The sequence below is a fragment of a genome, unplaced genomic scaffold (genome assembly GCF_019419815.1).
Source record: "Pyrus x bretschneideri cultivar Hongxiangsu unplaced genomic scaffold, Pyrus_bretschneideri_v1 Contig269, whole genome shotgun sequence".
Classification (NCBI taxonomy): Eukaryota; Viridiplantae; Streptophyta; class Magnoliopsida; order Rosales; family Rosaceae; genus Pyrus; species Pyrus x bretschneideri.
The window spans coordinates 27863-99951 of NW_025999578.1; the positions used below are offsets into that span (position 1 = coordinate 27863).

At 37.6% G+C, this 72089-nt stretch overlaps 3 protein-coding genes across 3 annotated transcripts; 2 read left to right on the top strand and 1 right to left on the bottom strand.

The window, feature by feature from the left end:
• Positions 1-16441: 16441 nt before the first annotated feature.
• LOC125478825 (hydroxymethylglutaryl-CoA lyase, mitochondrial-like) lies at positions 16442-21257 on the top strand. The gene is made up of 9 exons (XM_048587465.1): positions 16442-16725; positions 17107-17299; positions 17711-17912; positions 18044-18223; positions 18451-18531; positions 18602-18765; positions 19857-19993; positions 20545-20660; positions 20848-21257. Exons 2-9 carry the CDS (start codon positions 17133-17135, stop codon positions 21094-21096), a joined length of 1296 nt encoding a protein of 431 aa, XP_048443422.1. The 5' UTR covers positions 16442-16725; positions 17107-17132; the 3' UTR covers positions 21097-21257.
• Positions 21228-23747, bottom strand: LOC125478826. Its single transcript, XM_048587466.1, has 7 exons — positions 23527-23747; positions 23262-23351; positions 23000-23154; positions 22726-22846; positions 21886-22005; positions 21731-21801; positions 21228-21645 (listed from the first exon to the last, which is right to left on the bottom strand). Exons 1-7 carry the CDS (start codon positions 23632-23634, stop codon positions 21399-21401), a joined length of 912 nt encoding a protein of 303 aa, XP_048443423.1. The 5' UTR covers positions 23635-23747; the 3' UTR covers positions 21228-21398.
• A 3137-nt stretch (positions 23748-26884) lies between these two features.
• LOC125478828 (blue copper protein-like) lies at positions 26885-30443 on the top strand. Its single transcript, XM_048587469.1, has 2 exons — positions 26885-27170; positions 29806-30443. The coding sequence occupies exons 1-2, from the start codon at positions 26900-26902 to the stop codon at positions 30351-30353; spliced, it is 819 nt and encodes a 272-aa protein (XP_048443426.1). The 5' UTR covers positions 26885-26899; the 3' UTR covers positions 30354-30443.
• The last annotated feature ends 41646 nt before the right edge of the window (positions 30444-72089 follow it).

Consider the following 72089-nt stretch of genomic DNA (forward strand, 5'->3'; position numbering starts at 1 on the left):
CCTCTGCCATCAATGATTCCACCTGACGGGAGCGGGCAAGCAGGCGTTGGCCCATGTTGGACACAGAACTCGCACACTGAATACTAAGTGCGAGGGACTCTTGAACGGCCAACTCATCGGACCGTCCTGACAGCAGCCTACTATCTTTTGGAGTAAGGAGGTTTCTAGCTACTATTGTAGCTGTTGTGGCGTCCTGCATCATGGAGTCTTCACCTGTAAGAAGACCGTTAGAAGATAAAAAAGAAGGACGCCATACATTACCTTGACGGGGCGCAACTGGATCGCTGCTGAGACTCAAATCTAAGCTAAGGTTCGATGGGTTTTCCATTTTTCAAAAGTGTTCAAAGAGATGGGGTGGATGGAGAGAATTCTCAAAGGGCCGGAGTCGATTTTCAAAGAATGGGAATTCTTCAGAGTGTGTTTGTTGCGGTGATCAATACATCTATAAAAAGCCAAGGCGACGCGTCCACCGATTCAAAAAGCCGGAATTTCCGGCGTAAGTTAAGCGACGCGTTCTCGGCTTTTCAGAAACGTGTTCAACTTTGTCAAAAGTTCACGTGGAGGTCATCATCGCAGCTACACTTTTGCCGACAAGCGTAAATTTCGGCGACGCTTTCTCTGCTTTTCAGAAAACGCGTGCGACTTTGTCAAAAGAGCTCTGACAGAGCCGCGTACGCACTACTACGTGTCATTCAGAAATCGAAGGGGCGTCGTGCAGAAATCGAAGAGGCGTCCGTTCAGAAATCGAAGAGACGTTTGTCGACACGGGGAAAAGAACAATACCACCACTTGATATTATCTCTATATATGTCGACCTTCGTCTTTTATGGCAAGGCAAACCTGAAGAAAATGCCCAACTCTTCCTCACCTCTGAGGGCGCACTCCCAGCGAAGCCTTTTGAAATACTCAATTTTTTCTCCCCCAAAGAAGATACCAGAAACCTGGAGTACAAATGAGGCAGAAGGAAACGGTCGATCGAAGCATGTGGAGACAACCACAACAAATACATGTGCTGCTTCATTCGCCGTTTCTTCAAAAGCAAAGGTATCTCATATCATCAAGGTCTAAAGCAAAAGTATCTCATATCATGCTCTTTCCCTGTCCTTTTCTTTGTCCTTGTTATTACTCGCATGGCAAAGTAAACAAAAGCAATCAGAGGTACTTGGAGCCAGTCTTCTGTTCTGGAACCGACTGCCTGGAATCCATTCCTGATTGCTTACCTAGAGTTGCTCTCGAGTAGTCATCTTCAACGATTGACACACTTCCGGAGAAGGGACCACTTCTGCAAGGGGAACAAGCAAGGCAAGTGAAAATGATACATTGAAGCATGTGGAGACAAACGTAGGCTGAGTTATCCTCCAACCCTTTTCAATACGAATTGGAAAGATTGAACAAAGAAACAGACCAAAGGAGTAAGCTCAGACCTTCGGGGGAGACCAAAAGAAGCCTGCTGCCCAGTTCAAGAGTAGCACAAAGGAAAATCAACGATGGGAGCAGTGCAGTTCAAGAGTAAGCCTGTGGAATCACCATGATCAAAGCCTCAATACAATCAACAAGGAGAAGATGGAATTTACATTCCACAACCAGATTTGCGTCTCTAAACTCTTCTCTTTGTTAATTACATTCTGCCATGTTTAGTATGTTTAAATGCTTTTTGTGTGTTTACTTATGTTTTGTGTGAATCTATGCTTAAAACATTGAGGACAATGTTTGATTTAAGTGTGGGGGGGTAACTAATGTTGTTGATACAAATTCGTGAGATTTTATCACCCATAACTTCAAATGTTGTTCCTTACTGTTTTAAGGTGTTTTTAAGTTGTTTTAGAGTGTTTTATTATGTTTTGTTTTTATAACTCCGAAAATCACATAAAAATTTGAAAAATATGTTTTGAAAAGCCTAAAAAGAGTGTTTTGAGTCGTTTTTGTGTGTTTGTGTCTTAGGGTACCTTCCAACACAATGATGAGGATTTAGTTTTAAATTACATGACTATTATAGAATGTTGTAAACATGACTGGAAGATGATTTATGCTTTGGTTTATGCTTGGTTATGGTTATAGCTTATGAATTCGCATGTAATTACAAAGAGAAAATCTGTTTTTGTAACATGCTTGAAGGAAGGAACTCAAACAAAAGCTACATCCTTGTGAGACTTGAGCCTATAACGTTCTTTGGAGAGTATAAATCTGTGATTTCCTGTTTTCTAAAGTCGTTGCATGATCTCATCATTCTTTGCTTGGTTGCTACTTGGAATGCATTTCATTATAGTTCCAAATACTAGAACTCATGCCCAATTCATTCAAAGCATGATATTGTTTGCATAACATACAATAAGATGAAGTTGTTAGTCAAGCCAAAGCCAAAAAGCCTATCCCTTTTCATATTTCTTATTTGTTGTAAGTTTTAACCCTTTTGAGCCTTTTCAAGCTTATTTTCTTTGTTAACCCCTTGTTCTTAAAGGATAGTGAAGCATGACTTAGAATGAACTCCTTTTGATCAATATACTGCAGAAAATAAGTGTGGGGGAAGATAATAGGGCACGGCCAAAGAATGAAATAAAGAAAAAATTGTTGAAAAGAAAGAAAAAAAGAGTTGAAAAAAATAAGTGAGAATGATCTCACAAGCATTGGTTATTGAAGGAAGGGTCCAAAAGAGTGAATTTGACCCTAGTTGTTGCATGAATCTTCCCTTGTGTTTAAAAGTTGATTTCTGCCATTAAAAGTGAGTTTAAGTGTCAATTTCATCACTTCGCTTCCTATTACTTTAAGAACCTTTGTTTTACTTTACCTTTCTTTGTTAAACCATTACCCTTAGCCCCGTTACAACCCTCAACTTCTATCTTGATGTTATGTATTCAATATGTAGAGTTTGAATTTGGTATGAGCTTATGGAATCACTGGTTCTCGTTCTAAGTAGTAGCTTTCCATTCATGAGATCATATTCATGTCATTGTCGTAAATCCAGAAAATGCTTTCTTTGATATAACATATGTGAGTGTTAGAATTCATATTTACATCAATCTTCTCACATATACCTAGTGTAGGGTGTGAAGTCAGAGAATCTGTGTGAAAATAGAGTGCATTCTAGTGAGGAATTGAGGAAATTCTCTAAGGCATGTTACTACAATCCAAATGTGTTTTAATTGATTAAATGCGAACTTGTGAATGGTGACTATGATTAAGTGTTTGTTGAAGTGTAAAGAAAGCTAAATGTTGTGGGAATGATGTTCTATATTGTGTCATGTTCATTTGAAATTCCTGAGATTCATGTTGGAAGGTTTAGATTGTGTTTTGTTTTGTTTTTGGTTTCTTTTGTTTTGTTTTGCTCGAGGACTAGCAAAAGATAAGTGCGGGGGTATTTGATAGGAGCATATTCATGCGACTTAAATGGCTTGTTCTCGTGCATTTACGTTATGTTTCTTTAGTTATTTTAGTACTTTAAGCTATTTTCGTGTGTTTGTAGGTTCTAAGGGCAAAGTATGCAAAAGGATGCCTTTTGGAGCCTTTTGGAGCAAATTAGAGATTGGAATGGATATCATATGCTTGGAGCCAAGAGGATGGACGAAATTGAAGGATTCCTAATCCATTGCAGCCACATGCACATTCAATCATTCACACCAAAACCTTGCACATGCTTTCCCATTTCATTATTCATTCACTTTGCAGCCACCATTCCCCCTTTAATCCACATGCTCTCCCATTTCAGATTGCATTTTCACTTCATTGCACATGCATCTTCATAATTCAACACATGCATTCATTATTTATTTACTTTGCATCCTTTAATTTAATCACATGCACATTCAAACAAACACAATCATTCCAGCCATACCTTGCATTTTCAGATTGTTCCTCCATCATTGCACCACAATGCAGCCACATGCACTTGTTCCTCTAACATTTCAGCCACTTGCACTCCCATTCTCTCCCAAAACCGTGCACATGCATTCTCCTTGCATTTCCAGCCATTCCACATGCTATTTCAGCCACATGCACTCATAATCATTCAACCAACTTTGCACATGCATTCATCATCATAACCTAGCTGTCATGTTCCCCCCATTTCACCTATAAATAAGCATCGATTGCATTCATTCTCATTCACATCCATTCACCACAGAAATAAGGCCTTTGTGCCAGAAATTCACCCATTCCACAAACACTTCCATTCCATTGTACATACCACCAACACTTCCCCCTTTGTGCCGTGAGCTTCCCTATTAATCCAAACACCACTCCCCAAACCATTCACACCACCAAACCTCACCTTAGACCTTGTGCTACAACAACGAGGAAGAGAAGAGTGCCTAAACGTTCATACAATTCAAGTTTGAGTTGTTGGAATGTTTAGGTGTTTCTTTGATTTCAATGTTTAAATTCAATTCTCTTTGTTTTGTACGTATGAGGAATGGAAGAGAAGAGTGCCTAAACGTTCATACAATTCAAGTTTGAGTTGTTGGAATGTTTAGGTGTTTCTTTGATTTCAAAGTTATGAGGAACTAAACCCCCCTTTGTTAGGGGGTGATTCGAAATATATATTTATGCTTGCATTTTGATTTGATTACTTCTAATTGCGTTTCATAAGTTGTGGTTTCAATTTGTTTAACTGTTTGATTGATAACTTATTTATGTATGTTTAATTGAGAGTGCACGCTTAATTTTCATGCATGAATATGACGCTAGAATATAAGTGAGTTTCACCTAATAGTTACGAACTTATATTCACAAGTAGTGGAGGTTGCTTATAAACAATCGCGTTAAACGAATTCTTGGCATAAGTTTCATGCAATCCATAGTAACGAATGCCTCGTCAACACTTATAATTTTCATAGAGCTTAATGATTCTTGCTTGTATCTCTTCTATGCATTCATGTTGAGGACTTGTGGGGAATGTTTTGAATTGTCGCATGCATCATCCAATTCAATAACGTTAGGAAGATTTGAAGGTTAATTAGTGCATCACGGTTAACTTGGGGTGTTGAGAATTCATGGTTTATTGAAATGCAATTGGAAATCATTTTATTATGCAAGTGTAACATGTAGATGAACCCCTTAGCTAGGTTCCCATCCATTCAATTCCATCAAATTCATCTTTACATTCTGTCTAGTTTATTAACTTGTTTCGTTATTTCAATTTTCGTCAATTTAAAACCCCCCTTTACTTTCTTGTTCTTTAGTGCTTAGAATTTGTCTTAGTTTGTGTTTAAAGTGTTTTGATTCAATTTATTTCCCAAAATTCGTCCAAATTCACCAAAGTGCTCAAAACTGCCCAGAAAGTGATTTTAAGGCAGTTTTGAGTGTTTTGGGTGATGTTTGAGTCTTTTAGTTTGTTTTAGTGTTTTAAAGTTTAGTTTTGCATTCTTTGAGTCTTAGTTTATGTTTCTAAGTGTTTTGAGTCAAGTTATTACTTAATTTCGTCCAAATTTGTGTTTGTGCTCAAATCTGCCCAGAAAGTGGTTTTTAGGCAGATTTGAGTGTGTTTGTGTTGTTTTGAGTCTTTTGGTTTGTCTTAGTGTTTTAAAGTTTAGTTTTGCATTCTTTGAGTCTAGTATAGTATTTTATTTTGTGTTTTTACGTTTTTGAGTCAAATCCAAGTGATTAACAATCCCTCCTAATCCCCGGTCCAGAACGATCCCTACTTACATACTTACTACAATTTGACGAAAAGAGGGTTTAATTTATGCGCGTATAATTCTCGCATCACCGGGATGTGACAATTTGGTATCAGAGCCTTACCCTGGTCGTGGTGTGCCGACGAGGACGTCGAGCCCCTGGGGGGGGTGGATTGTAACATCCCACATCACCCAGAGGAGTGATCCTTATATGTATATTCACATCTTTACCTAGCACAACGCCTTTTGGGAGCTCACTGGCTTCGGGTTCCGTAGGAACTCCGAAGTTAAGCGAGAAGGGGGCTAGAGCAATCCCATGATGGGTGACCCACTAGGAAGTTGCTCATGAGTTCCCAAAAACAAAACCGTGAGGGAATGGTAACGGTGGTGGAGCGGGCCCGTGAAGTGGTCCCACCCGGGCCGGGATGTGACACAAGGTGTTTTCGATCTTTTATTATTTCAATAAAGAACTTTGTGATTTTTATTATGAATATGCGTAAATAATTTCTTTTTTGCTAGGGGGAGGCCACGAGCCTTAGCATGAATATGTAGTTTCTCCTTAATTTGCTTGAGATTAAATGTATGCAGGCTTTTGAATTGTTAATCCCTAGTTTAAACTATTTATTTGTCTTAGTGATTCGCGACCATTAGGATGTTTAGAAAAGTAATTTGATGCAATTTTGGTTTGAGGTTGGTCCTTAAAATTGACGAAGGCTTCTTGTGATTAATATGTGCAAATTCACTTATGATGAATACCACGTCTTAAGAGTTGCATGGTTTTTCAAAATGTTTAATGATGCGAGATTTATATGCGCACAAATTAAACCCTCGTTTGACAATTGTAGTAGAATGGATAAGTGAGGGATCGTTCTACACCGGGGATTAGGAGGGCTTGCTAAAACCTTCTAAATTGACTTAAAAACATAAAAACACAATATAAAACACTATTTAATGCTCGAAGAAAGCAAAACTAAAAATAAGAAAGATTAAGACTAAAACTTCAACGAAATAGGGGGGAATTGGATTTGGACGAATTTAAACTAAAATGAATACTTGGAAACAAAACCAATTGTAAATATGGATTTGACGGAAATGAATGGATGGGAAGCTAGCTAAGGGTTCTTTCTCTACACATGATATTTATGCATATGAATCAATTTCCAGTTATTCCTTCATTGAATTATGAACGACAATGCCCCAAATTAACCGTGACATCACTAGTTAACCCTCAGATTTTCCTTATATTATTGGATTGGATGGCATCATTCGACAACCCAAAACATTCTCAAAAGTTCCCTACATGTCATCATAATAGAGATACAATCGAAGATCATTAAGAATAATGAAAACCATAAGCATTGACAAAGCATTTGCAACTATGACATCATGTTACTCATGCTAAGAATTAAACTTAACGCGATCGTGACAAGCGACCTTCACTACTTTCAAGTATAAGTTAGTAACGATTATGTGAAACCTTCTTAAACTTTAGCCACATATTCATGCATGCTAATTAAGTGTCGACCCTCAATCAACAAACACAAATAAGTTAATCATCAAATAGTTAAGCCAATTGCATTCACGAATCAAGAGTTCATAACCGGAATTCATCAATTCATATCACATAAATAATCATGGTATTGAAATCACCCCTAGCCAAAAAGGGTTTAGTTCCTCATAACTTTGAAATCAAAGAAACACCTAAACATTCCAACAACTCAAACTTGAATTGTATGAACGTTTAGGCACTCTTCTCTTCCATTCCTCATATTACAAAACAAAGAGAATTGAATTTAAACATTGAAATCAAAGAAACGCGTAAACATTCCAACAACTCAAACGTGAATTGTATGAACGTTTAGGCCCTCTTCTCTTCCTCGTTGTTGTAGCACAAGGTCTAAGGGATGTTGTTGGTGTGTTGAATGGATTGGGGGATTATGGAAATGGAAGAAATGGAGGAGAAAGGGAAGGAAATGGTGCAGAAAATGGAGAGACTCACGGCTAGGGAGAAGATGGAAGTGTTTGTGGTATGTTGTGTATGAAAATGAGATGATTTTGAATGAATGAATGCAAGGGTATTTATAGGAGTAGTGGAGGGAACATATGGCTATGTCATTTGTAGGTGAAGTAGGTGGATGTTGTAGGTGAAGTAGGTGGATGTTGTAGGTGATTATGAGTGATAAGTGATAAGTGTATGATATGTTAAGTGATAAGTGAATGATTATGATAAGTGATAAATGAATGTATGATATGATAAGTGGTGAATGATATGTGATAAGTAATGAGTGGTGATGATAAGTATGGAGCATGTGAATTAACTAATGAAGGAAATGCATGTGCAATGACAATGTGTTAGAATGGATGTGTGTTATGCATGGCATGATTGGGATTAGGAAAGGTTTTAAATGTCCTAAAACTAAAGAGAACAAGGTTCCAACACTTTGGTCTTCAATTAGGTCTTCAATTTCGTCCAACACTTTGGCTCCAAGCATAAGCTATCCATCCTTAGCCCAAAAGTGCTCCAAAAGTCTCCAAAATGCATCTTTTTGCTCCTTTAGCCCTTTGGACCTATAAACACACGAAAATAGCTTAAAGTACTAAAATAACTAAAGAAACATAACGTAAATGCACGAGAACAAGCCATTTAAGTCCCATAAATATGCTCCTATCATTTAACAAAACTTAATGAGTCATGCATGTTTAGATTTGATCTGAATACCATAGACGGATTGCATGTTTGATATACACTCTATATTGGGGATCCAAGTAGGCATATATTAGGAAAACCTAACCTTCGAAATATGCATGTATAGGTCATAAGTAATTGAGAGAACTATACATGATTGTTAAGGTGACGGCGGATCCTTAGTGTTATCTTAAAATAAAATAGGAAACATAACCCTAAATTAAATCGTAAAATTCGCCTAAAATCTCCACAGCAAAGTTTTGGACCCTTAATCTACTCCAAAACCAACACAATATTGCTGAATTTAAAGTTTGGAATATTCTAAACACTTCTCCAGAAGACGACGAACACATCAGAGGTCATCTTGGGCTCCAAAAATACAATTTAAACCCAGAAACGTCACTTTCCAACACCGTGACTCCTTTATTCCAATGCCAAAAAATAACCACTTGGTAGAAAAATCCCAAATTTTGACACAAACATGCCAAGAGACACACATGAACATCCTCTAATTTGAATCACTCCAAAATTCATCCGTTTGGTCACGTTTTACTCCAGATGAAGTAGAATGTCCTATTTTGAAACTATAAAGCAAAGTAACAAAATTTTATCAAAATAATTATCAGAACATACTAAGAATAGGGCAGAATACATAATATGAAATTGACTCATCAATAGCAATGTGACTACTCAATAATGGATGTCCATTAGAGTTGGTAATGATCCTACACATCATGGTGGATCCTAGATGACCCAGACAGTCATGCCAAAGCATGTAAATTTTAGGATCAATGAACTTCTGGTTCATGACAGTATGTGCATCAATTGTCTTTATGTGTGTATAATACAAGCTACCCGATAAACCACACAACTTCTCTAATGTACGCTTATGGGTATCATTAGAGGTAATGCATAAATATTTCACATTATATGCACTTTTCATTTCAATGTTGTATCCATTCAAACATATATCTTTAAAACTCAACAAATTGCAAGTAGATCGTGTAGCGTACAACGCAGTTTGTATGGACAATATTGTTCCATTTGGTAACATGACCTGGGTTTTTCTTGAGCCTTCCATTACATCTGATCGGCCTGGTGTTATTGTTACCTGTACTTTGGTAAGCATCAAGCTTGAGAAATATTTTTGATCTCAAGTATTGTGTGCATGATTGTGCTGTCTGCAAGACAAATATCTATGATATTGTTCTTGTTTTGAGAACAACTATAGTTTATATCCATGCTTTCTAAGCAAGAGAATCAGAGTTAAAACAATTTATTCATAATAAAAAGGAAAATGCAATGCCATGTTTTATAGAATTGAAATACAAGCTTTAAACGACAAGTTCAGATAATAAAGTAAGAGTACATTAAACATAAAAGCGATGTAATTGGACCAATATAATTCATTGCCTCTTTTCGCAACAAAGTCTACAACATCTAGATGAGTTGTGTTCAATTGGCCTGATAAATCGAACATTGGATTAGATATATCTATTGGTTTAGCAAGGTTGATGAAATTGGTTTCCACACTCTTTTCCTTGAGGGAGGCTTGATACAGATCCACTAAATGTTTTGGGGTACGGTAGGTACGCACCTAATGCCCATTGCCACCATACCTATGGCAAACTCCTTCAATATTTGTAGGAGTGCTATTCATATAAGCTTTACCTTTGTGGTAGTTTACATTTTTGCCCTTCACATTCCATCAGTCTCGCTTGTGGCCACGTCCTCTATAATTATTGCTATGAGAGGAGGTGGAGTTTGCTTCAAGAGAATCAGCATTCACTTCTAGGACTGGCACTGACCTAGTTGGTCGGGACTGATAATTTTTCATTAATAGCTCATTGTTCTGTTTAGCCATTAGGAGCACTGATATCAACTGGTTGTACTCAGTAAAGCCCCGCTCTCTATACTACTGTTGCATGAGCACGTTGAAGGCATAAAAAGTAAAGTCCTATCCAGCATATCATCCTTAATGATAGTCTCCCCCACAAAGTTTCATTTGGGAGCTAATTCTGAATATTGCAGAGTTATACTCAGCAACCATTTCAAAATCTTGGATTCTCAGGTGTGTCCACTCATAACGAGCTTTTGGGAGAATCAACGTTTTCTGGTGATTATATATGTTTCTCAATGCATTCCAGAGAACCAATGGATCTTTCACCGTTAGATACTTGCTCTTTAATTCTTCATCGAGGTCCTGACGAATAAAGATCATGGCTTTCGTCCAATCTTGAGAAGATGCATTGTTTCCCTCATCAATGGTTTCTCCAAGATTTCCTATATCCAGATGGATCTTGGAATCCACTACCCAAGTAAGATAGTTTTTCTTAGTGATATCAAGGGCAAGAAAATCAAGTTTTGCCAAGTTCGCCATTTTCTTTTTTTGAAACATGAGATGTGTAAGAACTTGCAATAATATGGATTCTAAAGGAATGTAGTGTTAGAACTTCTGGTTTTTACAAATTTTTCATTTTGAACTTCAAGCCAAAATGATAAGCACTCGAATCTTCAGACTCGAGATTCACATAATTTAGACATTAATGAGGAAGGTGATTGTACCACACCTTCATTGAAATAATATAGTGTAGAATGAGCGATTATACCGCACCACTCAAGCAGCAGAAAAATTAAATATGCAATGTAGGATAGGCGATTATACCACACCACCTAAAATTGCAGTAAAATTAATTATGCATTTCAAGTTGGGCGATTGTACTGCACCATCTAAAATTGTAGTAAAATTAATATAAATAAACATTGGGTTAGTAATCAGGAGCTACACCAAATAAATAAAAAAAAAATATAAGTAATTATTAAATTGAGAACTAGGAGAAGGCATAGTGCTAGCAACCCTTGGCTAAGAGATACCAAGCAGGTGAGGCAAAGAAGGAAGATGAACAGTAAGATCCTTGGAGGAAGCATTGTTCGGCGAAGGAAATGAAAACTAGCTAGGGTTAGAGAGTCGTGTTGATAATGTACTATAAATAGGCAAGAGTGAGAGAGATAACCTTTGTTAGAGATAGAAGTGGAATGGATGCAATGTATCACACTGTTTGTTTTTGTAACTGTATCACACAAACGATGCATGTAAAGGGAATGGAGGGATATAGGTATTATTACTTTTCACTCTTGATTTGGTGTGTTGTGATGAGGTTACAAACATACCTTATTTATAGGAATTTTCATTTGACACATCCTTACATGCATGGACTTACTATGCTAGGACTTTTACTTAAGACTTTTAAAGGTTGCCACCAAAAGTCTAACTTGGTTTGCCATCTTACATAATTACATATGTGGCATTCACACTAGGCTTGGCAATTCCTAACACGACTCGATAACTCGACATGACACGACACGACACGACACGAAATTAACAGTTGTTCGGGTCAGCATGATAATGAATTGGGTCGTTGTCGGGTAACCTAATAAGCACCTGTTAAGATAACGGGTTGGTTCGGGTATACACGTGGGTAACACGATACACGATAAGCAAAATATTAATTTTATAATTTTATAACCCTAAAAAATACTGTAATAATTATATATATTAATTTAACAATTTTATACCCCTAAAACTATAATAATTTTATATATATATATTAAATTAAATATTAAAAATTGGTGACCATTGGATCGGCTTAAATATACATATCATTCAATTTCTTAAGTGTTATACGTACAAAATAAATAAATTTAAATCTACTTAATAAATATATATACAGCATTGAACTTGATGGGATATGAATTCTACAAAACTAATTGCAACGATCCAACCGTCAAACTTGTTTGTATATCTTCGAGATCGCATCAGCAAAAAATCGCAAAAAAAAAAAAATCAGAGATCAAGTAACAAGATAAAACTTTTTGACGATTATCAACGAAAAATCACGATTTAACGGTTATGTTAACTCCGATTTTGATGATTTTTTACAGCTACACTTCTTGACCTTATATGAATACAATGAATGAACTCAATCTTCAATTTAAAATATTTACACTAGTAGATACCACAAAATATTATGTTATACTTAATGAAACCATGAATGTTTATAAGTGTTAGTGAATCTATTGTTTTGATGAGATACACATTGTACGAAACTAATTTCAAATATCCAATCGTCAAACGTGTTTGTATATACTTCAAGATCGCGCACGCCAAAAAATGCAAAAAATAAACATTCAGAGATCAAGTAACAGGATAAAACTTTTCGACGGTTGTAAACGAAAAATCACGATTTAACGGTTATTGTAACTCCGATTTTGATGATTTTTTTATAGCTACACTCATTGATCCTATACGAATACAATGAATGAATTCAATCTTCAATTTAAAATATTTACACTAGTGGATACCACAAAATCATATGTTATACTTAATGAAAGTATAAATAAACTTTAAGTGTTAGTGAATCTATCATTTTGATAGGATACGCATTCTACAAAACTTATTTTAACGATCCAACCGTCAAACTTGTTTATATATGCTTCAAGATTGCATACGCCAAAAATCGCAAAAAATAAACATTCAGAGATCAAGTAATGGGACAAAACTTTTCGACGGTTATCAACGAAAAATCACAATTTAACAGTTATTTTAACTCCGATTGTGATGATTTTTTTATAACTACACTCATTGACCCTATATGAATACAATGAATGAATTCTATCTTCAATTTAAAATATTTACACTGGTGGATACCATAAAATCTTATTTTATACTTAATGAAAGTATGAATAAACTCTTAAGTGTAGGTGAATCTATCGTTTTGATGGGATACACATTCTACGAAACTAATTTCAACGATCCAACCATCAAACTTGTTTGTATATGCTTCAAGATCGCATACGTCAAAAATCGTAAAAAAAACAAACATTCAAAGATCAAGTAACGGGACAAAACTTTTCGATAGTTATCAACGAAAAACCACAATTTAACGGTTATTTTAACTCTGATTTTGATGATGTTTTACAGCTACACTCCTTGACCTATACGAATACAATGAATGAACTTGATCTTCAATTTAAAATATTTACACTAGTGGATATCACAAAATCTTATGTTATACTTAATGAAAGTATAAATAAACTCTAAATGTTAGTGAATTTATTGTTTTGATGGGATACGCATTCTACAAAACAAATTTCAATGATCCAACCCTCAAACTTGTTCGTATATGCTTCAAGATCGCATACGCCAAAAATTGCAAAAAACAAACATTCAGAGATCAAGTAACGGGACAAAACTTTTCGACAGTTAACAACGAAAAATCACGATTTAACGGTTATTTTAACTCCGATTTTGATGATTTTTTTACAGCTACACTCCTTAACCCTATACGAATATAATGAATGAATTTGATCTTCAATTAAAATATTTACACTAGTGGATACCACAAAATCTTATGTTATACTTAATGAAAGTATAAATAAACTCTAAGTGGTAGTGAATCTATCGTTTTGATAGGATACGCATTCTATGAAACTAATTTCAACGATCCAACTTTCAAACTTGTTTGTATATGCTTCAAGATCGCATACGCCAAAAATCGCAAAAAACAAACATTCAGAGATCAAGAAACGGGATAAAACTTTTCCACGGTTATCAACAAAAAATCACGATTTAACGGTTATTTTAACTTCGATTTTGATGATTTTTTTTTACATCTACACTCCTTGACCCTATATGAATACAATGTATGAATTTGATCTTCAATTTAAAATATTTACACTAGTGGAAACCACAAAATCTTATGTCATGATAATCGATGAAAATTGAAGATTTTGTAAAAGGAATAACATGCAAGCTTTGATTTCCATCGGCAAGGTTTAGGGCTGGTTTGGTATTGCTGTGCTTTGAAAAAAAACTGCTTCTGCTGTGCTGTGAGAATAAGCAGCTGTGAAATAAAGCAGCAGAGTGTTTGGTAAACTTTTTTGTAAAAGTGCTTTTGAAAAAAACAAAAAAGCAGTATTATAGTGTTTGGTAAACTTTTATGTAAAACAGATGTGAAAAAAAGCTAGTTTTTCAACGCTGGGTTTTGCAGCTTCTTGTTTTTGGCTTTTTTTTCATCCAAAACTGTGAAAAAAAACTGAAGCTGAATGTTTACCAAACACAAAAACAGTTCCCAGCTTTTTTCAGAATCACCTCAGTACCAAACCAGGCCTTAAACTTTTGAGAAAGGCTTCACAACCTTGAAAACAAAAACTCTTTCATTTTGCATATCCTTGCACATTTAATGTTTTGTAATAGACTAGTAGTGTATATGTTTATTAGGCTCTTATTTTCAAGTGTAGATGTAGTACTTAAATGACAAATGTGTTTTAATGTTTTGAAGTAATATTTATGTGACAATGTGTGGTATGTGCAAATTTAAGAAAAAAAATATATTTTTCTTAACTGGTGTGACACGACATGACCCGTTAAGATAACAGGTGTTACACGAAAATGACACAAACACGACAGACAGATCCGTTTGCCAAGCCTAATTCACACTAAGTTTCATAACATGTTCTTTTAATGTTTACACACTTCTTATTAACCGTTAGATACTTGCTCTTTAATTCTTCATCAAGGTCGCAACAAATAAAGATCATGGCTTTCGCTCAATCTTAAGAAGATGCCCTCATTGATGGTTTCTCCAAGATTTCCTACATCCAGATGGATCTTGGAATCCACTACCCAGGTAAGGTAGTTTTTCCTAGTGATATCAAGGGCAACAAAATCAAGGTTTGCCAAGTTCGTCATTTTCTTTTTTTGAAACATGAAATGTGTAAAAACTTGCAATAATATGGATTCTGAAGGAATGTAGTGTTAGAACTTCTGGTTTTTACAAATTTTTCATTTTGAACTTCAAGCTAAAATGATAAGCACCCGAATCTTCAAGCTCGAGATTCACATAATTAAGACATTAATGAGGAAGGCGATTGTACCGCACCACCCTCATTGAAATAATATAATGTAGAATGGGCGATTATACCGCACCACTCAACCAGTAGGAAAATTAAATATGCAGTGTAGAATGTGCGATTATACCACACCACCTAAAATTGCAGTAAAATTAATTATGTAATTCAAGATGGGCGATTGTACCGCACCATCTAAAATTGTGGTAAAATTAACATAAATAAACACACTAGGTTAGTAATTAGGAGCTACACCAAATAAATAAAAAAATATAAGTAATTATTAAATTGAGAACTAGGAGAAGGCATAGTGCTAACAGCTCTTGGCTAAGAGATACCAAGCAGGTGAGGCAGAAAAGGAAGATGAACAGTAAGATCCTCGGAGGAAGCATTTTTCAGTGAAGGAAATGAAAACTGGCTCGGGTTAGAAGGTTGTGTTGATAACATACTATAAATAGGTAAGAGTGAGAGAGATAACCTTTGTTAGAGATAGAAGTGGAATGGGTGCAGTGTATCACACTATTTGTTTTTGTAACTGTATCACACAAAGGATGCAAGTCAAGAGAAGGGAGGGATATAGGTATTATTACTTTTCACTCTTGATTTGGTGTGTTGTGTTGAGGTTACAAACATACCTTTATTTATAGGGATTTTCATCTGACACATCCTTACATGCATGGATTTACTATGCTAGGACTTTTACCTAAGACTTTTAAAGGTTGCCACCAAAAGTCTTAACTTGGTTTGCCATCTTACATAATTACATATGCGGCATTCACACTAAGTTTCATAACATGTTCTATTAATTTTTACACACTTCTTATTTTTAACCTATTAGATTGAATAATCAAACAGAATTAATAACCAAAATTAAATAAAAATGTGCAAGTGTAAAAAAGGATTGTGATTATGATTTGTCAAATAAAATAGACCAGGAATTGGGTATAGGGCCGGGAATTAAAGGAAGCGTGTAAGAGGAGAGACCAAGCATTAAAAATAATAAAAGACCTTGTCCAAAAAAAAAATAATAATAATAAAAGAAAGTGACCAACTTCCAACTGAAAACAACCTACCACCTCTTCCGACCTCCCGCGCCATTACAATTTACCCACACGCAACGTGAGAGACGGGAGAGATGTGAATGCCTCACCAGTCTTCCATTCAACAAGAAGAAAATTGTGGACAAAAAGAAACACAAACAAAGACAGAAAGAACGAACAACACAAAAAATCCGGAAAAGCGTAATTTGTAATCATGAAAAATAATTGAATTTATAATTTAACGTCGTCCACCAACCTACCAATCCATCCCATCCCATCAACCCTTACAATTACAAACGCTTTAACCAACTCCGTCACGTTTCATCACCTTCTCTTCTTCTTCTTCAAACTCTTTTTTCATCTAACCATCCATAACATAACGATTTCAAACTGCCTAAATTATTCCCATTTTGTAGGGTTTCTGTTTTTCTTCTCAGAAACCCTAACCCTAATTTTTCCCTTCCTCCCCCAAGGAATTCAGGTCTGTTTCCCTCACCTTCCTCTTTTTTTTTTTTTTTTTTCATTATAAATTTGAAACTATTTATAACATTTTTTGTTTGAGTTTGGTTTTGTTGGGAGCAAAACAGATTTCTGGTTTTGATGCTTAATTATGTTCATTGGATTGTGTAATGTTTTTATTGTTAATTTGCTTTCCATACAGATTGTAGCTGAGATTAAGCCTTTTTTTTTTTTTGGTTGGTTTGATGGTTATTTGGCTGCTTTGGCAAAGTAGGAGAATATTGTTAATGTTTACTTATCCTGTTTGCATAACCTGTTCATGGTGTGTTGGTGGTTTCATGCTAGAAACGTATGTTTTCTAGGCTTGTAGCAGATATTTACTTTTGTGTTGTGGTGAATTCAGTTGGTTTTTTTCCGTCTACTTCCACCATGTCGAGCTTGGAGGAGCCACTTGGTTTTGACAAGTTGCCTAGCATGGGTACCATGGATCGGATTCAGAGGTTCTCGTCTACTGCTTGCAGATCTAGATCAGATGATGCGGCAATGGGAAACTGTTGGATTGAAGGAAGAAGTTGCAGCACATCCAATAGCTGCGAGTAAGTAATTTGTGTGGTGTTTGGTTTGTGGAACACTTAGAATGTACATATGTATCCATTCATGTGCTTTCGTGTTTACAAAACACTCAAAAACTGACAGTGTTCCTTTGATGTTATGTCCATATATGTGCACTTGTGCCCATGCATGCATATGTGCAAGCATGTGCTATGGTGACCATCGACTGATCAAAGGGACATCGTTGAAAATTGTCCAAGGGATAGAGACAAGAGCTTGTTCTTCCCCTTACATTTAAGTTAAAGATCAAATTGATCTATTAATCTTCTTATTCCGTGTTTAAGTTCAATAAGTCAGCTCTTAATTGTTTCTTGCCTTTAGAATATGTAGTCCAGCTGCTTTGCACTGTAATAATCTTAGAGCGATAACTAACCTTGACCTCTATTTATTTTCAGCGAAGATTATGATGAATATGCAAGAGAGGGCTTTCCATGGAAAAGACATACAAGAGACAGGGACTTGTCCCATGGTGACTCCTTCAATCAACGGACCTTGAGCTTAGGCAGGAATCACAGGGTATTTGGAAATGTGTGCGATTCATGGTATTTGTCAGATCAATATAACGCCAAGTGCAATGACAAAGATATAACAAATAAGGTGCTTCAATAACTTAAATTAGATGATGATGTGTTCTCTTCTTGTTTTGAAATATCGTATGAGGATGCCGTAATCTTTGATTAGCAGATAACGTTTCCTTTTTTTTCACTGATTTGCCTTGAACTAAACAGTTTTTGAAAGGCGTGCCAAAGTTTGTGAAGATAGTAGAAGTAGGTCCAAGGGATGGACTACAAAATGAAAAGAATATTATATCTGCATCCGTAAAGATTGAACTGATTCAGAGACTGGTATCTTGTGGGTTGTCTGTTGTTGAGGCTACGAGTTTTGTATCGCCCAAATGGGTTCCTCAGGTAATTTTACCCTTTAGTATTGATAACTTCAATTTTATCTTACAACGTGCGGTTTTACTGGGAAAAATGGGAATAGCTATTTAATAAATTACAGACCTCCCCTGAGGTTCCGCGAATTAACCAAACTTTTTTCCTATTTCAAGAAAGTAAACAAACCTAGATCGTCTTAATTTAATCTTGAAGCTGAATCTTAGTAACGGATACATTCCATTTTCCTGTCTATATAGCTAGCAGATGCAAAGGACGTAATGGAAGCAGTTCACAATCTGGAGGGTGCTAGATTGCCTGTACTGACACCCAATCTAAAAGTGAGTGATCTCTAGAAATACCAGACATTCGTCATGCAACTTATCTGACATATAACGCCAATTTTTACAGGGGTTTGAAGCAGCTGTTGCAGCAGGTGCTAAAGATATAGCAGTATTTGCAGCAGCTTCTGAATCATTTTCAAAGTCAAACATCAATTGTAGCATTGAAGAAAGCCTTGTTCGTTATCGTGCTGTAACTCGTGCTGCAAAAGAGCTTTCAATTCCTGTACGAGGGTATGTTCTCTATCTCATTTTCACAGAATGTTTACGAAATAAACTAAGCACGACAGCTACCTCCTTATCCTTTCAAATCATCTTATGGGTCAAGAAATGAAATGGATGGTTTATCAAGATTAAAGTAGGGTTTATATGAATTTTTTTCTCTTTCATGCTCTCTTGTTCTCTCTGTCTCCTTGGGAGGAAAAATCTGTATAACAGTAGAGTACGTTCAGAGGGTTAAATCTCTGTGCTTGCATTAAATGGATGTTAACTGTTAAGTAGATTGGTATGCAGTTCTAGCTACTCTATGCTACCATTCTCGTACATGATGTCTCCGTTAGATCTCTGTATTTTCCCTACCAAGGGCACGCTTCCTTTACAATGCAATTTTTAAGAAAGGAAATGATAAGCCACAAAATATGCTATCATTTGGCTAACCTTCCTTGACACATGGCCTCAGTTGCCTTAACATTGTGGCTAACCCTTGGAGATGGCAGATGAAAGCACGAGCTTTCTGTTGCACTAGTTAATTCATATTTTCTTCCATTCATCTTTGGTTTCTGACCCCTCGCATCTTCTTGTTACTTACAGACAATAACATAGCATGAAAATTGAAAACATAAAAGTATGTGAGAAAACAGTGCTGGGCATGATACAAGGCCATAGATCACTCCACGGTGTGCTTATGCTGTCATTAAATCTTGTCTTGGGGTTTTCGATTGTGTTGTTTCTCCATTTACGTAGGGCGTTATGCTTTACCTTCTTCTCCCCTTGCGATAGAGGATAAAGAATTTAATGTTTGATCTGGTGGGTTAGATAGGATGGTATATCTCATTTCAAAGTCGATTTTGCAGCAGATAAGAGTTTACTGTCTTGTGATTATTTAAAAAGTTAAAATTCTGTGCTTGGTTGTATGAATGCCTTTACAGGAGTTTGGTTTATGAGCTCTGTATAATTAGTTAGACGGAAGTACAGTTCAACGTTATGTATCATTTTCATTATCCTTTAGGTGGTAATCTAACTTTTCTACTTCTTCGACGACATAAGGGAACATTTTTTCTTTTAGGTGGTTCTTTTATGAATAAACTTGTTTTTACCATGGATAGGTATGTCTCGTGTGTCGTTGGATGTCCAGTGGAGGGAGCAATTCCTCCATCAAGAGTGGCATATGTAGCAAAAGAACTTTACAACATGGGCTGCTTTGAAATTTCTCTTGGTGACACAATTGGTGTTGGTACACCTGGTAACACACTGAACTTTGTCCAAAGTTTTGTTCATTCTCATTTGTTTTAAAGCTTCTGTATCTGGACTCTCGAATCATTATTTCTTCTTATCTTTTAGCTTGTGTTCGACTAAGACCATTTGGCACAAATTTTACCCCATTTTAGGCATAGTCATTCGACATTAGGATGGAGATAACCAATACTGATGCAGATGTTTTAGTTCGATTTGGATGGATCTTTCGGATACCCAACATTAGGATGGAGAAAATGTGTTTATATTCAATGAAGGTCGTTACCCCTTGTTGACTCCACATTTGTCGAGTCCTTGGATGGCTGCATCCAAGAATTGAACTCGAGCATTTTTGCTTGATAGATTGAGACCTTATACGATTGTACTAGACAAGGCCCCTAAAGATGGGTGTTGATTCATGGGGTGAACTTTTGTGTTTCCTCCAAGAGACATACGATTATCGACTTTATTGTTTTCAAACTATCGTATCTGTCTCTGGTTCCATATTTTTGGCCTCGTACGTAATTTCTTTTCTTTCTTTTCTGTCTTTCTTTGGAACAGGGACGGTTGTCCCCATGCTGGAAGCTGTAATGGCTGCTGTTCCTGTTGAAAAGCTTGCTGTTCACTTCCATGACACCTATGGGCAATCTCTCTCAAACATCCTAGTGTCTCTTCAAGTAAGCGATCTTAACATGTCAAAATTGTCTCATATTATTGTTTTTCAGAAAGTAAAAGAACATCGTTTTACCTATGAATGATAGGTAGAAGTACGATACACAATGAACAATCTTCCGCGCTGAAGATGGTTTCATGAGTAAATAATGTGTTGCAAACTCGTAATCCATAATATTTTCGTTTGAACAGATGGGGATTAGCACGGTGGATTCCTCTATTGCGGGTTTAGGTGGGTGTCCGTATGCTAAAGGAGCTTCAGGTAACGTTGCCACTGAAGATGTTGTATACATGCTTAATGGACTCGGTGTGAAAACCAATGTGGATCTGGCGAAGCTCTTGGTGACCGGGGATTTCATCAGCAAGCATTTGGGTCGCCCGTCTGGCTCAAAGACTGCCGTTGCCTTGAGTCGAGTCACGGCTGACGCCTCTAAGATATAAGATATTTCAGGCTGATAACTTGTGCTCGGGCACTCTGCCACGGAGTAGGAATAAACTCTTCATTCGCTTTCAACCTTGCCAAATTTAACTTTGAAACGTATTTGTAAAATGAATACCATCATATTGCTATATTTATCGGAGGAATGCGCATAATTATTACGTGAAAACATGTCACAGTGTGCTTTCCTTTTGGTGCACGAAAGAAAACACTTGCACAATTAGTTTTAGTGGGGACACCAAGTGAGATTCACGGCTGAAATTACAATGCGAAAACTGTAGCTACAAACTCGATTTACTGCCTACTAACCGTTGGCAGTGTCTTCATCCTCCTCTGGTTTGACAAAGAACTCGATATAAGCAATTCGACTGGGTTGCTGATACCCAGCAGAATCAATCCGAGGGTGTGAAGTGGATGGTCTTGCCACTGAAACTAGGTGTTGAACTTTCAGCAATCCCCCTCTCCCAATAGTCAACTTGCTTCCTCTGTTGTCTTTAATGACGCTGCTCGGTATGTTTGAAGTAGTTGCTCGAAGAAACTTGTATTTATACCTAAGAACATCAGGGTAAGAACCAACATTAAGAAATTAGACGTGAAACAGTGGATGGAATGGTTCGAAAGTGATTCAAGACAAACCTGTAAGATACTTGATGATCACAATGAAATGCAACCAAAAGATCGGTATTCACATAGTACATCAAGTCTATCTGCAATAAAGTCAAACTTTATTCTCTGAAAATATTCGAATCATCACAGTAAGTGCTTGCTTTCAAGTTAGAACAATCTTTTACCTGCAAATCTCCGTGGCCTTCACCTCTGAATGTAACAGTTGGAGGAACTGGTTGTAAACTGATCTGGATGCTTGATCCAGGCCACTCAAGATCATCGATTGCTTCCTTCAGCGCCGCAGACTGTTAATTAAATTAGATGCCAAACAACAATTAGGAAAAAGACTTCAACATGAGTCGGAACATATTCAATACATCAAGAACATTTATGTTTGAGTGCTATACACTATATAGCAAATGCACGACTGTTTCCTTCACAAGTATTGTTAATCGGCAGGTCGTTCCTTTTAATATTCTTTTGTCTTAAAGGGCTAAAACTTTCTGTTGGTTAGAGAGTCAGATGCACGAGCACACAAGCGCACACACCTTGAACATTCATATTCTCATTGACCTTAAAATTTATATTGAGGACAAATATGATAACTATGCGCACATAGTGGCAGGTAAAACTAGTAATTAAGAAGCACAGTAGAGGTTGATTCGAAAACTATTTGGAGTCAACACCCACTTATGAAACGGAAAAGAGATGAAATACAAGTGGATGCCGCTTCTTGTCAATACCTAACCCTCTTTAATTTTTATTTTTTATTTTTTACTTTAAAACATAAACCTTGGACTATTTTTATCTTTAATACAGAAGGTATAGGTCAGAAAGTGTTTGGAAAGATGGAAAAAGGAAACATAAGAAGAATGTTAAGAAGACTTCTCCAGGGACGCCTCAGTAGCGACCTTATTGCACTGGAAGCAGACTACGAAAGGGCACCAATTTAATTATTGAGAGACCAAATGAGGCAGCATGTACACCCTCGATACGAGTAAAAATAAATGAGCAGAGCAGCATACCTTAACAGTAAAGGTGAGCGGGGTGCTCCCTGCGGGTTCAAAATTGTAGTCCCATGAAACTGTATCTGGGATTCTTGTCCTGATCTCTGCATAAATGCAAGCATCCAACGAATCAACAGACCTGACAAAACAGGGAAGATAACATAGCCATGAAAAAAGTTCGATTCAGTTTTCGTGGATTGAAAGCATAAATACAAGGATCATGAACAAGTAAGTATTAATGCATTGCATCCAGAAATGAACAAAATATTCAATTCAACTGTGAAAGAAATACTTGAGAAGAAGCTGCATGTCAGGGCCGGGATAGCGAATTTCGAGAATGGTTGATTGTCCAGGAACTGAAAATGTGTTCAAGCAATCGACGAAGAGCCCCAAACTGATTCCAAACCGGGGGCGGCCTTGCCCGTTGTATTCGTAACGAGTAAACAGCTACAAACAACCAACCAATTCAACATCAAATTTCATTTCCTTTTCCTTATTCTTTTAGTAATTTACAAAAGGAAAATAACAATCCATGAATCAGCAATGGTAACTACCTCACGCTGCAAATAAACTTTGGCCTGAAGACAACCGGTTTCCTCCACAATTAAAACGACCCCGTGCTCTGATAATTCCACCACCGCGTCCTGAATTTATCGAAATTGCGACGACAGAGAGAGAGTTATGACAAAACCCTTGATAATTAGTTGTAAGAAGAAGATAAAAGATTCTTCCGCAATTGCGTTCAATTTCCAGTAGAAAGAAAGAAAGCAAGCAAGCATCAAAATTGAAAGCGTTTTAGGTTGGGAGGGAGGGACACACCTGCTGGCGTTTCCATCGGACGGTGGTGAGGGCGTCGACCATGCCCTGGGCGTTGTCGATCTGGCACACCAGATCAGGGGGCTCCTCTGCCGGCGGCGACGAATTCATTTTCTTCTTCTTCTCACACAGACTGACTGACCATCTCTCTTTACTACCGTACTTTGAGAAAGAAATGGTCTTCCATGTAATGGGAATCTTCCCCGCCTGTTTTCATTTTTCTGTTGCCTTTTTTATATAAGACTTATTTTATTTTGGCTTAATTGGATTACTAACATATGGGCACACACAAAGTGTGTAAGAATTTTTTTTTATTTTTGTTTTTGAAATAAAATGAGAGAGGAAGAGAGTGACACAGAGTGGGAAGTTTTTTTTTTTTTTTTTTAATCATCTTTTTTTAGAGATATGTTAGAATTGCATATAGATGAGACTTTGAAAGAAAAAAAAAGAGCAAAATTTGGTTGGGTGAAGTTACATTTATGCCCTATATTTCTTATTCATGGTCTGTTTTAATTGGAGGGTTAAACTAGTAATTTCATAGGGTTTTGGTTGACAATAAGTGTTTTATTAATTAGTAGAGATTAGTTCCCATGATGACAAGATAGTTGGAAGAAATAAATAAAAAATTATGATTTAAGCTCGTTAGGATTTATGTCCAAAATTAAAAATTCTATAAATTATTAGCACGTGGACTAACTTCACATGTTAATAATTAACAGAGAGTTTCGTTTTAGCCTAATAATTGTCCTTAGGTCAATAATTGCCTATTTTCCAACTATCCTATCACAATGGGGACTAATAATCCAATTAGGCATTTTATTTTTGTTTTTGTTATACCCTTAGAGCAACTTCAGCGTTGTAAAGGCCCCCTAGGGCAACTCACTATTGAATCCACCCAATGAACATGAACTGTCTTTAATGAACAGTGAATGTCTTTTACATCTCCACCCCTAAACTAAATAGTCATGACAATAAGCAATAAAATATTAGTATTTTTTCCTCACCCAATCCATCAGACATACCCATCATCCTTTTCCTTTTTCCCCTCATTTGATCGGTTCTTCCTCTCTCTCTCTCTCTCTCTCTCTCTCTCTCTCTCCTTTGACCGGTTCTTCTCCTCTCTCTCTCTCTCTCTCTCTCTCTCTCCCTCTCCTTTCTATCTCTCTCTTCATTTTTCTTTCTCTCTCTCCATCTTTTCCAGCTCACTCTCATGAGCTCTCTTCAACCTTCAACAAATCAAGCTCAAAAATAATATTTTTGGAATCCCTGGAACTCAAGGAACCCAACCATGGCCTTGCATACGGCATTGGTGCATGGTGCAAGGTCCTACCATTGAAGTCGAGAGCTTGAGCTCTCAATCTCGAACCCATGTGGTGTTTCTATCACTATTTTGTGTTCTTGAGCTTTAAATTATGTTGTGTTGCAATTCTTGTGGTTTAATTTGAGGGCTTAATTCCCTACATGCATCTCATTCTTTTTCCAGATTCCGACAAAGGAAAACGGATGAATTTGAGTTGGGTCACCTTGACATCAGCCACACATCACACATCCCTCAAGTTCTCTGGCCACCAATTCGAGCCAGGTCTCTCTCTTGGGCCCCCCCTCAACCCACACACTCGCATGGGTTGGAGCTTGCAGCTGGGGCTATTGGGATGGGGAAGTCATTGGTCCATCGAGCTAATGGTCCTGGTGGAGTTGCTCTTAGGCCAATAATTGCCTCGATAGTGTTATTCACACCTTCATTTTTCACTTCTATGCACCCTTATTAATTTTTGTTACTAATCTTCTTTAATTTATTCGATCCAACAATCAAAAATTGAAAAAGTATGTGAAAAGTAAAAATAAGTGTTTGGATAGCACTATCATAATTACCTTATTGAATAACAATTATCGGAGTGCATCTTCACCGTAAAAATAAATTGTTGGAGCAATTGGTATTGAAAATTGATAAAAAGATAATATTATTATAGTACTAATTCTTTTTCCTTTTTCGACAAACCTCTTCCTCTCCCTCGAAGCTTTTCCTTTTCCCTCTCTCTGTTCTCCATCCCATCTCACCCATTTCCTACTCGAAACCCAGATTGAAACTTCTCTCTCTCCTTCTGTTCTCTGTCTGATCCCTCCCCTTTTCCTCTCGAAACCCCAATTGAAACTTCTCTCTCTCCCTCCCTTTTTCTCTCCATCCCATCCCTCCCCTCTCCCTCTTGAAACCCAGATCGATACTTCTCCCTCTCCCTCCCTCTTTCTCTCCACCCATCCCTCCTTTCCCTCTTTTACGGGCATGAAAACCATTCTGTTCAGAAAAACACAGGGGCTTCAACAAGTAGTTCAGGGTCCAAAGGATCAGAGAGAACAAGGAGAGATAGTAGATTCTGGGCATTTTGGATCCTTCGAAGATTGCGATCTCTTCAAAGACTAGAATCGATTTAGAAGTAAGCAGCATATTTATCACATCACCATATTCAAGTTATTTGCCCAACCGCATGTGATGCAATATATTTGTAAGAAAAAGAAAAAAAAAATTCTAGTGGATAAGATGTTAGGTTTCTATCTGCGTCTCGGGTTTGAAACTCTTACCTTTCTTTAAATTAATATAATAGTTTTGAACTCTTTCCCGTTAATAATGGTAAAAAATTATTTGCCCAACCGAGCTCGGCAGCTAATTGGCATGTCCACATCAGCATTCAAATGACTGAAGATGTAATTAGTTCCTAATTACTCAACCTGCGGACACACAGACTTCGTAATTTTTAAAGTCAACAATAATACATAAATTAGATCATGACCAAATTTGAGCTATATAATAAGATAGTGTTATTTACACATCTATTTTTATCTTTTACTCATCTTTGTTAATTTTTTACCATTAATCTTCTTCAATCTATTCAATCAGATGATCGCAATTAAAATAAGTATATAAAAAAATAAAATAAATGTGTGAATAATATTTTTTTATAAATAATGCAAGCAATCAAACTACAAAACTTGCATTATGATTTATTATTCAATCACACACGACTATTTTATTTGATTGGAAACATGAGTTATGTTTTGTCAACATTTAAGAGAGAGGTCATATTCTCAACTTGTATCCTACCATCAGCACACCAATTGTGAAACCTAATTTCATTATTAAAAAAACTTTGATATAATTAAAAGTTAAACTACACAATACAAGTTATATATAATTTTATCACAAAAGATGCTGCGTGAACGAGACTTCATACCGGAACCGACAGGAATGAAAGAGAGACCGTTTTGGTAATTCCAATAAAAAGTAGGGGTAAACATAAACATAATACGCACCAATTGCTGGGTGGCTAGCTATAGCTAGCTGGCAGCATCCATACAATACATGTATATAGAAATACAGTTGATGCCCTTTGTTCTTCAATATCCCCTCTCTCTGTTTTCAGTTTTCACTAACTCCAACCAAAAAACAATGGAACCATTACTACAGAGCAAGTACACTAGCTTGTTTTTTCTCCTTGTCCTTCTTCTTCCTCTTGTTATTCCTTCGTTTTCAGGAATATCAGGCGTTGAAGCTTACAAGAATTATACAGTGGGTGACTCTTCCGGTTGGTATGAATCTGTGAACTATCAGAAATGGGTTGCCGCCAAGACATTCAGCTTGGGAGATTTTCTCAGTAAGCTTCCTTTCATCACTATCCATCAATTTCTTTCATTTTTTGCTCTTTCGATCGATAATATTATGTTAATATCAATTGCTATCAGTTGCAAATTACGTTTTATCGCTCTGTTGCGGTTTCGATCTCTATCGATTTCCCTTCTTCTTAGCAGTGGACAACTTAACCCATTAATGTTAACATTTGGCAAAGAAAATTGCGATTATTAGTCCTTGAATTGTAATTATTCATAATTAATTCATATCCAAAAAGAAAAGAAAAATACTTGATTTTAATCTAATTTCAAATTTCCAAACTGTTTACAATTTTGTTTTTTTTGTTTCTAACGCACATTGTCATTGATAATTATAGAATAATTGTTATTAATGCTTCGAAAGTATATCATCATTTCCAAATTATGTTTATTTTTGCATGTCTCTACAATTGATTATTAATAAAAAGACATTCATGGATGCGTTAATCATTTCTTGCGTATCCTTGAGCTATTTCCTGGTTTCGTGTTTGGAAATTAAAGAATTTGAGGTGTTGTACAGTAATATTCCTTCTTTTTTAATTTGTTTTTTTTTCTAAATATTCTGCTAATCTGTGTGTTAATAGTAATAACTTAATTAAGCAGTAGTGTAATTGCCTCATCAAGTATGTAATCACGTTGCTTTTTCCCAGAACAGCATTCACGTTAGTGGAAAAGCTAAAGTTCAAAGAGAGAAACATTAAGAAAGATAGATAGAAAAGCATACTGTCTAGTGTACTACTGTACTCCAATCAAGTGCAGAGACTTTTCTGTCAAACCATGTGTACTTCACGTGTAGCCAAAGCTACCACCGCCGACGCTTGGGCTCTTCCCTACTAACTACCCAACTCATCACTTGGAACATGAATTAGAATACAGAAAACTAATGAAAATTATTTGAAAACTTTGAGTTTTAATGATAAAGATAAAATAAAGGGTAAAGTGAATAGTATCAGGATTGATTTTTTAGTGTTAAAATGTAATTTTTTGTTAAAGTAAATAGTACCGTGAGTTTTTCGTTAAAACTCCTTTAGAATACAGCTACCATTTTCTTCTGTTTCTTTTCAATTCTTTTGATTATCCCCCAACCAGGTCAAAACCTATTAATTTATTCTGTTTCCAATTTCCAATCAAGGTTTCGAGTTGCATAAATTATTAGGGTAATCTTAGGAGATTTAATTTGTAAATAAAATCTTAAAAACTAAATAATATAGAAGTTGATACTTGAATTATTACTTAACCATTCATAACTATGCTCATTTATATTGGTAACATATTATTTAGTTTGTAAATTTTGTTTACAAATTTAGTCTCCTTAACATTACCCAAATTATTATATTCATGTGTCTATATATTTTTAAGGCTAATGCTAGGGAGACAAAATTTACAAACTAAGTGATGTGTCACTACTAAGAAATGATTACGTTAATCAATAGTTAAATAATAATTCAATCATTAACCACCACGTCACTTAGTTTACATAATTTAGATTAGAAATTTAGTCTATTTAGCATTGCCCTATTTTTAAAGTTATTTGTATAATGCATTTTAATGATTTAAACCATTAACATTTTGTGTTTTTAATCAAGAGTTATTTTTGTAAACAACTAGTACATGCCCACACAAAAGTATGGGTAAATATTTATTTTTTTTAAATGGGGAGAGAGGGGACAGAAGTTTTTGTTTGTTTGTTTTTGTTTCGTTGTTGTTGTTGTTGTTGTTTTTTTTTTTTTTTTTTAAAATATTTGAGGTATGTTAAAATCACATGTAGGTGAAGCTTTAAAAAAAGAAAAATTTGATTTGTTTTGAAATTATATTACTGTTCATATTTTTTTATTTAGAATTCACTTTTAATTAGAGGTTAGGATGGTAATCTTATAGAGTTTTAGTTGACAACCAAAATTCTATTAATATGTAGTTTAGATTATTCAAATTATAAAATGTTTGGTCAGCTAAAACATGCGCAAAGTCATGGCTCACAAGATATAATTGAAATGAAGATGCTGACAATCAAACAACAAAGCAGTTGAACAACTAAATAATTGTAAGTTTAGCAGTACGTAAAAATGGATCTTATGAATGACTTCGGAAGTGATCTGGTAAAACATGGCTGATAAGATGCATATACAAAAAATTTGGAAGTGATCCGGTAAAACTTTTTATTTTATTTTATAGAAAATTGGGTTAATTTAAAAAAAAAAGGTAAAATCTTACTCAAACGGAACGGCAGTACATAATCATTCGGCTTGTCGGCAAATAAAGACAGGATGTTTTATAGGTTGTGCAACTGGACAGCCTGATTATTTCTCCACTGCCTTGGTAATCTAGAGCTGACGCATGTACATAGGTATACTTATTTAAAACATTTAGTTAGTCAGTGTCCTGCAACTGCTATATATGATATATATAATACCTGAAGAATGTTATCTTCTGGCAAATATGAAGACCAAGAACCAAAAACCTTTGATTGCTTTTGCTATATATGATATATGCACTAATTTTGTTGAAGTTTCTTTTATTTGAGTAATATTATAATTCAATCTAATGCTTCTTTAGTTAACTTAGCTTCGTTCAGCTTTATATTTACTTACTGAAGAGTTGATTATAGACGTGATTGTTATGCAGTTTTTAATACGGACACCAACCACTCAGTTGTGCAAACATATAACTTGACGACATACAAGCTGTGCGATTACAACGATGCTCTAGAAAACGACACAATGCAATGGTCGGCAGCTGATCCGTCAAACACGGCAGTACGCGAGGTGTCGGTGGCAGTGCCTTTGGTAAAGGAAGGGATGAACTATTTCTTTTCAGGGGATTATGATGGCGACCAATGCAAGAACGGGCAGCACTTTAAGATCAGCGTCGCTCACGGACAAGGGTTGCCAAAGAGTTTACAAAACCCAACCACACCCACACAGGACCAGTCCCCAGGTCCAGCAACAGCAAGCAGTCCCGGCGGGTCCCCATCTCCAGGTGGTGACGGCACTGATGATGGTTCTGTCCCGGATACAATTGTTCCTGCCAGTTTCGACCATCCCAAAGCGGATGACACTGCCACTGGCGATCATGATAAAGATTCATCTGGATCACTTTGTGTGAAGCACAATCACGGGATGCTATTTAGGGTTTTCATGTTGTTAGGGTTTCTCTACTGCTGCCTTTGGTGATTTGCTAGCTGATAATTTATTCCTAGTTTTTATATATCTTTGAGACTTTGATTATTCTTTTTTACTTATCAGTTGATTTCCTTTTCTTTCCGCTGTGTGTGTACACTGTATACTGTGCGTGCTTTCTTTTGCTTTGTTTTTTTTATTGTACGTTGTAACAAACTGAGTATACTAGATCTGGAGCGTGTAAAAGTAAAAAAGAGTGACAATGATATTCTTTTAATAAAATATGAAGCAATGTTGGTTCCGTATTAACTTCGTGAGATATTCATTAGTACCCTACTATTGCTCTGTTAACACCCTGTTCATATCCACTTCGTTCTATCTGACCACGGTGGAAGGACTACTGATCTCAAGATCTTTCTCCCCCGAGAAGCCTCTCCCGTTATTACATTGTTAATTCTGTGTTATTTTGTGGAATTTCAAGTTTTGGTTCGTATCAAACGGAAACCAAATGGATTGGGATGATTCCCAATTTAAATTTGAACCCAACGCGAACCCAACTTTCGTACGTACTTGAAGCTGCAACTCGAACCCAACTTGAAGTTCAAACGGTGGAAAAGGCAGAGAGAGGGATAAGAATCTGACCGATCGAGTTCCATCATTTTATTTGTTTTGATTTTCTAGGTGGTTGTATAGAATTTGCACGAAAAGGAGAGCAAAGAAGAGAAAGAATTTGTGAATGCACCGCGAGGTCTTTGCTGTGCATTCATGTTTGATTATATATTTGTTGTGTTTCTAGGCATATATAATTGAATTAATTTAATTCTTATAATTAAATACACAAGGAAATAAATAAATAAATGTGACAGCCCATCCTGAATTATTTTATCGATGACGTGAAATGACGATTTTGCCCTTGGACGTTAGTTGGTGTTGTGGGTGATTTGTTTTTGGTTGGTGACTCAGCTGGACCACACACACACTCACACCCTCTATTTCACTCCTGTGTACTCCCTCTCTCTTCCCTCTCTCGGATTTCTTCCATTCCTTTACAAACCGTACAACCTTCGAACCAACCATTTCAGGCACGGATCGAAATCATTGTTGGTATTTTTGGACGCCTAGCAAGCCCAAGAACTCATCCATACCATTTTTAGGACGTGAAACATTCGGAAACCCGAGAACCAAGGATCTCCGATTTGAGGTACTGTTCATGCACTCGTGATCGCGGAGGTTTCATCGAGTTTTGAGGTTATAGTGAACCTTAGAACGTCTTCACGAAGCTCGGGGAAGAAATTTGAGGTCTTTTGGACGTCGGGAAGCTCAAGTTCAATGAGTTGCAAGTTTGGCCGGAATATCGTAGGTTTTTCAGGCGACTTTTCGTTGGTTTTAGGGCTTGAAAGGGTAAGGTTTTATTCTACTCTTCATAAGCTTCATTTTGGTACAAATTTCATGGATTTTGGTTGAGAAATGAAGAAGATATGACGTTTTGAAGTTTTTTCAGAAACCGACGAAGCCATGAGTTGCAGACGGCGGCGCTGACGACGGCGACTGGAGAGGCTCACCGGAGAAGGAGATGAATATTCCGTCAGAGTTGACGGAATATTCTAACGGCATCAGGTAACGGCTGTTAACTTTTGTTAAGGTTTTAACAGAATATTCCCTAACGGCGTTAAGGTTCAGTTAAGCGTGCCAGACACATGGCCGTGCGTGGGGGCGTGTCTGGCCGTGCCTTGGCCGATGCGTGGCGGTGCGTGAGACGTCCAAAAATTATTTTAAAAATATGGGGATGTTTATGGTGTTGAGTAGATCACGTTGGTATATTCAAACACCCCATTTGAGCAATGTATGAGAAGTTATTAGCTAGTTTCGTTTATGTGCTTTAAATTAACGTTTATATAGTTGTTTCGCATATAGGTGAAACCTATCCTTAGGACCAGCGCAGTCAATCGAGGCTTGGGGGCTACGACCCTTACACATACCAGTGAGTGGGCTTTTGGTTTTCCGTATATACCTATATACTTGGTATTTTTCCCAGAAAATGAATTTAAATGATTTTATGAAATGAAATGCCATGCCAAATATGCTTATGCTTTAAATGTGCATTATTGCTTATGTTTATGGTTGTTGACGCTGCGGGTGCTCAGGTAAGTTCCAGGTGAGTTTATGTGTTGATAATGATGAGTTGCATTATGATGATTATGTTGAAAGGCATTGAGAGCTCATAAACCTGCACCCCGGTGTTAGTGCTCCCGCCCAGAGTTAGGGCACAGTCCTTCACGTGATGTTCACCTCCCGCACCATACGCTCATCTTGGATCCAAGTTAAGTGCTCAGTTCTGTCGTACAAACCACTATAGGTGGTTCTGACTTGTAGGTGACTCGCGATTATTCACATAGTCTTCATGTGATCGTAGCACTTGAGCGTATTTATTTAAACCCAGTCCTGTCGTATAGACCACTTTAGGTGGTTCCGACTCGTGTGCATGTATATTTGTTGAGATGTGGATTTGAGCCGTATAGGTCATGTTAGGTGACTCTGTCTAGATGGATGAGCTTTAGATTCAGCCGTGCAGGTCACGTTAGGTGACTCCGGCTGACATATCATCTGCATTGATTTATATCACCTAGCTTACATATATTTTTATGCTGAGATATTTGACATGGCATATTGGTGAATTTTTCTATTCTGAGCATGGTTGTGGAATATATAGATATATATATATATATATTATATTTTCTGGGAAATTATACAGGTTTTACGACGAGGGGTTAGAACTTTTGAGAAATGAAATGATTTTGAAAAGCTTTGTTTCTGCCTACTCACACTTTCTGTTTTGTGCCCCTCTAGGTTCTAGTGAGGAGTGCTTTTGGTGGCTTGCGAGGAATCCACGGCAGATCTGACAGATTATTACCATTGTACGGTCACCTTTGGGTGTTGTGTAATTAGTTTTGTCCTGCTAGACGGCACTTAGGCTACTCATGCTTTGGTTGTGTATTTCACACTTACTCTCACACTAGCATGTTATCTTAGCTAGTACTATTAGTAGTTTGGTTTTTATTTATTCGTATTTCTCTTTATCATTTTGCTTCCGCATTGTGCACATGGTTACGTCACTTTCACGTGACGACCAACACGACTTGATTTCGGTCGGGGTGTGTCAATAAACATATAATATCACTACTAGAAATTACGGCTTGCCCTACCAAATTATGCTCAACGGAAGAAATTTCGTCAGTTAACAACTATTTATCCGATGGGTAATTCAGTTGATAGGGCGAAGTTGGTCAACATATTGGGTTGATTAAATATGTTTACGCGGGCTCATGCTCAAATTAAATTAATAATAGAATGGAAATGCGGTGGTTGGGGCAACAATATCACACAAGATACTTAATTGAAAATGAAATATTGTATGGCAATTAAAAATTAAAAATATAGTTAGAAATCATTATATTACTTATTATTTATTACTATATTGATTGTAACAAAATATTTCTTTCATAATTTGATTTTGAGTTACCTGCTTCTATTTTTGTGTCATTTCTTCTTCCTTGCTTCAGGTCAGAAAATTAAAGAATTGAGTGAATAAAAAACCAAAGGAGGTTCATGGCTAAGGGTAAAGATGTCTGAGTAATGGTTATTTGGGATGAACATAGTTCGTAGGTTAAGAAAAACGTTGTCAAGTCAACTTTTGGCGCGAAGAGGGGAATATTTAATCGACAAATTAGGTGATACTCGGTTAGGTAAAGTTTACCTGATGGAGTGGTTAATCGGGTAGGTCTACTATTGGTGGTCAAAAGTCTACTAGTGATGTGTAATAACCATCCACCGCCATGAAATTTGCTCGATGTTTAGTGAAAAATTGGCCGACAGAGGTGTTCGTCGAGTAAACCTTTAGTCATTAGTTTATATGTCTATGCCTTCCTCTTCCCTTTTTCTCCTTTATACCTTGATTTCCCTTTTTCTATTCCGTGCCTTCCTATTCGTCTTTCTCCCTTCTTGATGCGTAACTTATGTGACACACAAATTAAACCCTATTTGTGACAATTGTAGTAATGAAGTAAGTAGGGATCGTTCTAACCGGGGATTAGCTAGGGGTGCTAAACACTTTAAACTGACTCAAATAAATAAAACTAACCTTTAAAACACTTAACTTATTTAAAGAAAACTCAAAAGAAGTTCACAAGACTCCAAATACTTAAAAACACCAAATAAGATAGATTGTAATGACTAAGACTTAACAAAATATGGGGGATTGTGTTTGGATGAAATTAAATTAAATGGACAGATTATAATTAAGGGCAGAATGTAAATATGAATGTGATGAAAATATGGATGGAATGCTAGCTAGAAGGTTCTTCTCCACACATGTTACACTTGCATACAATATGATTTTCAGTTGGTCTTTCGATAAATTATGAAACTCAACACCCCGGGTTAATTAGGTCCGCTTAAATTAACCGTCAAGTTCTCCTTAAGTTAATGAATTGGATGGGTTAGCGCAACGCAATTCAAAACATTCTCCAAAAGTCCTTTACGTGAAAAGTACAATAAAGATACAATCAAAGATCATTAAGCATCATGAAAACTATAAGTGTTGACGAGACCTTCGTTACTATGATGAGCATGAAACTAGTGCCAAGAATTCATTTAACGCGATTGTTTATAAGCAACCTCCACTACTTGTGAATATAAGTTCATAACTATTAGGTGAAACTCACTTATATTCTAGCGTCATATTCATGCATGAAAATTAAGCGTGCACTCTCAATAAACATACATAAATAAGTTATCAATCAAACAGTTAAACAAATTGAATCCACAACTCATGAAATTCCAACCAAAGGTAATCAATTCATATTGCAAGTATAAACATGGTTTCGAATCACCCCCTAGCTAAAGGGGGTTTAGTTCCTCATACGTACAAAACAAAGATAAGTAAATTTAACCATTGAAATCGAGGAAAGGAAACACCTAAAAATTCCAACAACTCAAACTTGAGTTGTATGAACGTTTAGGCCTCTTATCCTCCTCTTTGTTGTGGCACAAGGTCTAAGGAAAGGTTTTGGGGTGGTGTTTGTATGTGGAATGGAGTGGGGAGTGGTTGGAGTTGTGTTTTGGAGGGATGGGAAGTGGTTGGAGGGCACGTCAATGGATGAGAAAATGTGCAGAAAATGGAATGAATATATACGGCACAAGGGCTGTTTTGTGATGGTGTGTTGTGTGATTGTTTTGTGTGGTGAATGGGAATTCTGTGTATGAATGCATTGCATGGTTTTATAGAGAGAGAATGGATGGGAGAGCATGTGAATGGCAGCTAGGAGGGAATGATTAAAGAGGGAATGCATGTGGAATGACAACTAGGTTGGTTGGTGGAAAGCTGGAAATGCAAAGGGGAATGCTGGAAATGGGATGGGAGTGCACGGCAAAGGCTGTTTTGTGATGCATGTGGCTGATTTAAAGAATGGGAAAGCATGTGGCTGCAAGCTAGGGTGAATGATGATGAATGCATGTGGATTAAAGAGGGAATATGGAAGTGAATGTGCTGAAATGATAGAATGGGAAAAGCTGGAAATGCAAGGGGATTTGCACGGCAAAGAGTGGAGAAAAGGGGTGAATGTGCATGTGGCTGATTTAAAGAATGGGAGAGAGTGGAAAAACAGCTAGGTTGGTTGGTGGAAAGCTGGAATTGCAAAGGGGAATGCATGTGCACGGCAAGGTGTGGAGAAATGGGTGAATGTGCATGTGGCTAGATTGGAAAGAAAGGGAATGTCTTTTATTTCTGAATTTAGGCAAGGATTTAGGAATATAAAAGTGTATGTGAGTTATGGCTGAAATAGGTATAAGAAAGGAAGGTGTTTAAGTGTTTTAAAATAGGGAACAAAGCCCTTCCTTGCACGGCAAGGAAGGGAGACACAAGGAAACACATGGCATTGCTTAAGGTTGCAAGTTTTGTGACCTAAAATAGGTAGGAGTCCTTGATATTGCTCAAACATAAGATCTTTAGGTCTTCAATTTCGTCCATTCCTTTTGCTCCAAACATAAGCTATCCATTCCAAGTCCAAGTTTGCTCCAAAATGCTCCAAAATGCATCTTTTTGCATCCTTAGCCATATGAACCTAAAAACACACGAAAATGGCTTAAACTACTAAAACAACTATGAATTAACAATATAAATGCACGAAAACAAGCTAAGTAAGTCGCCTAAATATGCTCCTATCACCTATCAAATTCCCCCACACTTAGCTTTTGCTAGTCCTCGAGCAAAACAGAAAAACAAAACAAAACCTAAACCTTCCAACAATGGTCTCAGGGGTTCTTAATGCACATGACATGTTCAAGAACATTACTCACATAGATTTTAATCATCCTTACACTTAAGTACATACTTAATCATAGTCACCACATATTACTTCACAATTAAGCATTTAAAACCTTGTTTTGAATGTAATAACATGCCTTAGAGAATTTGCTCAATTCCTTACAAGATATGCACTCAATCTTCACTCAGATTTTCTAACTACACACCCTAATCTAGTTACATGTGAGAAGATTGATGTATACATGAAAACGAACACTCACATATATGTATCTCAAAGGAAGCAATTTCTGGAGTTAATAAGCATGTTTAGGTATGATCTCATGAATGGAATGCTACTACTTAGACGCGAGAACCAGTGACACCATATGCTCATACCAAGTTCAAACTCCACAAATTGAAATGCACAACACTCAAGATAGAAGTCACGGGTTGTAATGGGGCTTGGGGTGTTTGGATAACAAAGAAGGGATATGGAAAACAAAGGTTCTTAAAGAAATAGTGAGCAAAGCACTTGAATCAACTTAGAATTCACTTGGCATGCAGAAATCAACTTTTAGACATAAAGGGGAGATTCAACAACTCTTAGGGCCTAATTCATTGTTTTGGGCCCTTACTTCAACAAACAATACTTTTCAACTCTTTTTTTTTTTTTTTTTTTTTTTTTTTTTTTTTTTTTTTTTTTTTTTTTTTTTTTTTTTTAGCCGTGCCTATGGCACATTAACTCACATAAATACTCTTTCCCCCACACTTATTTTCTGCAACACCTTAATCAAAAGGAATTCATTGCTTACTATGCTTAAAGAACAAGGGTAAGGATGGTCCTATTCTAGGCTAGGTGAGGATAATGTGGGTTAACAAAGAACATGGGCTAACACGGTTCAATGGGGTTAAACTTAAACACAAAATGAGTTAAGGGCACATGGCTTTTTGGCTTTGATGGTGGTCACTACACAACTTCATCTTGAATATGTGTTATGCAAATCAATAACATGCTTTGAATGAAATGGGCATGAATTCTAGCATTTGGAACTAAGTGATGAAACGCCTTCTAAGTAGTAACCAAGCAAAGAATAATGAGACCATGCAACGACTTTAGAAAACAATAATGCACAGATTTTAACTCTCCAAATAACGTTTAGGCTCAAGTCTCACAAGGTTGTAGCGTTTGTTTGAGTTCCTTCCTTCAAGCATGTTACAAAAAACGAATTTTTCTTTTATGATTGCATGTGAAGTCATACATTATAACCATAACCAAGCATATACCAAGAGTAAATCAAACTTTTCTCCATGTTTATAACTCTTTTTAACAGTCATGCAATTACAAACCAAATCCTCATCATTGTGTTGGAAGGTACCCTAAGACACAAACACACAAAAACGACTCAAAACACTCTTTTTAGGCTTTTCAAAACATGTTTTTCAAATTTTTATGTGATTTTCGGAGTTATAAAACAAAACACACTAAAACACTCTAAAATAGCTTAAAAACACTTAAAAACAGCAAGGAACAACATTGGAAGTTATGGGTGATAAAATCCCACGAATTTGCATCAACAACATTAGTTACCCCCCCACACTTGAATCAAACATTGTCCTCAATGTTTTAAGCTTAAAATCACACCTAACAAAAACAAACACACAAACAACAACAAAACACACTAAACTTGGCAGAATGTAAATAACAAAGAGAAAAGGTTAGGGACACAAATCTGGTTATGGAATGTAAATTCCATCTTCTCCTTGGTGATTGCATGGGTTGCCTCCCACGAAGCGCTTTCTTTAACGTCTTGCAGCCGGACGATGGTATACTTATGCCCCATTGGAGCCCACGGCATGCAATGGGATCTCCTCCACAACATGCTCCTTGAAATTCTCGTAGTATGGCTCAATGAATGGGAGGTGATAGTGATCCTCCCTGATTGTGGTGTTTGGGTTCCTAAAGCCCATGTAAATGCTCCCACCACCTTGAAATTGCTTGGGTACCTGCACCAAAGAAGGTAACAACCTATTAGTTGAAATGGGAATTGGAATTGGGATTGGAGACTTACTAGGATGTTGTAGCAATGCCCCTAGGGCCGCCACCATCTCCCCAATTTTATCACTAGGCACGGCCATATTGGGTGTTTTTAGGGTAGTGGCGTGCTCCTTGTGCTCCACTCTAATTCCTTCCTCGATGGTGGTTCTAGATGCATCCTTCTTGATTGGTGCTGAACGTTCTTGCCCTAAATTTTTAATTATACCAATGGCAAAACAAGAACGAACATCATTAGTATTCTTAATAGATTCAGAAACTTTAAAATTAATCATATCACCACCAAACTCCATAGTTAAGGCTCCTTTGGCCAAGTCAATCTTGGTGTGGGCTGTTTTCATGAAAGGTCGTCCAAGTAAAAGTGGCGATGGTGGAGAGTGGGTTGAATCCTCCATGTCAAGCACATAGAAATCTGCAGGAAAAATCAAGTGGTCTACCTGCACCAAAACATCTTCCAAAACTCCTCTCGGGTATGCATTAGATCGATCGGCTAATTGAATAATAACACCATCATTTTTAAGCTCTCCTAGATTCATAGATGCATAAACAGAGTATGGCATGACATTAATCGATGCACCTAAGTCTAGCATAGCATGTTCGAACCTTTTATTACCAATTACACAAGGGATGGTGAAACTACCTGGATCTTTGCATTTAGGTGGTAACTTTTTTTGCAATATTGCAGAGACATTCTCACTTACATGTACCACTCTTTCTCCCGAATCCGTTTCCTTGTTGTACAAATCTTCTTCAAAAACTTAGCGTACTTTGGAATTTGCTTTATTGCATAAAGGAGTGGGATATTGACATGCACCTTCCTAAACGTCTCCAGGATGTCTTTTTCATCCTCCTCTATCTTGGCTTGCATAAACCTGCTAGGAAAGGGCACGTTTGGTGGAATTACATTAGAAACAATTGAGTTTAGACCTACCTTACATTTGTTGGACGGCCTAGGAGCTTGAAGTGGTTGCGGCAAGGGTTGCTCCACCCTTGCCGTGGCTTTGCCCTTGCTCTCTTCCTCTTGCATCAACCTTTCATCCTCTTCTTGGCTTGATTTTGGTGGTTGTGAGGTGGTTCCAACTTCCTTGCCACTTCTTAAGGTGATAGCTTTTGCAGATTCGAAACCACCATTTGGATTGACTACCGTAGTGCTTGGTAACTTACCATTTTCACGGAATTGTCCCAAAAATTCGGCCATTTGGCCCATTTGCTTCTTTAGCTCATTAACCTCCTTTGCTTGGTTCTGCATTCCTTGCGCCATTATGATTAGTAACTGATATGTTTTATCGTCATTCATAGACGTACCTGAGTTGGTTTGGGATGATTATGCTTGAGGAGGTGGTTGTGGTGCCATTGGCCTTGGAAAGAAACCCGGGGGTTGTCGGAATCCACTTTGTTGGGCATATTATGGTGTATCTCTCCATCTGAAATTGGGGTGGTCACGCCATCCCTGATTGTATGTGTTGGAGAAAGGATCACCCCTTGGTTGGTTTTGATTCCCATAGCCCACGGCATTGGCAGATTCCCACCCTCCGTTCTCAATTAATTGAGGGCATTGATCAGATTGGTGTCCTTGAATGAAGCATACACCACAGATTGTAGTTCCTTGCGTTTTAGGGCCTTCAACAAACTGCGATAACATAGACGTAAGGTTAGCCATCTGGGATTGTAACTCAGAAATAGAACTTACCTCATTTACATGCTGTGGCCGTGGGGTGTCTCTCTGCCCAACACCTTCATATTGTTGTGCATTGAGTGCTCGATTAGCAATGAGAGTTTTGGCATCCCTAGGTGTCTTGTCCACTAGAGCTCCTCCCGCGGATGCATCCAACATTTGCCGTTCAAGTGGTAGAAGACCTTCGTAAAAATATTGAAGAAGTAGCTCCTCCTTCATTTGGTGCTGTGGACATGAAGCAACAAAAGTTTTAAAACATTCATAATAAGTTGGAAAAGATTAACCTTGGCTTTGCTGAATTCCACTAATCTTCTTGCGAAGAAGAATGACTCGTGATGTCGGAAAGAACTTCTCTAAGAAGACTTGCTTCATACTCTCCCATGATGTGACAGTTCCGGGAGCCAACTCATACAACCAATCCTTGGCCTTTTCCAACAAAGAAAAAGGAAAAGCCTTCATCTTCAATATGTTGCTGTCCACGTTCACCGGTGTCATACTTGAGCATACGACTTCGAACTTTTTTAAATGCTTATTGGGGTCCTCTATTGCTAACCCATGGAACTTGGGTATATGATGTAGCAAACTGGACTTCAACTCAAATTCATCGGTCTTCTCAGGGGCTGCCCTAGGGTATTGGATGCAAAGAGGGGTTGCATTGGCCAAACCCAAGGCAGAAAGCTCTTTGATGGTTCGATTGTCCACTGCCATGGTTGGTACTTCCTCTTTAACCCAATCCGTGGCCTCCTCTTCAACCTCAACTTCAACTTCTTGCTCTTCTAATTCAGGTTCGGGACTAGGAGGATTAGACGCTTGCGATTTCTTTTTCCTTCTCAAAGTCCTCTCGAAATCACCGTCAAAGTCGGAGATATGCTCACGAACAGGTTGTGAGCCACGGGTCATAAACTAGTACCTGCACACAAAAACTAACAAGGTTAGCAATCAATCTAATAGACTCGGCACAAGTAAGGAAATAAGGTGCCACACACGGCACAAAAACAAAGCACACACACACGGTGCAAAAAAAATTAAAACAAAACAGAAACTAAACAATTTAAACAAGACTCAAGACAAGGGATTAACAACTTTGCTAATCCCCGGCAACGGCGCCAAAATTTGATGCGAAACGAATGTGACACACAAATTAAACCCTATTTGTGACAATTGTAGTAATGATGTAAGTAGGGATCGTTCTAACCGGGGATTAACTAGGGGTGCTAAACACTTTAAACTAACTCAAAGAAATAAAAATAACCTTTAAAACACTTAACTCACTTAAAGAAAACTCGAAACAAGTTCACAAGACTCAAAATGAGCTAAAAACACAATCTAAAACATAATTGAACCAATTAGATACTCTAAGACAATTGGGGATTTGGTTTTGTACGAAAATCAACAAACAAAACAAGAATGTAAACTTGGCAGATTTGGACGAATTTAAAGGTGTTTGTGACCCCAAATACTTAAAAACCAAAATAAGACAGATTATGATGACTAAGACTTAACAAAATATGGGGGGATTGTGTTTGGACGAGATTAAATTAAATGGACAGATTATAAAGAAAACAGATTGTAAAACAAATTGTGATGAATCAATGGATGATGGAATAGCTAAGGGGTTATTCTCCACGCATGAAATATATGCAACGTAAATCAATTTCCAGTTATCAATTCAATAAGTTATGAACCTCGACGCTCCAAGTTAATTAGGTCCGCTTAAATTAACCTTCAGATTTCCCTAGAATCATTGAATTGGATGAATATGCATCGCAATCAAATTATTCCTAACAAGTTCTCTATATGAACAGCATGATAAAGGTACAAGTTAGAATCATTACGTTCTTTGGAAATCATAAGCATCGACAAGGCATTTGTAACTATGAAAAGCATGATACTCTTGCCAGGAATCTACTTAACATGATCGTGACTAGCGACCTTCACTACTTGTGAATATAAACTCATAATGATTAGGTGAAACAAACTTATATCCTAGCACCAAATTCAAGCATGCAACTTAAGCGTGCACTCTTAATCAACATACAAGAATAAGTTCTAAATCAAACGGTTAAGCAAATTGTATTCACGACTTATGCAACGATAACTAGAAGTAATCAACTTATTTCACATATATAATCATGGTTTCGAATACACCCTTAGCCAAAGGGGGTTTAGTTCCTCATACGTACAAGACAAAGATAAGTAAATTTAACCATTGAAATCAAGGAAAGGAAACACCTAAAAATTCCAACAACTCAAACTTGAATTGTATGAACGTTTAGGCCCTCTTCTCCTCCTCTTTGTTGCGGCACAAGGTCTAAGGATAGGTTTTGGGGTGGTATTTGTATGGAGGAATGGATGTGTGATGGTAGGGTAGTGTTTTGGAGGGATGGGGAGTGGTTGGAGTGGCTGCAATGGAGGAGAAAATGTGCAGAAAATGGAAGGGAATGCACGGCACCAAGGATGTTTGATGGTGTGTAGTGTGTATGGTTTTATAGGGAGAGAATGGGAGTGAATTTGAGAGAATGTGGCTAAATGATTAAAGAGGGAATGCATGTGGAATGACAGCTAGGTTGGTTGGTGGCTGCAATGATGAAGGGGGAAAGCTGGAATGTGGAGATGCACGGCAAATGATGGTTTTTTGGGAGAATGATGTGAAGTGTGACAGCTTAAGGGGGGAATATATGCATGATGGTGGCTGCAATATGAAAAGGAATGACTACTTAATGCATGTAGGGTGCAGCTAGGTTGGTGGAAAGCTGGAATGGAGTGGGGAATGGTGGGAAGGCCACGGCAAAGGATGGGAAAAAGGGATGGTGGCTGATTATTTGTTGGGAAAGCGTGTGAGTGAATGATTAAAGAGTGAATGGAAGAATACATTTGTATTTGGAGTGCATGATGAATACATGTGGCTGAATTATTTGTTGGTGAGGGGGTGCACGGCTTTGACACAAAGGGGAAGGCTGGAATGTATGGAGAATGCACGGCTTAGGGAGTTAGAATGGGCTAGGCCCTTTGTTTTATGTCCTAAAGTGCATACAAGGCCTTCAATTTCGTCCAACACTTTGGCTCCAAGCATAAGCTATCTATCCTTAGCCCAAAACTGCTCCAAAAGGCTCCAAAATGCACTTCTTTGCTCCTTTAGCCCTTAGAACTTGAAAACATACGAAAATAACTTAAAAGACTTAAAGAACTAAGAAATAACAACGTAAATACACAAGAACAAGCCAACTAAGTTGCCTAAATATGCTCCTATCAGTTTGGATGAAATTAAATTAAATGGACAGATTATAATTAAGGGCAGAATGTAAATATGAATGTGATGAAAATATGGATGGAATGCTAGCTAGAAGGTTCTTCTCCACACATGTTACACTTGCATACAATATGATTTTCAGTTGGTCTTTCGATAAATTATGAAACTCAACACCCCGGGTTAATTAGGTCTGCTTAAATTAACCGTCAAGTTCTCCTTAAGTTAATGAATTGGATGGGTTAGCGCAACGCAATTCAAAACATTCTCCAAAAGTCCTTTACGTGAAAAGCACAATAAAGATACAATCAAAGATCATTAAGCATCATGAAAACTATAAGTGTTGACGAGGCCTTCGTTACTATGATGAGCATGAAACTAGTGCCAAGAATTCATTTAACGCGATTGTTTATAAGCAACCTCCACTACTTGTGAATATAAGTTCATAACTATTAGGTGAAACTCACTTATATTCTAGCGTCATATTCATGCATGAAAATTAAGCGTGCACTCTAAATAAACATACATAAATAAGTTATCAATCAAACAGTTAAACAAATTGAATCCACAACTCATGAAATTCCAACCAAAGGTAATCAATTCATATTGCAAGCATAAACATGGTTTCGAATCACCCCCTAGCTAAAGGGGGTTTAGTTCCTCATACGTACAAAACAAAGATAAGTAAATTTAACCATTGAAATCGAGGAAAGGAAACACCTAAAAATTCCAACAACTCAAACTTGAGTTGTATGAACGTTTAGGCCTCTTCTCCTCCTCTTTGTTGTGTCACAAGGTCTAAGGAAAGGTTTTGGGGTGGTGTTTGTATGTGGAATGGAGTGGGGAGTGGTTGGAGTTGTGTTTTGGAGGGATGGGAAGTGGTTGGAGGGCACGGCAATGGATGAGAAAATGTGCAGAAAATGGAATGAATATACACGGCACAAGGGCTGTTTTGTGATGGTGTGTTGTGTGATTGTTTTGTGTGGTGAATGGGAATTCTGTGTATGAATGCATTGCATGGTTTTATAGGGAGAGAATGGATGGGAGAGCATGTCAATGGCAGCTAGGAGGGAATGATTAAAGAGGGAATGGATGTGGAATGACAACTAGGTTGGTTGGTGGAAAGCTGGAAATGCAAAGGGGAATGCTGGAAATGGGATGGGAGTGCACGGCAAAGGCTGTTTTGTGATGCATGTGGCTGATTTAAAGAATGGCAAAGCATGTGGCTGCAAGCTAGGGTGAATGATGATGAATGCATGTGGATTAAAGAAGGAATATGGAAGTGAATGTGCTGAAATGATAGAATGGGAAAAGTTGGAAATGCAAGGGGATTTGCACGGCAAAGAGTGGAGAAAAGGGGTGAATGTGCATGTGGCTGATTTAAAGAATGGGAGAGAGTGGAAAAACAGCTAGGTTGGTTGGTGGAAAGCTGGAATTGCAAAGGGGAATGCATGTGCACGGCAAGGTGTGGAGAAAGGGGTGAATGTGCATGTGGCTAGGTTGGAAAGAAAGGGAATGTCTTTTATTTTTGAATTTAGGCAAGGATTTAGGAATATAAAAGTGTATGTGAGTTATGGCTGAAATAGGTATAAGAAAGGAAGGTGTTTAAGTGTTTTAAAATAGGGAACAAAGCCCTTCCTTGCACGGCAAGGAAGGGAGACACAAGGAAACACATGGCATTGCTTAAGGTTGCAAGTTTTGTGACCTAAAATAGGTAGGAGTCCTTGATATTCCTCAAACATAAGATCTTTAGGTCTTCAATTTCGTCCATTCCTTTTGCTCCAAACATAAGCTATCCATTCCAAGTCCAATTTTGCTCCAAAATGCTCCAAAATGCATCTTTTTGCTTCCTTAGCCATATGAACCTAAAAACACACGAAAATGGCTTAAACTACTAAAACAACTATGAATTAACAATATAAATGCACGAAAACAAGCTAAGTAAGTCGCCTAAATATGCTCCTATCACTTCTCTCATTCTTCTTTGGTTCAAGACCCACTGCACCTACTACCCAAACCATAAAGTGTAACAACATGGTGAGGATACCACTATAAGGTCGAAGAAGGTGGTGAACGAAAGTTGCTTGGATTTTATGCATGTGGAAGAACATGGAAAAGATACTACTGTAATGGACAAAAAGCCCAATATTGAAAGGCTGGGCAGTTCAAGATTTTTTTTTTCTTTTTTCAGTGCATTTAGACTACTTTTGGCATCAATAAATACATATAATGCGGACCATAATAATGATTACTCAACAGATGAAAAGCTTATTGGGTGTCAAAAGTGCAAAGTTTTTTAGCAAAGATAATCAAGGATGAGGACATCATTGCCTCCCTCAACGGCCTCATGGAGAAGGAGATCAAAAGCTTATTGGGTGTTAAAAGTATATAATGCACTACTAAGACCATAAGTATGAGTATTGAAAAAATCACAAGCTTATTGGTGTCAAAGTACATAGTTTTTCTAGTTTCAGTGCATTTGGACTGTTTTCTGCATCAATAAAACAAACAAGCATGTGTTTGACAACAATTGGAACTCACATTCCCAAGTCGAGCATCGATCTCAAGATCTCTCTCCGGACTGCCTACCATCGTTCTTCGTCATCACGATTTTAGCCTTTTCATCAGTCCATATGTGATGTTCACCACAAAGATGCCAGCAGGTTTCTAGCAAAGATAATCAAGGACGAGGACATCACTGCCTCCCTCAATGGCCTCATGGAGAAGGAGATCAACGTCCTCGCTAACTAGGAGAAAAAGTTTGAAGCTTACCCAGTTATTGAGGTTAAGCTTGTGTCTGCTGCTCGAAGTCTTCCATTTGTGCTATCTTTTTGGTTTGTTTTTTGATTTTGAGCTATTTGTGGGGGATTCTAAGTGAAAATAAAATAAAAAATTAAATAAAAAAGATCCAGAGAGGGAATTTGTTATTTTTCTGATGCATGCAATCCATACTTTGGAACTAAAGCTGTTGTAAATTGTTAAATTTTGGATTTTGATCAATTATGTTGTATTGTAAAGCAATCTTGGGAAATTAGTCATCTGGGTTGTCTAAAATTTAATTTTGTATTAATGTTTGTTGCTTTGAAGGTTTTTCCTGAGGAGATTGACTGGGCGTGTAAATTATGATTGAGTTTTGAGATTTGGGTGAATTGGTTGAACTAGGAAATTTGATACGAAAGGAATAGGACATGCACCCGCGAGGCCCCTGGGAACCAACCCATTTGAAATAGGCTTAATTAGGTTCGATTCCTATTTCAATTTTTGCATGATCCGCCCTACCTCACCCCGCTAAATTTTTATAGGGGTCCAATTCGGTCCTTCCAATTTTGGGTCTAGCCCGGCCCGTGCCCACCCCCAATCAAAAGTACACTATTTTTCTATGTTCAGTGCATTTGAACTACTTTCGACATTAATAAAAATAATAAGTGTGTGTTTGACACCCAATGGAAGTTAAGGAAATAAACATATATAACACACTCCTAGGACCATAAGAATGGTACTCATAAGATCTAAAGTTCATTGGCTATCAAAAGTACACAGTTTTTCTATTTGGAGTGCTTTTGGACTGTTTTCTACATTCATGGAAAAAAACGAGCGTGCGTTTGACACTTAATGGAACTTAAGAAAATAAACACATATAATACACTAATAGAACCAAAAGAATGAGCACTCAAAAGATGAAAAGCTTCTTGTGTGTCAAAAGTACAAAGCTTTTATATTTTCAGTGAGTTTGGACTATTTTCGCAATTAATAAAAACAAACGAGCATGTGTTTCACACCCATTGGAAATTAAGCACGTAAAAATATATAACATGCTACTAAGAGCATAAGAATAAATATTGAAATATTGAAAAGATAAAACGCTTATTGGGTGTCAAAAGTACATGGTTTTTCTTTTTTTAGTGCGTTCAGACTGTTTACGCCATTACTAAAAACAAATGAGTGTGCGTTTCACGCCCATTGGAATTGAGCACATAAAAACATATAACGTGCAACTAGGACCATAAGAATGAGTACTCAAAAGTGAAAGAAAAATTTGTCCTAGCTAAGAACATGTGAGAACATTTGAACACATAAGCAAACTAATAACACTTTAAAGTAGGCATGCATTTAAAAACAATTCTAAAACCCATGACTTTCAAAGCCTAGTGAATGGTGAACCAAAAAAACTCTTTAACAAATCAAAGAGAAGAGAGAGTTTGAGTTTCATTACCCTTGAAGCTCATCCTTATTTACACAACCCAAGTGGAAGGCCATCAAGTCCCCTTATTTGCTCCTTGGATGGTTGCTTCTTTGCTTCTCCTTTGCTCCTTGAGGAGAGGAACTCCAAGAACACCAAAAGTTCGGTGTCTCTAAGTCTCCACACCAAGGATTAGGTGTGAAGATGAAATGGATGGCTTAGAGGAAGGAATATTGCTAGATATTTTTCTCTAAGTGTGGTCGACCTCTTCGAAAGATAAAAAGAAAAAGAGTTTTGCTCTTTTGCCTCAAAGAAAACCCTTGATGTGGTAAAGCTATAAAGTTCCTTTTATAGCACCTCACATTTGAGTGGCAAACTTGCAATTATGTCAAATTCACTACCACTCACCTTATGGCCAACCATCCTTTAGTTATTGGGCTATTTACCCATTTTGTTTTAGTTGTCATACAACTTAAACACAATGGGCCTTATGGACCAAAACCCTTTTGGGCCCCGAGATCCGAAACTAACTTGAAAGCCCAATACGAACCTTTCATATAATTAATTACCTAATTAATTAATCTTGACCATTCTCAATTAAACCATTTAAATGCTCATCCATCTCATTTATATTTCTTCACTTTCATCCTTACTCGGTGTACGATCCATTAGGTTCCAATTAGCGAGGCAGTGAGCGATTATTACTCTTAATGATCAATTGTGAACTAAAACTACATTTCAATTCTCCCTTTGATGAAGATTAGTGTTTGCTAATTTTCAGAGCTTCCATAAACCATGAGTGACACCTAGCAGTATGTCATGGCTACCCAAGCTAAGTATAAGTGGTTGGAGAACTTATCCAGTTACAATTACAATGCAATACGATCATTCTCTAATACAATACTCTTAATCACATTGTTTGAGTGATAGTTTGTTTCATGTCAACTATCCAATGTGATACTTCTCTATATGATTCAATTGAATATGATTTGGAACAAACTTCTTAAGTCATATTTGTATGCTTAGGCCAAAGACTCCCGAATCATATCTTAGAGTATTCTCCATTCACCATGGAAGGTTAGAGATCCCTTGTTGTGCATTCATATGCTTACATGACTAGATAGCTTGACCCCAACAATGTCGTGGACACTCTCAATGGAATGCCTTTGACATGATCAAAGATCAAGGACCTAACCATTAGACATCTATGATGCCTAAGGTCAAAGGAATACTTTGCATATTGCAACTTACGAGTTCTTACATGACATGTATGTTCGAACTCTTTTTTTTATTATAGTTCAATGTACTCAATTACCATTTTGAGCACCTATGTGTTTGCCTCAGTGTCCAACACTAAATGACTTAAGACTAGTCATACTCACGCTTGAGTTAACATAACACATACTAACCTTAGTGGATTGTCAATGCCTAATTGGCAATCCTATGGCTAGGAACATTTTAGGAATGAACATAAGGGAAAGGTCTCGTTAATCTAACTTACTTAAATAACTTCTCTCTTAGATTAAATACATTCCTTGGATTCCCTTATTGCTTAAACACATAATACAACAAATAGTGATTAACAATAAGCTTTGCCCTTCATTAAACATATAATAGTTTACCACAATAAGTATTCCAAAAGCTATTACATCAAATGAGTGGCTTTGTGGGCATACTTCCAACAAAAAGATCAAAAGCTTATTGAGTGTCAAAAGTACACAATTTTTCTATTTTCACAGCCTTTGGACTGTTTTCGGCTTCAATAAAAATAAACGAGCGTGCGTTTGACGCCCATTGGAACTTAAGAAAATAAACAATTATAATGCACTACTAGGACCGAAAGATGAAAAGCTTCTTGGGTGTCAAAAGTTACACAGTGTTTCTATTTTCAGTGCATTTGGGATGTTTTCGCAATTAATATAAACAAATAAGCGTGCGTTTGACACCCATTCTAAATTAAGCACATAAAAACACATAATGCACTAGTAGGACCATACAAATAAATATTGAAAAGATAAAATGCTTATTGGGTGTCAAAAGTACACATTTTTTTCTATTTTCAGTGCGTTTGAATTGTTTTCGCAATAAATATAAACAAATGAGCGTGCGTTTGACACCCATTGCAAATTAAGCACATAAAAACATATAATATGATACTAGGATGTTAGGAATAAATACCAAAAAGATTAAACACTATTGGATTAAAACACTATAATCCCCACCCTCCTTACTAAATAAAATGACTGGTTAGGGTTCCAGGGTGAAAGGTGAAAATGGGAGTAAGTATCCGTTCAAGCACAAATTGAAGCAGTTACAGATCCCTTATAGCAATTAATGGGTGACCCAGGCCCAGTATCAGATACTACAGTTGATCCATCAAAAACACTCGTGATTTTTGGGAATAAATACCACAGTTTTTCAACTTTAAGTGCGTTTGGATTGTTTACGCCATTAACAAAAACAAACGAGCGTGCGTTTCCCGCCCCTTTGAACTTGAGCACATAAAAACATATTGTTTGTACCATCAAGGTGTTGATCAACATGAGACCTCTTTCGACCCAGCTGCTTCAACCCGAAGCAGGAGAAGTGGAGGAATGCACCTTCTTGCAGAAGTAGTAGAAGGATCAAAAGCCGTTTATCGCGACTGTCAAGACTTCTTGAGGCAACGTCGAGAGAACCCCATCCACATAAGCTCAAAAGTCAATGATCCAATGGTTTCTGAAAGGTTCCGTTCTCTTCCATGCCCCAAGCCAATTGCCAATCTAGGGAATGAGCGACATGTCCTAGAGGAATATGAAGGTACGGGGGACTCGGGGGCGTTTCAACAGGCTCGCCCTGGAAGTCAGTACGGTGAGTCCAAAGAAAAATCCCATGCCCTTGACCAAGTTTTCCTACTTCCAAGAGGAGATGGAGACTTACGGAAGAAGGATCCAACAATACCTGACTCCACTCAAGACCCCTTTGTCCTACAACTCCTTGAGGAAGTAAACAAGTTGAAGGCCGAATGTCAGGCCGAAATACCTGACTGAAACCAACCTAGGCCTGGCCTTCTTACAAGGAGGATCCTCGACACCCCCCTCCAAGCAAAGACAAAGCAGAAACTTAGCTTACAACTCTACACTGGAAGGGAAGACTCGATTGAACACTTTAACCTCTTTGAGTCCACCATGGCATACCAGATGCACATTAACGAAGAATGATGTCTTCTCTTCCTCTCTACCCTCTCTGGCGGAGCTCTGAATTGGTATTGCCGTCTTCCACCTGAGACAGTAGACTTATTTGAGGAACTGAGGAAATTATTTGTCTCTTAACACATCTTCCAGACAGATCGCTTGCATTCTGCAGATGACTTGTACACTATTCGCCAGAAGCCGGATGAGTCACTACGAAAGTATGTCGGCCGTTTCAGCCATGAGTATTCTCGTTGCGCTGAGGCAGATGACAAGACCGCCTTTAAAGCCTTCACGGTAGGCCTACGCGACTGTTCTTCAAGTACATGATCAATGCTAACACTTGGAAGACTTACTCTGAGGTAATGGCATAGGCTTATAACCATGCCTCTGCCGAGGCAAAGACATATCAAGGGATACTCCCTACAGCCATTCCTTATCAGTAAATGGGGAGTGAAAGCCAAATCCAACCGAATGAGAAGTCCTCAACCTTCCAAACAGCAGCGACGCTTCCCCCTGCCCTACCTAAAACCTCGCCAAGTCAACAGGCGTATCATTCTCAGGGTAAGAGGAAAGACTTTCATCCACACCAGTCTCACTTTAATAAAAAGAGTAAGGGGCACTATCGCGATAACCAAAGGTATCACCACGATAATACTCGCCCCCAGGCGGTCAATGCAGTGGGCCAAACACGTGTCAAGAATGGTCCTACCCCGAGGTATGAAACATACACACCTTTGAACGCCACATGCACGACCATTTACCCAGTATAGCTCACTTGATACCAAAGCCAAGGCCGAGGGAGCCAGATTTCAAGTCCACGAAGAACACAGGCATGTTTTGTGGTTACCACGAATATAATGGCCATGACGGCGAGAAATGTATCACTCTCCGTGATCATATAGAAACTTTGGCACGTGAAGGAAAAATTGACCAGTTCCTCCTTCACCCTCCAAGGGATAACCGTAACCAACGCCAAGTGAATGTGATATATTCCATAAGCGGTGGCATACCCATATCTGAATCTTCCAACAGGGCCATGAAAAACAATGAACGAACGTTGAAGCCTGGCCACCAAGTGTTTCACGTGGAAGACATCAGGGGAGGCAAATATCAAAAGCCTAACTGGGATCCAATATGTTTCTACCCAGAGGAAGAAAGAGGTATCATCTATCCTCACAACGACCCACTGATTGTGGAGGCTCATATAGCCAACTTTGATGTACGACGAATCCTGGTAGACACGGGGGCGTCGGTCAATATCATGTTTGCTGAAGCTTTCAAAACACTCAATGTAGCTGAACACTTGCTCGATCACTCAGTTTCTCCTCTGATAAGCTTCTCTGGTGATGTTGTGCAACCTTTAGGGAGAGCGTACATTTACCCTTCACCATCGTTTCAGGCCCGTACACAGCCACCATCACCACTAACTTCTTGGTGGTCAACTGCCTAATGGCATACAATGTCATCTTTGGGCGCACAGGCATTAATGATTTCAAGGCCATGGTATCTACGCATATGTTGTTGATGAAATTTCCAACCCCCTATGGCAATGGTTACATCAGAGGAGATCAACTTAGTGCTCGATCATGTTACAACACTTCAGTCAAGCAACAACACTTGCATGTACCCAAAGAAACATTTTCTATACATGACCAAGTTATCAAGACCAGCTCGGACAAAGCCAACTTGAATATTCACTGTGGTAACAATCAACCCGATGATCCTCGAGATGACTCTTTCACTCTACAAGCACAACCTGCTGAAGAGTTGGAGAAGGTCTTTATCTCAAAAGATTATCCAAATTGCATAGTGAAGATTGGCACCACTTTGTCACCACCCATTCGATTGGCATTGATCTCTTTTTTGTCAGAGAACACTGAAGTCTTCGCCTGGTCATACGAGGACATGCCAGGCATCTCTCCCGATATCATCTGTCATCGCTTAAGTATTGTTCCCAAGACCAAGCCGGTGAAACAGAAGCGAAGATTTTATGATGCTGAACGATATGAAGCAATGAAGGCAGAAGTTGAAAAACTTAAAAGCATAGGCTTCATCCGTGAAGTCAATTATCCAACATGGGTAGCAAATGTGGTCCTTGTTAAGAAAAATCCGACCAAGGAAAGTCTCTTGCTTCAAAAGATCTTGTGGAGAATATGTGTCGACTACACCGACTTAAACAAAGGATGCCCGAATGATAGCTTTCCCCTTCTTCTCATTGATAGACTTGTAGACTCTACAGCAGGGTGTGAACTCTTGAGCTTCATGGATGCTTACTCAGGGTACAATCAAATCCTCATGAACCTTTCGGACCAAGAACACACGACCTTCACCACTGATAGATGACTATATTGCTATAAAGTCATGCCATTCGGCCTAAAGAATGCAGGGGCGACTTATCAAAGATTAGTCAATTCAATGTTCGCTAAACAAATTGGGAAAAACATGGAAGTTTATGTTGATGATATGTTAGTCAAAAGCAAACATGCTGACCAACACATTGCCAACTTGTCTGAAACCTTCTCTATTCTGAAGAAGTATCAAATGAGGTTGAACCCCAATAAATGCGCTTTCGGTGTGGGCTCTGGAAAATTCTTGGGTTTCATGATTAGCCAACGAAGCATTGAAGCTAACCCCGAGAAGATCAAAGCAATCATGGACATGAAAGAACCAGTAACCTCAAAAGACATCCAGAGCCTTACTGGCAAGGTGGCAGCCTTGACCAGGTTCATCTCTAAGGCCACAGACAAATGCACTCATTTTTTCAAAGCACTTAAGGGAAGTAAGAAGTATATTACATGGACCGATGAATGTGCCGAAGCATTTAAGAACCTCAAGGAATACATGAGTAAAGCCCCTCTGCTTTCCAAACTTGAAGTTGGTGACACCGTAATTGTCTATCTATCTGTCTCAGCTTCAGCAGTCAGTTCCGTCCTCATTCGTAGGGATGGTAATATCGAACGACCTTTCTACTACGCTAGCAAGGCTCTACAAGATGCGGAGACACGATACTCCAACATTGAGAAATTAGCTCTAGCATTAGTCATGTCTGCTCGGAAACTTCGCCCCTACTTCCAAGCACACTCCATCATCGTGCTTACCAATCACCTCCTCCGACAAATACTTCAAAGTCCTGACACTTCGGGGCGAATGATCAAATGGGCCATAGCACTGGGAGAGTTTGACATCTCTTACCACCTAAAGTTAGCTGAAAAGGGCTAAGCAGTTGCAGATTTCATTGCGGAATTCACTTATCCCGTTGACATTTCTCCTACACCTGAGGAAGCGGCTTCATCACCTCTGGAAACCCGGAAGGTAGAACCAACACTCCCAGTATGGACTCTATATGTTGATGGCTCATCCAACCAACATGGTTATGGAGCAGGACTAGTCCTGACTACCCCCGACAATGTGGCAATGAAGTATGCTCTCTGCTTCAAATTCAAGGTATCAAACAATGAAGCCGAGTATGAGGCCCTTTTAGCAGGCTTACGTTTGGCCAAACACCTTGGAGTTAAACAAATTAATATCTTCAGTGACTCCCAATTGGTGGTTAACCAGGTCACGAACAACTTTGATGCTAAGGATAACTCATTTTGCTCAAACACTTCCATTACTAGATCACCCAAGTCCCTCGAGCGACAAACAGTCATGCAGACACTTTGGCTCGCCTCGCCTCAGCAGTGGAAGACAAGATTGGGAGAAAAATTCATGTCGAATTGTTGGCAACACCAAGCATCATGGTCACAGAAGTGTGCAACTTGCAACAGGGGGATAACTGGATTACCCCAATTTATAAATTCCTTGTTCATGGCACTATCCCAAATGATAAAGTCCAAGCTAAACAGATTCGATACAAGTCTACCCGCTACCTGATCATTAATGACCAACTCTATAAGCGAGGTTTCAACCTACCATACTTACGGTGCCTCACACCTGCGGAAGCTGAAATTGTCATTCGAGAAATACATGAAGGAGTCTGCGGAGATCATGCTGGATCTCGATCCCTAGTGCACAAGGCTTTTCGCCAAGGATATTACTGGCCAACACTCCACCAAGATGCTGATGCGAACTAATTAAGCACACAAATTAAAACCCTCTTTTGACAATTGTAGTATATGTATAAGTAGGGATCGTTCTTAACCGGGGATTAGGAGGGATTGCTAAATCACTTGGAAACTGACTCAAAAACTTAAAACAAAGGTTAAAACACTAAACTAGACTCAAAGAATGTAAAACTAAACAATAGAACACTAAAACAAACCAAAAGACTCAAAACAGCCCCAAAACACTCAAAACTGCCTTAAAAACACTTTCTGGGCAGTTTTGAGCACTTTGACTACTTTGGACGAATTTGGGAAATAAATTGATTCAAAACACTTAGAAACACAAACTAAGACACTTTCTAACTAAATTAGACACTAAAGTAAAGGGGGATTGAATTTTTGACGAAATTAAATAAAATGCACAGATTGTAATTAAGGGCAGATTCTAAAGATGAATTGAATGAAAATATGGATGGAATGCTAGCTAGAAGGTTCTTCTCCACACATGTCACACTTGCATACAAGATGATTTTCAGTTGGTCTTTTGATAAATTATGAAACTCAACACCCCGGGTTAATTAGGTCCGCTTAAATTAACCTTCAGATTTCCCTAGAATCATTGAATTGGATGAATATGCATCGCAAACAAATTATTCCTAACAAGTTCTCTATATGAACAGCATGATAAAGATACAAGTTAGAATCATTACGTTCTTTGGAAATCATAAGTGTTGACGAGGCATTCGTTACTATGATGAGCATGAAACTAGTGCCAAGAATTCATTTAACACGATTGTTTATAAGCAACCTCCACTACTTGTGAATATAAGTTCATAACTATTAGGTGAAATTCACTTATATTCTAGCGTCATATTCATGCATGAAAATTAAGCGTGCACTCTCAATAAACATACACAAATAAGTTATCAATCAACCAGTTAAACAAATTGAATCCACAATTCATAAAATTCCAACCAAAGGTAATCAATTCATATTGCAAGAATAAACATGGTTTCGAATCACCCCCTAGCTAACTAGGGATCTAGCCTCTCATGTTTACAGAAAGAGAAATAAAATTGAATTTAAACATGAAGATTAAAAGATTGATTACACCTAGAACGCCCAATGAATCCACTTGAATTTCTGCGCGTCTAAGTCCCTCTTTCTTCTTCTCCTTGCTGCTGCAGAGAGGTTTTATGGTGTTTTTGGATGATTTTCTGATTTAGGGGTAGGGTTATGGAAGTGTGGTGGTGCGGCAAGGTGGTAGGAAGGTGTATGGAGGTGTGGAAGGTGGCTGGAAGGGTTGGTAGTGCTGCGACAATGGTGGGTTGTGGCTGGAATGGAGGGGGAAGGCACGGCAGAGAAGAATTTGGGTGATGGTGGCTGCGGATTGAAGGGAGAGAATGAATGGTGGCTGTGGCCTGAATGGAGAAAAGGGTGATGGAGGCTACGGCTTAGGGTGAATGTGGCTGGTTTGAGAGAATGAATAATATAATAGGCTCTAGGGTTAATAAGATAGGTGCGGCTCTAGGGTTAATAAGATAGGTGCGGCTGAGATGGTTTGATAAAATGAATGGAAGGCTACGGATTCAAGGGGGGATATGGAAAGGTGCGGCTAAGTGTGTAAAACTTAGGGTTTGAAATATGTTTGGTTCCAGAAATTAACCCTAGCTTATTTTTATTAACTCAAATAAATTCAAAGGCTTCTAGAATTTAGGAAATAAAATCAGAAATTAAAGAGGGAAAGATTAAAGGGTGCGGCTAGGGTTAGGTTAGGAGAGGGAAATAGGGTTTAATTACATAACACTAGACAAAAATGCCCCCCCTTGCACGACAAGGAAAGGGAAGAAGGGTTAAGGCACGGCAAGGTTGTGTAATTGGGCTAGGGCCTTTGTTTTGTGTCCTAAAGTGCATACGAGGCCTTCAAAGTGGCTAGAAAATACGGACGTTTAAGATTAGGAAAGGTTACCAAAACGGGAAACTTAGGGTTAACTTTCCTACTTCAAGTAGGAATCCTTGTTTGAGTAGGAATCCTCGTTTTGGTAGGAATTCATCGTTGGAGTAAGAATTCATCGTTTCTTCAAGTCTTCAACTCATTCATTCCTCTTTTGCTCCAAAAGGCTCCAATTTGCATCTTCTTGCACACTTTGGCCTTATAATCTGAAAATGCACAAAAGTGACTTTAATCACTAAAATAGCTAAGGAAACACAACATAAATGCACGAGAACAAGCTAATTAAGTCGCATGAATATGCTCCTATCAGATGCCATCAGAATATCCCGCTCATATGATAAGTGTCAACGCTACGTAACTATTCATCACTCCCCTCTCGAGCCTTTTACTCCTATGATTAGCCCTTGGCCTTTCGCCCAATGGGGACTTGATTTGATTGGCCCAATGCCTGCAGGAAAGGGCAAGGTCCGCTATGCAATCGTTGCAGTTGACTACTTCACAAAGTGGGCCGAAGTAGAACCCTTGGCAACCATTACTCAGGCAAAAATAGAAGACTTTGTATGGAAGAACATCCTTTGCAGATTTGGCATTCCTAATACGATAATCACGGTCAATGGGCAACAGTTCGACAACAAGAAGTTCAGGATGTTCTATCCTAAGTTCAACATCAACTTATGTTTTGCCTCCCCAGCTCATCCCCAGTCTAACAGACAAGTTGAAGCCATCAACAAAATAATCAAGCGCACTTTGAAAACCAGCTTGGACAAGGCTAAAGGTTGTTGGCTAAAATTTGTACCCCAAGTTCTTTGGTCATACTGCACTTCATATAGGACTTCAACAAGAGAAACTCCATTCTCACTTGCCTTTGGTACAGAGGCTGTTGTCCCAGTTGAGCTTGAGCAAGCAACGTTCCGAGTCCAGAACTACATGCAAAGTGAAAATGACAAACAACTCACCCTCAACTTGGATCTAGTCGAGGAACACAGAAACCAGGCTCACTTGAGGAATGTTGCCTACAAGCAGCACATCTCCAACTACTATGACTCAAGAGTCAAACCTCGCTCTTTCAAAGTGGGGGATTGGGTATTGAAGAAAAGACTATTCTGCGACAGAGTCCAGAGTGAAGGCACGCTTAGCCCAAATTGGGATGGACCGTTTGAAGTTATTGGCATCAGTCGCCCTGGTTCTTACAAGCTCAAGAGCTCCGATGGCAAGACCCTTGGCCATCCATGGAACGCTGATCACTTGAAATACTATTACAAGTTGACTCACACTGTACAAATGTTGAGCTACGGCCATTTGGCATCCTATGTAATGAAGGCCATTTGGCATCAATTCAATAAAGAGGTGATTTAGACAACTTGGTCCTAACTCCCTTACATCCCTATCACTGAAACGCTCAGGTTTGAAGCTTCAACACGAATGCTTACAACATGAAATAAAGTCTAAGTATATGTCAACATGACTTATATCCAAACAAGGGATCCCTTTATGCATAGAAAAACATTCATAAGCATCACTCATGTCAATCAACATAAACATCATACATTCCAACACATTCATACATAAACATCATACATTCCAACACATCCATACATAAGCCAACTGTGATTTGAAAGGGTTCAACACATTTTGTGTCATTCGACACTTGCTACAATGTGCCTCAACACCTTGCCCTTATTCTCACCAACCAAGTAATGAAATGTGAAGAAAAAACTCATCTTCATGCCACCAACGAGGTGATGAAATGTACAACCTGTACTCTCCTTCATGCCACCAACCAGGTGATAAAATGTACAACCTGTACTCTAATATCATTTGGCAACTTGCCACTCATGCCACCAACCAAATGAAGAAGGAACTCATCTTTGTGCCACCAACCAGGTGATGAAATGTAATAAAAGGTGATAAAGGAACTCACATTCGTACCATTAACCAAGTGATGAAAGCAACTCACCATTCATTCCACCAACCAGAAGACGAGTGATACAACTTGTACATGTGAACTCCTAGCATTCACAAATAATCAAAAACCCTCAAGCTTTACAACTCAACCAGGGGCGCACTTATGCCTAACAAGAGTTATAATCACCAACAAAGTCTTATTGCAAGCCAACAACGGCTTCAGTGCATGGTATACGAAGATCAAGCTCTTCAGCCCTCTTACATCTGCCTCAGACATTTCTCCTCTGCAACAATGCAAACACTACAACTCGTAGAAAGCTTCACACACTCTTGATCAAGACTGTTCGAAGCAAATTCAATTTATATGGTTCATCCAAACCTTCGACTACTACAAGGTGTGGCTTGCATCACAATCTCTTGCTCAGCAGTGTGGAAGAAAAATTGGTATATGTTGTCTCTCCCACATTTTCAAATTTCTAATTCCCCCCCCCCCCAAAAAAAAAAAAGAAAAAAAAAAGGAAAATAAATTGGGAAATTCAACAACTTCAACAAATGTCAAAAACTTCACACACTCTTGATCAAGATAGTATGAAGCAAAATCAATTTATGGTGCCAACAAAAGCTTCAACAAGTGAAGGGTAACAACAATTCTCAAAAAGCTTCACACACTCTTGATCAAGATAGTGTGAAGCAAAATCAATTTATGGTGCCAACAAAAGCTTCAACAAGTAAAGGGCAACAACAATTCTCAAAAAGCTTCACACACTCTTGATCAAGATAGTGTGAAGCAAAATCAATTTATGGTGCCCAACAAAGCTTCACCTACAGAGTTTCAACATCAAATAAAGCTTCATCAATGGAGAGCAACTACAATTCTCAAAAGCTTCACACTATCTTGATGGTGCCCAACAAAGCTTCAACACAAAAGCTTCACCTACAAAGTTTCAACATCAAATAAAGCTTCATCAATGGAGAGCAACTACAATTCTCAAAAGCTTCACACACTCTTGATCAAGATAGTGTGAAGCAAAATCAATTTATGGTGCCCAACAAAGCTTCAACACAAAAGCTTCACCTACAAAGTTTCAACACAAGAGCTTTACCTACAAAGCTTCAATACAAAAGCTTTAACTACAAAGCTTCAACACAAAAGCTTTAACACCAAAGTTTCACTACAAAGGTTCAACTCTCAACTACAAAGCTTCAACACAAAAGTTTCAACACCAAAGTTTCACCTACAAAGGTCCAACTCTCAATTACAAAGCTTCAACACAAAGCTTCAACACAAAAGCTTCAACACCAAAACTTCAACACAAAGCTTCACCTACAAAGCTTCAACACAAAAGCTTCAACACCAAAACTTCACCTACAAAACTTCAACATCAAAGCTTCACCTATTAAAAAAAAAAAAAAAAATGAAAAAAAAAAAATAATAAATTAAAAAAAATTTCGAAAATTCAAAAAAAAAAAAAAAAAAAAAAAAAATCGAAAATTCAAAAAAAAAAAAAATTGAGCCTAGGCCTCCCCTTCTTTGGGCCTAACAACTTTCACACCAAATATATATGAATGAGGAGTTTTGAGAAACCACTTAGAAAGGAAAATGGTGAAGTTTTGTTTGGAAAATTGCCTACTAGCAAGACACCTCCCTCGTCAACTCCCTCGACCAGAGACTTGAGGGACTTCTACCATATACCACTACACCTTGGTACTCAGAAATTTCGCGACTACTCAGTGCCTTGGATTTTTCAAGTCTCCAACCGAGAAGTTTTCCTCACTCAAGAAATTAAGGGAGCACTACTTCAACCCACAAGGTCCACCCACGAAGTTTCAACATGCAAACTTCAACAAAATAAAAACTTCAAAGAACTTAGTGAAGGATACCTTAGTGTATCTAACACAACACGTTGAATGAAGTAAAGCTTATTTATTGATATCTTCGATAAATTACAAATACGTGCATACACATGAATCAAAACAAACAAACAGGAGGGCGCCTTCACAAAGGCTGCTCAGGAGAAGTCTCAACACTTGGCAAAGCCCCAGAAATAGGAAGCACCGGAGGGTGATTATTTGGAGCCTCAGTACTGGGCAGAACCCCAGAAAGAAGAGGCACCAGAGGTTGATCATTTGGAGCTTCAGTATGTGGTACAACCCAAGAGGATGAAGGCAATAAATACCTTTCGAACAAACTCACAAACCTCTGATGATCATTTAAAATCTGACCCTCGGATTCCTGTAATTGGTCAAGCTTTCTCTTCATGGTTGTAGAATAGCTATGTTCGAGCATGTGCAACTGTTTATTCTTGTGCTTAAGTCTTCTGATCTCCTGTTTGAAACTTATCACTTCAGCCGCCAATGATTCAACTTGGCGGGTTCGAGCAAATAGGCATTGGGCTATATTAGACACAGAACCTGCACACTGAACACTGAAAGCCAGAGAATCCTTAACAACCAACTCATCGGATCGTTTGGAAAGTAGTCTGTTGTCTTTGGGAGTAAGAAAATTCTTGGCCACCACCGCAGCGGTCATATCATTCTTCATCACAGAGTCCCCAATAGTAAGGGGACCAATAGGAGATAAGAAGGATGGGCGCCATATGTTATCTTGAGGAGACATGTCTACCTCTTCTACAGTATTCAAGTCCAAACGACGGTCGGACGGGCCAGACATTCTCAGAAAAGATGAAGAAAAAAAAAAATGAAGTGCAGTAAATTTCAGAAGTACGAAAATAAGAAAAAAAATTCCTACAAGCAATAACTTTCAGAATGGACTCCTTGAACTTAATAAGTGCTCCTATAAAAGAAAGAGCCAGATCTTCAATATGGCTGCTTGTCCAAAAATCGAAGAGGCACCACTCTTCAAATTTTGAGAAGCGGATTTCCTGGGTTAAAATTTATTAGCAATCTTCACACGCGACATCAGTTCCTCGGATACGAAGGACAACTTTGCCAAAGAACTCTGACAAAGTTAAGACAGGTAAATGTTGAAGGCCTAGTTACCCTACTATTACCCACAAGGATAAAGGAACAGCACCACTGCTTGATTATTGGAAAATCCTTATATGTGTCAACCTCTGTGCTCTGTGGCAAAGCAGACTTGCAAAAAATGCCCAACTTTTCTTCACATTTGAGAAAACACTCCCAACAAGATTGCTTGCCCAGAAATCGAAGAAGCACCGCCCTCCGAATCTCGAGAACCATATCCCCAACAAGATTGCTTGCTCAGAAATCGAAGAGTCACCGCTCCCCGAACTTCGAGAAGTCGGATTTCAATGAATAAAATTTATGCACAATCCTCACACGCAACATCAGCTTTCTGGATACCATAGACCACTTTTTCAAAGTGCTTTGACAAAGTTAAAACACGTGAACCTTACAGCGACCACTACATTACTTTGACCGAGAAGGGTAAAGGAACAGCATTACCACTCGCTGTTGGGACAATTCCTATATATATCGACCTTTATCCTCCACCGCCAGGCAGACCTGCCAAACAAAAAAAAAAAAATGCTCAACCCTTCCCCACATCCGAAATGGCACTCCTAATTTAGCCTCTCGAAATACTCCGTTTTCTTCTCCTTCGATAATACCCATGCCAACCAGCTACATCAAAGCAAGAATATCTTATATCATCAAGGTTGAAAGAAAGAGTATCCCATATCATGTTTTTTCCCTGTCTTTTCCTTTGCCCTTGCTCTTACCTGCAGGACAAGGAGAATGAATGCAATCAGTCGGAACCTGAAATCAAACTTCCGATCTAGAATTGATTGCCCGGAACCTTTTCCTGGTCGCTTGCCTAACATTGCTCTCGAGTACTCATCCTCAACTGTTGTCAAGGTCATGAATTCCTTCGGCAAATACCTCAGAACAGTTGGTACGATATTGGCTCTTTACACTGAAGCTGCCAAGCATGGATGAGTCACTGAGAAGTAGTGCTCTGAATGACCATTTAAATGCAAAGGTTGCGCACCATTTCTGCTATACAAAAGATTGAAGCAGAAGGTTCAACGGTGAGCTAGAACAGATCACTACAGCATGACGCCCTTTCTTGTGGAACCGCACAATCCAGACGGAAGAGTCTAAGTCAAATCCAAGCTCGGCATCATTGCTCTAATTGAAGAGATCGAGAAGTCTCAACAGCCTTTTGCTAGCACCGTCATCGAAGAACAAAGCTTCGTCATACCACATCTACTACTTTATCAAACAGCAAAAGTATCCCATATCATCAGGATCGAACATACTTCAGGTCTGACGGACTTGTTTTGACCCTCAAATTCTGGAGTTGGCTCGCTCCTTTGGAGGAAACCAGAAAACCCTCCAACCCAGTTCAAGAATACACCTATGGAAAGTCAAGTACAATAAAACACGTGCCGATTCGTCCGTCTTCTCCAAAAACAAGAGTACCTCATATCATCTCTTCTCCCTGTTTCTTCTCTTTATCCTTGTTGCTGAATGAGAAACAGGGAGAATGATTACAATCAGCCGAAACCCAAGATCAACCTACCGATCTGAGACTGATTGGTTGGAACCTTGATTGCTTACCTTGTCTGTCACCTCCTTCGGCAGATCTCCTCACTTAGAGACTTAGGGGACTTCTACTATATGGTTTGTATCGCACTTGACCAAACCCGAAACTACAAGTAAGCTTCAAATGAAAATGATACATTACCTTGTGCGTCAACACCAACCAAAGATACCACTCCTGGATGAAGGAAAAGTACTTCCAAGAGAAGATGCCACATCTACTTACAGGACAGAGAAGGCAAGTGAAGGCGACACCACACTTCGGTACTTGGAAGTTTCGTGATTACTCAATGGCTTGGATCTTGCAAATCCCCAACCGAGGAGCTTCCCTCACTCGGGAACTTAGGGGAGCACTGTTTGTACCATACTTGACCAATCCGGAAACTACTAAGCACCGGTCAATAGCATACCGTTAAGGACCCACAAGACTTTTCCTTCAACTAAGGGGCCAATCACAACGCGACACATGTCGGTATCAGAGTTCAATCACAGCGCAACACGTGTCGATATCAGAGGCCAATCACAACACGACACATGTCAATGTCACAACAAAACTAGAAACTCTTTTCTATAAAAAGGGATCATTCTCCCACAATAATCCCTAATGTTATTTGTACTAAACTATTCCCTAGAACTCACTAAAAGAGAGCTTGAACCTATGTATTTGTGTAAACCCTTCACAACTAATGAGAACTCCTCTACTCCATGGACGTAGCCAATCTGGGTGAACCATGTACATCTTGTGTTGTGTGCTTCCCTATCTCTATTCATTTACATACTTATCCACACTAATGACCAGAGCAACCTAGCGAAGGTCATAAACCTCACACTTTCTGTTGTACCAAAGTCCTCGCCGATTTTGTGCATCAACACATATAACTCGCAACTACGACAATAAGAATGAGTATTCAAAATATCAAAAGCTAATTTGGTCTTAAAAGTACATTTTTTTTTCTATTTTCACTCTATTTGGATTGTTTTTGGCATTCATAAAAACAAACGAGCTTGCGTTTGACGGGCATTGGAACTTAAGAATTAAACAGATATAATGCACTAGTAGGACCAAAAGAATGAGTACTTAACAGATGAAAAGCTTCTTGGGTGTCAAAAGTACACATTTTTCTATGTTCAGTATGTTTGGACTATTTTCGTAATTAATATAAACAAACGAGCGTGTGTTTGACTCCCATTGGAAATTAAGCACATAAAAGCATATAATGCGCTACTAGGACCATAAGAATGAGTACTCAAAAGTACACAGTTTTTCTATTTTCATTGCATTTGGACTGTTTTCAGCATTAATGACAACAAACAAGTGTAAGTTTCACACCCATTGGAAAGTAACCAAATAATCGCATATAATGCGCTACTAGGACCATAAGAATCAGTACTTAACAGATAAAAAGCTTATTGGGTGCCAGAAATACACAGTTTTCTATTTTCAGCGCGTCTGGAATGTTTTCGATATTAATAAAAACAAAAGAGCATGAGTTTCACACCATAAGAATGAGTACGCAAATGATCAAAGGCATACTTGTATCAAAAGTACATAGTTTTTCTATTTTGAGTGCATTTGGACTGATTTCGCCATTAATAAAAAACAACAAGCGCGCGTTTCACGCCCATTAGAACTTAAGCACATAATAACATATAATGCACTACTAGGACCATAAGAAGGAGTACTCAAAAGATCAAAAGCCTATTGGCTATCAAAAGTACACAGTTTTTCTAATTTCACTCTATTTGGACTGTTTTTGGCATTAATAAAAACAAACAAACGTACTTTTGACACCCATTGGAAAGTAAGCAAATAAACACATATATTGCACTACTAGGACCAAAAGAATGAGTACCCAAAAGATAAAGAGCTTATTGGGTGTAAAATGTATATGGTTTTTCTATTTTCAGTGCATTTGGATTGTTTTCGGCATTAATAACAACAAACGAGCGTACGTTTAACAACCATTGGAATTAAGCAAATAAATGCCAACAATGCACTACTAAGACCATAAATATGAGTGCTCAACAGATAAAAAGCTTATTGGGTGCCCAAAGTAGACATATTTTTTTTTATTTTCAGTGAATTTGGACTGTTTTCGATATTAATAAAAACAAACGAGTGTCCATTGGATGCCCATTGGAACTTCAGAAAATAAACACATATAATGCTTTACTAGGACCATCAGATTGAGTACTCAAAAGATAAAAAGTTTATTTGGAATAAAAAGTACATAGTTTTTCTATCTTCAGTGTGTTTGGATTGTTTTCACCATTAATAAAAATAAACGAGCGCACATTTAACATCCATTGGACCTTAAGAAAATAAACACATATAATGTGCTACTAGGACCATCAGAATGAGTACTCAAAAGATCAAAAGCTTATTGAGTGTCAAAAGTGAACAATTTTCTATTTTCAGTGCATTTGAACTGTATTTGGCATTAATAAAACCAAACAAGCGTGCGTTTGACATCCTCTAAAACTTAAGAAAATAAACACATGTAATGCACTACTTGGATGCTAAAAATGAGTAGTCAAGAGATCAAAAGCTTATTGGGTGTCAAAAGTACACAGTTTTTCTATTTTCAATGCATTTGGACTGTTTTCGGCATTAATAAAAACAAACAAGCGTGAATTTTACACCCACTGGAACTTAAGCAAATAAATGCATATAATGAGCTATGAGGAACATAAGAATGAGTACCCAAAAGTTCAAAAGCTTATTGGGTGTCAAAAGTATATAGTTTTTCTATTTGAAGTCCATTTGGATTGTTTTCGGCGTTATTAAAAACAAACAAGCGTGCCTTAGAGACCTATTGGGACTTAAGCAAATAAACACTTATAATGCGCTACTAGGACCATAAGACTAAGTACTCAAAAGATAAAAATCTTATAGGGTTTCCAAAGTTCCCAGTTTTTCTATCTGGAGCGTATTTGGACAATTTTCAACATGAATAAAACACAACTATCGCGAGTTTTACAATCATAGGAACTTAAGCAAATAAATACATATAATGCGATAGTAGGACCATAAGAACGAGCACTCAAAAGCTTGAAATTTTTTCTATTTTCAGTGCATTTGGATTGGATGTCAAAAGTACACAGTTTTTTCTATTTTCAGTGCATTTGGACTATTATCGGGATTAATAAAAACAAACAAGTGTGCGTTTAATGTCCATTGGAACTAAAGAAAATAAACACATATAATGTGCTACTAGGACCAAAAGAATGACTACTCAAAAGATGAAAAGCTTCTTGGGCGTCAAAAGTACAAAGCTTTTCTATTTTCTGTGCGTTTGGACTATTTTCGCATTTAATAAAAACAAACGAGCGTGCGTTTTTCACCCATTGGAAATTAAGCATATAAAAACATATAGTGTGCACTACTAGGGCCACAAGGATAAATACTTAAAAGATAAAATGCTTATTGGGTGTCAGAAGTACACAATTTTTCTATTTTCAGTGCGTTTGGACAGTTTACGTCATTAATAAAAACAAACTGGTGTACATGAAACATATAATGCGCAACTAGGACCATACGAATAAGTACTCAATAGATCAAAAGCTTATTGGGTGTCAACTATACACAATTTTTTTATTTTCAGTGCATATGGACTGTTTTTGGCATTAATAAAAATAAACGAGCATGCGTTCGACGCGGCATTAATAAAAATAAACGAGCATGCCTTCGACGCCCATTGGAACTTAAGAAAATAAATAGATATAATGTGCTACTAGGATAAAAAGAATGAGTACTCAAAAGATGAAAAGATTCTTGGGTGTCAAAAGTACACAGCTTTTCTATTGTCAGTGTGTTTGGACTATTTTAGCAATTAATATAAACAAACGAGCGTGCGTTTGACGCCCATTGGATTTTAAGCACATAAAAGCTTATAAAGCGCTACTAGGAACATAAGAATAGTACTGAAAAGATAAAACGCTCATTGGGTGTAAAAAGTATGCACCGTTTTTCTATTTTCAGTGCATTTTTATTGTTTTCGACATTAGTAACAACAAACAAGCGTATGTTTCACACCCATTGGAAAGTAAGCAAATAATCACATATAATGCACTACTAGGACCATAAGAATGAGTACTCAACAGCTGAAAAGCTTATTGAGTGCCAAAAGTACACAGATTTTCTATTTTTAATGCGTTCGGAGTGTTTTCGGCCTTAATAGAAACAGAAGAGTGTGTTTGATGCCCATTGGAGCTTAAGAAAATAAACATATATAAAGTGCTACTAGGACCATAAGAATGAGTACTCAAATGATCAAAGACTTATTTGGTATCAAAAGTACACAATTTTTCTGTTTTGAGTGCGTTTAGACTATTTTCGCTATTAATAAAAACCAGCGAGCATGTGATTCATGCCCAATAGAACTTAAGCACATAAAAATTTATAATGCACTAATAGGACCAAAAGAATGAGTACTCAAAAGATCAAAAACCTATTGGGTGTCAAGAGTATACAATATTTCTATTTTCACCGTATGTGGACTGTTTTTTTGGCATAATAAAAACCCAAGAACGTACTTTTGACGCCCATTGGAAAGTAAGCAAATAAGAACATATAATGCGCTACTTGGACCAAAACAATGAGTACTCAAAAGATAAAAAGCTTATTGGGTGTAAAAAACTTATAGTTTTATTATTTTAAGGGCATTTGGACTGTTTTCAGCATTAATAACAACAAACGAGCGTACGTTTAACAGTCATTGGAAAGTAAGCAAATAAATGCATACAATGTGGTATTAGGACCATAAGGATGAGTACTCAATATATCAAAACCTTATTTGGTGCCAAAAGTACAGAGCTTTTTTATTTTCAGTGCATTTGGACTATTTTCGCCATTAATAAATATAGACGAGTGTGCGTTTCACGCCCATTGGAACTTGAGCACATAAAAACATATAATGCACTACAAGGAGCATAAGAATGAGTACTCAAAAGATCAAAAGCCTATTGGATGTCAAAAGTACACAGTTTTTCTATTTTTTCGTGTATTTGAATTGTTTTTGGCATTAATAAAAACAAACGAGGATACTTTTGACACCCGTTGGAAAGTAAGAAAATAAAGACATATAATGTGCTACTAGGACCATAAAAATGGGTACTCAAAAATATCAAAAGCTTATTGGGTGTTAAAAGTCCACAAATATTCTATTTTTAAGTTTTTCTATTTTCTATATATTTGGACTATTTTCAGCATTAATAACAACAAACGAGTGTACATTTGATACCTTTTGGAATTTATGAAAATAAGCACTTATAATACGCTATTGGGACCGTAAGAATAAGTACTCAAAAGATCAAAAGCTTTTTGGGTGTTAAAAGTCCACAGTTTTTTTAATTTTTAGAGCATTTGGACAGTTTTCGGCATTAATAAAACTAAATGATTGTGCATGTGACACTCATTGGAACTTGAGCAAATAAATGCATATAATGAGCTACTAGGAACATAAGAATGTGTACTCAAATGATCAAATATTTATATGGTGTCAAAAGTACACAGTTTTCCTATTTTTAGTGCATTTGGATTGTTTTTGGCATTAATAAAATCAGACAACTGTGCATTTGATGCCCATTGGAACTTAAAAAAATAAACACATATAATGTGCTATTAGGACCACAAGAATGATTACACGAAAGATCAAAAGCCTATTGGGTGTAAAAAATATACGGTTTTTCTATTTTCATTGTTTTTGGACTGTTTTTGGTATAATAAAAACACACGAGCGTACTTTTGATGCCCATTGGAAAGTAAGCAAATAAACACATATAATGCGCTAATAAGACCAAAAGAATGAGTACTCAAAAGATAAAAAGCTTATTGGGTGTAAAATGTATACAGTTTTATTATTTTACGTGCATTTGGACTGTTTTAACCATTAATAACAACAAACGAGCGTACATTTGACAGTCATTGGAAAGTAAGCAAATAAACACATACAATGCACTATGTTTGACCATAAGGATGAGTACTTAACATATCAAAAGCTTTTTAAGTGCCAAAAGTACGCAATTTTTTTTTTTAATTTTCAGTGCATTTGGATTATTTTCGGTATTAATAAAACAAACGAGCGTGTGTTTGATGTCCACTCGAACTTAAGAAAATAAACACATTTTGTCACATCCCGGCCCAGGCCCCCACCACATCCCGGGCTCGACACCATCGTAGCACGATATTGTACGGTTTGGGCCCCTACCACACCCTCACGGTTTTGTTTCTGGGAATTCACACTAGAATTTCCCGGTGGGTCACCCATCCTGGGAATGCTTTCACACGCTACTTGCTTAACTTCAGAGTTCCGGAACTTGAAGCCAGTGAGCTCCCAAAAGGCCTCGTTTTAGATCGAGATGGGAATATACATATAAGGTTTACATGATCCACTCCCCTAGGCGATGTGGGATGTTACAATCCACCCCCCTTAGGGGCTTGACGACCTCGTCGGCACACTTTCGTCCAGGGATTGGCTTTGATACCAAATTGACACACCCCGACCGAAATCAAGACGTGATGGCCAGCACGCCTTGATTTCGATTGGGGTGTGTCACATATAATGCACTACTAGGGCCATAAGAATTAATACTCAAAAAATAAAAAGAATATTTGGTATAAAAAGTACACAGTTTTTCTACCTTCCGTGCGTTTGGACTATTTTCGCATTACTAAAAAACAAACGAGCGTGCGTTTCACATCCATTGGAACTTGAGCACATAAAAAATATAATGCACTACAAGGACCATAAGAATGAGTACTCAAAAGATCAAAAGCCTATTGGATATCAAAAGTACACAGTTTTTCTATTTTTCCGTGTATTTGAACTGTTTTTAGCATTAATAAAAACAAATGAGGATACTTTTGGCACTCATTCAAAGTAATCAAATAAAGACATATACTGTGCTAATAAGACCATAAGAATGGGTACTCAAAAGATCAAAAGCTTATTGGGTGTTAAAAGTCCACAATTTTTCTATTTTCTGTGCATTTGGATTGTTTTCGGCATTAATAACAACAAACGAGCATACGTTTGACACTCATTGGGAATTAAGAAAATAAACACATACAATGTGTTACTAGGACCATAAGAATGAGTACTCAGAAGATCAAAAGCTGATTGGGAGTTAAAAGTCCACAGTTTTTCTATTTTCTGTGCATTTGGATAGTTTTCGGCATTAATAACAACAAACGAGCGTATGTTTGACACTCATTGGAACTTAAGAAAATAAATACATATAATGTGCTACTAGGACCATAAGAATAGGACCATAAGAATAAGTACTCAAAAGATTAAAAGCTTATTGGGTGTCAAAAACACGCTAGTTTTCTATTTTCAGTGTGTTTAGACCTTTTTCGGCAATAAAAAAAAAAAAGAAACTAGCGTACGTTTGACACTAGTTGGATCATAAGTAAATAAACACATATAATTTGCTAAGACCATAAGAATGAGTGCTCAATAGATAAAAAGCTTATTGAGTGTCAAAAGTACACAATTTTTCAATTTTCAGTGCATATGGACTATTATCGGCATTAATAAAAACAAACGACCGTGCGCATGACACCCATTGGAAGTTAAGAAAATAAACACATATCATGTGCTACCAGGACCATAAGAAAGAGTACCTAAAATATGAAAAGATTATTGGGGCTTAAAAGTACCCAGTTTCTCTTTTTAGTGCATTTGGATTGTTTTCAACATTAATAAAAACAAACGCGCGTACGTTTGACACCTGTTGGAACTTAAGAAAATAAATGCATATAATGAGCAACAAGGAACATAAGAATGAGTACTTAAAAGATCACAAGCATATATGATGTCAAAAGCACACAGTTTTCCTATTTTCAGTGCATTTGGACTATTTTTGGCATCAATAAAATCAAACGCCTGTGCATTTGACGCCCATTGCAACTTAAGCAAATAAATACATATAATGCACTATTAGGACGATAATAATGAGTACTCAAAAATCAAAAACTTATTGGGTGTCAGAGACACCCATTGTGATGCAGGATAAGAAATAAGATCATCGGAAGATTCAATACATTTGGCTTGTGAAATTTAGCCGATATACATGGAATACAAGGGTTCTGAAGTAATGAATTTTATGTAATAATTATATTCAGTGGGCTAGATTAAAAGAAATTATTTTTGTTATTTAGTATCTCATATGTTACAGTATTAGTCAATCTTTATTTAATGTAACAAATATATGTTAGTGGGGTATATTAAGTGGGGTTAATATTAATGAGTTCATTAACTCTAGTAATGATGCATGAACGAAGATGCAGGTATCAGTAATTATTAAGAGGGGGTTTAAGCATCTATAAATTCATGTATTTGTAAAGAAAATGGGGAGAAGTTGTTTGAGTTGTAAGCTCGCTTTTATGTGCCTTTCTCTGTTTAAGAGTCTGCATCTTTGCTCTTTCTAGTGTCTACATTGTAGGCTGGTACTAGAACCAAAGTTCTTAGGGTTTTCAGGTCTCTTTTCGCACTAGGAGATAGTGGACCCTATATGTTAGTTTTCCTTTTCATTTTATTTTGTTTCTATCTGTTGCACCCTGCATCAGTTGGTATAAGAACGTCAGCTTGATCTATGGCTGATGCTATATTTAGCATGTTGCTGATGCCATTAGATGAAGATCTAAATCTAGACCTTCCTCAAATATTTGATTGTTGCTTGGATAGTCCATGTCCCATAAGTTGTGAAAATTCTTCAGGTGATTGTCTCTT

What these genes read in the sequence shown, in the direction of transcription:
- LOC125478825 (XM_048587465.1), top strand. Translation starts at nt 17,133, where the DNA reads ATGTCGAGCTTGGAGGAGCCACTTGGTTTTGACAAGTTGCCTAGCATG. An exon ending in AGCACATCCAATAGCTGCGA is followed by an intron (nt 17,300 to 17,710) that starts GTAAGTAATTTG and finishes ATTTATTTTCAG; the next exon opens with CGAAGATTATGATGAATATG. An exon ending in TACTGACACCCAATCTAAAA is followed by an intron (nt 18,532 to 18,601) that starts GTGAGTGATCTC and finishes CAATTTTTACAG; the next exon opens with GGGTTTGAAGCAGCTGTTGC.
- LOC125478826 (XM_048587466.1), bottom strand. Translation starts at nt 23,634, where the DNA reads ATGAATTCGTCGCCGCCGGCAGAGGAGCCCCCTGATCTGGTGTGCCAG. An exon ending in TCCGATGGAAACGCCAGCAG is followed by an intron (nt 23,352 to 23,526) that starts GTGTGTCCCTCC and finishes CGATAAATTCAG; the next exon opens with GACGCGGTGGTGGAATTATC. An exon ending in AAGGCCACGGAGATTTGCAG is followed by an intron (nt 21,802 to 21,885) that starts GTAAAAGATTGT and finishes ACTTTATTGCAG; the next exon opens with ATAGACTTGATGTACTATGT.
- LOC125478828 (XM_048587469.1), top strand. Translation starts at nt 26,900, where the DNA reads ATGCCCTTTGTTCTTCAATATCCCCTCTCTCTGTTTTCAGTTTTCACT. An exon ending in CAGCTTGGGAGATTTTCTCA is followed by an intron (nt 27,171 to 29,805) that starts GTAAGCTTCCTT and finishes ATTGTTATGCAG; the next exon opens with TTTTTAATACGGACACCAAC.